At 38.4% G+C, this 72,089-nt stretch overlaps 1 long non-coding RNA gene across 1 annotated transcript; it reads right to left on the reverse strand.

Annotated features, from left to right (window-relative positions):
* Positions 1-16,425: 16,425 nt before the first annotated feature.
* On the reverse strand, positions 16,426-32,342 carry LOC116217005 (uncharacterized). The gene is made up of 5 exons (XR_004160844.2): positions 32,025-32,342; positions 25,778-25,858; positions 21,915-24,920; positions 21,422-21,605; positions 16,426-17,372 (listed from the first exon to the last, which is right to left on the reverse strand). It is a non-coding gene; the product is annotated as an uncharacterized LOC116217005 (long non-coding RNA).
* Positions 32,343-72,089: the final 39,747 nt, after the last annotated feature.

Below are 72,089 nucleotides of genomic sequence, written 5' to 3' on the forward strand. Positions count from 1 at the left end.
TTTGTACCTAGATTTTGTTCCCTTAAATTGTTATAAAGTTTTTAGGATCATATTAACTCTTTTGGATTGAAATTTTAAACTATCTCCAAAACAAACTTTCTCAAACCTAACTCTTTTAGGTTAAAAAAAAGAGCATCTAGGTACTGTTTTAGGAGGCTGATCAGCTATTTGTGTGTCTTCAATTTTATTTTTTTTTTAATTAAAATAAACAAGAGGAGTTGTTTTTACAGTATTTTCACTCCAGATGAAAGAACCGAACATCTTATTTTCCAAGTGTGGCATTTTATGTCATCACCCTTTTTCATCCAGACAGCTGCACTAAGTTAGCCCCAATTCCACAGTGTTTAGTGGTTCAGATAAGGTTTAACTAAGCACCTATGCTTTTGGTGATTATTCAAACAGTCTCTCAATTTTTTGTGGTTCACCTATCACCAGTTAATATCACATTAAAAACTGACAAATAATGTTGCATTTTATTGTGACTTGTACAACTTGAGTAACCTGCCCATTAATTCTCTGCTGTTTCTCATTCATTATCATTCTCTTTCAATAAAAGCACTAAAGGTTGTACACAGCTAAAATTAGTTTTTTATTAGACAGCTAAGTCCCCCTCATATTTTGTAATACTCAACCTGGAGGAAAAAAAAATGTTTAGGCACTTTGAAAAATGTATTTAATTTGTGGAAAGAAAATATATTTTAAACAAGACTGCAAATTTCAGTAGCAACAGATCAATTTTTTTCCTCAAAAAAAAAAAAAAAAGCTTTTACTACATCCTCTGCTTTACATAATTTTTTTTACTTCATTGCAAGTTATTTAATATGTTTACAGAAGATTGAAAAGTGACCCTATTTTTCCTCCCTCTTTTCCAAAAGCATAAGCATTTTTTGGCTGTCAATATCATGTAATACAAGATATTGCTTTTCCCTGGGAAAGAAAAAGTATTTTCACCAGAGTTATGAGAAGTGTTCCCAGTGCTAATCAGCTCTGAGTTCGCTTGAAAGAAAATGGTGTGATTTTGGCTTCATTAAAGATACTGAAAAAGGAAGGTAGAATCCCAAGCTATACAGTGTGAAATACTCCATCTTTGAGGTAAAAGCTTCTTCCATTTTATGGAAGACAAAGGCATTTGAGATGAAAGATTTAATTCTCTATTGCTCTGCAGTCATTGACACAAGCACGAAGTGATTGCAACACGGTACTAAATGTGAATGATAATATTTTCACTCATTTTGCATTTCTGATGAAGGATTATCTGAAGAAGATTAACCTAGGCTTTTCTAAGGCACCAATACAATTCTTATATATGTAGGTAGGAGATAATAGAATCTTATTTCTAGTGGATAATTTTACATATACACACTTCCACAGTGTCTTATTTTTAGCTGGGATGGAATTGTTTTCTTCAAGGTGTCTGGTATGATGCTAAGTTTTTGGTTCTAGAAGAAAAGCAATGTTGATAACACACTGATGTTTATAGCTGTTGCTAAGCAGTGCTGTACAGAGCCAAGGCCATTCTCAGTGAAGGGCATAAGGAGTTGGGAGGGAACAGAATTAGGACAGCTGACTTAAACTGGCCAAAGGGATATTCCATATCATAAAATATCATCACCACATGTCCATCATTTGTTATATACATTTATATATATATATATATATATAGTCACAACTATTTTCCTTTTCTCTATCCTAGTAAATAGTTTTATCTCAACCCATGATTTCTACTTTTTTTTTTTTTTTTTTTTTTAGTGTCTGCTCCATCCCAGTAGGAAGCAGGGGAGTGAATGAACGACTGTATGGTGCTCAGCCACTGCCAGTTTGAACCACAACACACACAAATTAATAGCCAGTTTTAAAGACATATTCCTAAAAACTAAAAACTAAAAAATAAAACAAAAGCCCACAACCTTTAAACATCTTTTATCTCTTATGTCCTCATTATGTCAATCCAAGGCTCATCTCTTGTGAATGGAGCAGAGCTCTGATTAACAGTGCTGACATTAAATCTCAAGGGGCCACTGACTTTCCTCCTCCAAAGCCGTGCTCAGGAAATAGGAAGGCAAAAGTAGGCAGAAAGCTTCTCCAATATTCAAAGGATTCCAGTAGTCCAAAGAACTACCATTGAAAGCCAAAGCCAGTTTTAAACTCCCTTAAGATAGGCTGAGGTGGCAGTATTCCCAGGAGCCCCAGCACTACGGATGCTGTCAGTCCATAACACTTCTGTTCCCATTAAGAGGCTGATTACCATCCAAAAGCTTTCCACAGAGTTGATGCTAGCTCCAGATCTGGCAAAGAAAGCAGCATAACTACAACACCAACATCCACAATGGAGTCAGGATTTCCAGGTCCATCTCCACAGCATCATTGCTTCCATAAGCCCCAGTCTCCTTTTTTCTGAGTCTTTATCTTCCTTGTCCTAGTGATTGGAGACTGAGTTTATTCTTTATTGGAGATGATCTGAGAGAAGGCAGCCCAGCAGTTCCTACTTTGTTCCAATAGATCTAGTTACAGCATCTTCTCCGTGACCAGACATCCTAAGACTTTCTCAGGGAACAATTTTTTGTTATTGTTGGCATTTATTACCTGATAGTTTTAGTCTTTTACCATCTTGCTGTTTACAAATGGATCAAAAGGCACTGCAAATCATTAGAACTAGAAGTGCAAAGTTACTCTTTTTGGCAAAATCCCACCTGCTGTCATTTTCTATAGTTAAGACTTTTGCCTGAAGCATTGAATGTCTCACCCTGACACTGGCCTGCAGTAATTAATCATTAAACAGTGATTGAGGCAGTGGACCCCAGAAAATATCTTCATATTCCACCATATGCTGAAGCCAGCTGCAGCAAGTACTCAGAGAGGAGCTGCACAGAGGAAAACACTCTGTCTGACAGTCCCCTGCTGTGAAGTCCAAGCAGCAAAAGCATCTAACTAAGGGCTGTAGACAGACTGTTTGCTTTTATTGACCTTCATTACCTGAGATTGTTTATAAGGTGAAATGTCAGTGTTAATGTGCGAGAATTTTAAACATTATCACATTTTAATGACTATTTCCAGCCTCGCGAATAGTCACAATGTGGAACAAAAATGTGGATTATTGTAATGAAGGATTATAATAACAATAAAAACAACAATAATGAGGGATGCACAGATGTGTTTTGCTTAATTTCGAACTCCCCTGGAACACCTTGGGCTTGGAATTAAGACCAGTTTTCATCCACCTGAGATTCATGCATTATTTGGGGCTGGCCCAATGCCACACCTGGGTGATTGCAGGCTGCAGTATCAGTCAAGAGCTGGGCCTGTGCAGGCCTCCAGCTCCAGTGAGCACAACTGATTTTACTGATCTCCACAGAAGCACTGAGCCTAGCTCTGGGATCAGGGAAAGATGAGCATCTTCTTGATTATGGAGTTACCAGAGCCAGGAAGAGTTTGCAGGCTACACACAAATATCCCAGTTTCAGTAGTACTAGAAAGCTCCAGTTGGCCTCCTAAAGCTCAGAGTTATCCTCGATGTACCTCACATGTACTTCTCTGCACCTGCCCTGCTCTCCCGTGCTCTGTCTTCAAGCACAATGGAACTGAGGCTGTTTAGTTTGGGGAAGAGGAAGCTGAGGGGAGACCTTATTGCTCTCTTCAAATACCTGAAAGTTGATTGAAACGAGAGCGAGGTTGGTCTCTTCTCACTGGTGACAGGTGACAGGATGAGGGGAAATGGCCTCAAGTTGTGCCAGGTGAGGTTTAAGTTGGATAACAGGAAAAAACTTCTTTACAGAAAGGGTTGTTAAGCATTGGAATAGGTTCCGCAGGTAGGTGGTTGAGTCACCATTCCTGAATGTGTTTAAAAACATTTGAATTTGGTGCTCAGGGACATGATTTAGTGGAAGGTTGTTAGAGTTAGTGTAGTATAGTTAGGTTGAGGTTGGACTTGATGTGAAGATCTTTTCCAACCTGAGCAATTCTATGATTCTATGATTAACTACAGGCCATTTTGTTGAGAGAAACCTGAGATAAACAAATCTTTGATCTGTCTCATTCTTACATTATTAATACCCATTGTAATGCAGGATAGTTCAAGACCATAGCAAAAGAAAGAGCACAGAAGTTGTATCAAAGGACTGAACTGTCCAGTGTTTTCTAATCATATATTTTATTTCTGTTTTATATCATACCAATATCAGTAAAACCAATATTTTAACGTCAGTACCCCAGTATCTACATTCAAGAAAATCTGCAGGTCTATACGCATTTGGCATAACAAGTTATGAAAGCTCTTTTATATTTTTGAATTGTTATTTTGTTTTGAATATGTTCAACATATTAAACAGCATTTTGCTTCTAATCATAGTACTGATGGTGATGATGAGTGGTAGCTCAGCCTTCCACTTTTTTCCAATGGCCAAGTTCCTTCCTGAAATGCAATGTGAACTTCCCACACACCATTTTTATCCCAAGTCATAAAAGGAATCATGACTCTGGGATAGCATAAGGCATGCAGTTGCACTAGGATCTCACTAGGAAATTGATTATGAGGACACAAAAATTTCACACTTTTTTAACAAGAAAACAAAAAAAAGTTATTCAAGGTGTTCCGTCATATCTCATGTGTCACAGAAGGGTTTTTTTATAAATAGCTCTGTTCTGATACCAGACATTTTTCTATCAGAGGTTAATATCATTATTATTGGGAAGGCACTGATATCTTGGCCCACTTACATGTATGACCTCATATTAAACAGAGCAAATTTACATAAATTTCTTGTCACTAAAATGCTTTACTCCACAAGAACTTCTGCCATCCTTTTATCATATTTTCAAACAAATGACAGTAAGAGTATAATTCATTCATATTCTTTCTTAGGCTAAGAAAAAAGTGTTTGTCACAGTCTGTTTTCTAAGAAAATTTCACAAATAATACAAAATTAAATGAAAAGATAATTGCATATTTAAACACACAAGACTGGGTTCTTTTTATTCAAGTACTTCCAGGAAATTATCAATGACATGATTCTATTTTTAAGTTGAATAAAGTCACACAAGATTGTAGCACAATAGAAAAAAACTCATGGAGATGAAATCTTACCATTGTACCAAGTTTGGGGTTTAATATGGGACTGGCACAGAGGGAAGTCTATTAACAGCACGTCTTTGTTTTTAAGCTTCTTAAATTTGAGACTAGGTTTATGGGAATTCATGTTGGCTTTTTTTGCATCTTTCCAATCTTTTTCATAATTTAATTTATATAACTGTAGATGTTTCATGCAACTTTTCCTACGGAGAATGTTTGATGTCAGAAGTTCTTCTCAAAGACTGGTTTGTTTTAAAACAAAGGCTTAGGGATCCGAGAAGTTAATGTTTCAGTGAAAGACTATAGGTACAACAGGATTAACAATGAAACACCTGACAGAGAATATGCATAGTTTATGGAAGAAACTAGGTAACAAGATAACAGTAGAGTGCTTTTTGCAGTAGTACTCTGCATGGATATTATCAAGCCAGACTATGTTTGCTGAAGTCATAAAAATAAAATAATCAAAAGGATAACAAGCACCTGAGAAAGATATTCAGTTGACTATCTGGGGAACATAGAATTTTAATAGCATCAGCATCCAACTGACTTAGATTTTTCTTATATCTGAGAACTGTGAATGGCCTTTAAACACGACAGTTTTCTTCAGTAGGTCTCCATTCTCTGCTTCTAGTTTTGATCTGTTGCAACTGAGGGCAGAATATACGTGGACAATATTATTATCTGTAATCAGCAAGAAACAACAAAGTGAGGAACAAGATATAACAATCTAGTCCCTATGGGGAGGTCAGAGAGTTGAATTACACTGCTAGATTCTCCCCTCCAAAATGGTTTGTTGCCAAGCAATATATGCATTTCATTCAAAATGCTTCCCAATAGATAGAAATTCTGGATAATTTCAGACTATCCATAAAAACCATTATCAAAATATAACAACAATATGAATCTGAAACATCACTAAACTTTCAAGGAATCTTCCGAAAATAAGATCCAGAGTCTGCATCAATGTACCCAACTGCTGTGATGTACACTTCTAAAAGAAAATATACAGAATAATATGAAGCAGGATATAAAATTACTTTGCCTGCAAGAGGAAATGTATTACGTCACCCCCAGAAACGGTCCTGATAAGGCTCACCAGGAAAGTAGTTATGTGTTCACTAGTACTTGGCTTGCGAGAGATACACTGATACAGAGCTCTTCTTCAAGGAAGTCATGCACAAGAACCAAGTTGTCATCAACAAGCTACAGGCATATGTAAATACATTTTATTATGAAAGAGCCTTATCAACTAAATTCAATGAAACACCTTAGATATAAGTAGGTCTTAGCAAAATGTTGAAGCAATTTGTTGTTGTTTGTTTGTTTCGTGCTTTTTTTTTCTTTTTTTCGCCTACAAAGATAACATAGAAGTGCTGTTCAAGTCCTATTTTGGATTTCAATTGGTCTGCAACCTTTTAAAGAACATACTGCATCATATTCATAGCCAATATGTTTACCAAAAATTAAACATAAGCTTTATGCTTATCAGATATATAGAACACTGGAGGAATTCACTGTATGGGAACTATATCTAGTGGCTGGTGGGGAGTGTATTTTGCCCCTTGTGATCGGAAAGTTATTAAAATTTTCAACTAAACTACCTTCATTTATGAAGCCTTAAGGTATTTTATACATAGTTATCCAAAGTAAAAATTACAGCAGCCTGAGGTCTTTACTTGAGGTCTTTTTTACATCTATAAATGCAGATGTTCTCTAATAAATTGATTTATACTTCTCTGTTTCATAACAGAGTCACATATTATAAAAAATACTTCTTATTTTAAAAATGCCTGCTTTTATAAAAGTTGAGTTAGAAAATGTGAATACTTAGCAAGTTAGACTCCAAACAAAAGTGCAGGTGGATAACCTTTTAATAGAATCTTGTTTACAAAACTTTTTTAAACAAAATATAATGAGTTCCCTTGCCTGTCAATAACTACTTTACTGTTCTCTTCCTCCTGATTTGGGAAAAGTTTTGAGCTTCCCATGGGATCTTTATATGACTATAGTTTACTGAGCAAATAAGACTTTGAATGATCCAATAAAACAAATAAAAACATTAAAAAAAAAAAAAACTTTATTTTTACCTGACAGTATATTTTTTGTCCAAAGAAACAATGAGGTGAAATACAATCCTTACATATTTCCAACAACACTTCATTTTTAAAAAGAATTTTAGCTACTCTCAGTGGACCCAAATCTAAACAATATTCTTTGCTGCCTTTTCAAGGTTACCCATATGCCATGAGTGTCCAAGATTTTGGCTTGCATGGACGGCATTTAGCAAAATGGCAGATCATCAGAGAGCTTGTCCCTGTGCTGCCTGTGCCAGCTGGGGCTGGACAGGAATGCCATGCTCCAATGTGTGCAGCCCAGCATGGGACCCATCGCATTTGCACTATAATCAGCCACTGCAGCTGGGAGGCACAGAGGCTGAGGAACTGAGGCACCGCTCAGGGGCAAGAGGAGAGACCCATGGCCTGTGACCAACAGAGAACCCTCAACCCCATCATCACACTCTCCAGCAGGTCCAGATGAGGAGGAGTTCTCCAACACATCCAGTGGGATCCTGCAAGAGGATGTTGGCAAGCTCCCCACTGCATCCAGGCCTGGGGAGTGGGAGCTGCCCTGTAAGAAGCCAGGGCAGGAGGCAGGAGGGCCCAGTGCCCAGGGCTTCAGCCACAGGCCAGGGCAGGAAGCATTCCTCTGGGTGACCCTGGCACCCCAAGAAGAGGAGGGCTAGCAGCGCCCATGATGCTCTCCAGCCCTGCAAGAGGCCACCCCCCAGTGCCTCTAGCAGGGCTTACACTCGCTTTTAATAAAATTAATAAATATTAAAAATGACTATTCCACAGACAAAATATGATTCCTACTGAAAACAAAGGTGGTGCTTCCATGTGCACACTGCTGCTCCTTGGACATACTTAAAAGACGTACTGATGTGGCTCTTAGGAACTTGGTTTAGTGCATGGGTGTTCAGCATGCTACTTTGCCTGGTCTGCACAGAATGAGAAGGAATTGTCCAGGGCCACATGTAAAATATGTAATAATTAATGTATTTGACTAATAAAATTTCTTTTTAAATATACATTTATTATAAAAATATAAAAAGGAGAGCATCAAAAACATAAAACTAGTCAGATATTTGACCTTATGAAACTAACACCTTGTGAAACTAACACATCAGTCTGGCTCGATGTAAGCGGTAACAATTCTTAATGAGTTCTTAATGTGTTCACCAGACATTTTTGATGAAGTTTTACTCTTCCTGTGCTTCATCCTTGAAAACAGTTGTTCACAAATGTGTTTATTGGCAAAAAGCAGTGACATGAATAAGGAGGGATTGTGAAGTGAGGGGCTTTTCTGGTAAGAGAGTCTAGTAAAACGACATCATCAAATGTCTGAATTGAATATCTGCAACTCTATACATTCCATTTGAAATTTTGCTGAAAATGTATTTATGTCAACTGAAAATTGAGTTGCAAATATACAAAAAAAAAAAAAAAAAAGATTTTCTTTACACTTTTGAAATCTATTCTTGAATTCCTTTATCAAAACAGAAAGTAAGGCTGCATTATTTCTTAATTTTTTTTTTTTTTTCTATTCACAGACTGTGTTTAGCCAGCATATCAAATTGCATAAACTTATTTGCCACAACTTGAGCTGGCACTGCACTGAGCCCTCCCTATGCCCTGCTTTCAGCTCAGATGGGGTTAATAGGACACTGTGGTTGTTGCTGAGTGATTTGTGCCTAGGGCTGGGTCTGGCCACTCAGTGGGGAAGGACCACTACCATGATGGCATGAGGCAGGGAGTGGTTGCAATGAGAGCTGTGCCAGGCCATGTGATGCCCATGGGCCTCAGGCTGGACATGCCTGCGGTATACCATATGCATTTCTTGCTTTTTTTCTTTATAAATAATTCTCAGAAGTAAAAAAACAGTCACAGAAAGAGTTGCTTACCCAAATGTGATGAATTTCATACCACAGAGACAGCCAAGATCCCTGACAGTATAAACTCTATAAAGCACCTCTCCCTCTCTCATTTTCTCCTGGAGTTCTCATTCCCAAGCCCTTACCTCAGCACAGCCTCACTGCTGATACATATTTTTAAATGCTTGAAATCAAGGACTGAGAACAGGCCTTCTGAGATTAATTAATCCATTTCTTAAAAAAAAAAAAAAAAAAGATTATTCTGTTACCTTGGTATTCTTTTAACAACTTTTTTTTAGCTTGTTAATAATGAATTGTCACCATATTGTCATCTCACCACAGTTACCTGCAAGGCCAGAGTCAATTCTGAATAGCACAAGGTCCTTGGAGTCTCAAGAGCTTAGCCATGTGAATTTGTGTATTCACAAAGGTGAATACTTTGAGAATCTTTTATTTTTAAAAAATTGCTGTGAACTTCATCTCATACTGCACATCCAAACCTGAAAACTAGTGATCTTGACAAATATGATACATATAGTTTTTTAGCATTTTTATTTAACCACAAACATTTTCAAGCTCATTTAAAAAATGTTTGACTGTGGATAGCAGAATTTTGATGGATGCTAATCATTCCAATTGGGCATCTTATGTGGTTCATATCCACTACAAATTTTCTCAAAATGAGTAAAATGACTGCCATAGCATCATAGAATGTCTTGAGTTGAATAGGACCCACAAGGATCATCAAGTTGAACTCCCAGCTCTACACAGGACTGCACAAAATCCAAACCCTATGTCTGAGAGTGGTGTGCCAATGTCCCTTGAACTCCAGCATTCAGGGCCGTGTCCACAGCCCTGGGCAGCCCGTTCTATGCCCACTGCCCTCTGGTGCAGATCTTGTCCCTAAACCCCAGCTGCCCCTCCCCTGACACAGCTCTATGCCGTTCCCTCGGGCCCTGCTGCTGTCACACAGAGCAGAACCTAAACCTGCACCCAGAGCTCAAGGTGAGGCCACACAGCACAGAGAAGAGTGGGACAACCCATTCCCCCGTCCAGTGGCAGTGGCCCTGATGGGCCTTTTGGGCTGCCAAGGGCACACTGCTGAGTCAGATTCAACTTGCTGCCAATCAAAAGCCCTTTCTGTGGAGCTGCTCTCCTGACTTACATCCTTCAGTCTGTACATAAAACCAGTGTTGCCCCACTCCAGATGCAGAATCCAGCTCTTGCTCTTGTTCAGCTTCATGTGGTTGATGATTGCCTAGCCCTCCAATTTGTCAAAATCCCTCTGCAAGGTCCCTCTGTCCTCAAGGAAGTGAACAACTCCCAGTTTAGTTTCATCCATTGTCCTGGTTTCTGACAGGGATGATTCTTCTTCATAGTACGGTGATATATTTTGGCTTTAGGAGAAAAACAGTGTTGATAGTACACACATATTTTTGATGTTGCTGAGTGGTGCTGTGCAGAGCATTGAACGTTTCTCCTTCTGCTGTCCTGCCAGTAGAAGGGAGCTGAGGAGGACAGGGGACCTAGGAAGGGAAGAACCAGGACTGGATTGGCCAAAGGGATATTCTAGGTCATGTGATATCATGTAGAAGGCTATTGCAGTATGGGGAGTTGTCCAACATCTGTCCACTGCTCAAGGGCTAGCTGGGCATCAGTCACGTTGTGGAGATACATATATATAATATATAATTATCATTGTTATTATTTTTTTTTCTTTTTCTCTCTTCTTTTTCTGTCTTTGTAAATAGCTTTGTCTTAACCCAGGGATTCTTCTTTTTTTTTTTTTTTCCCTCAGTTCTCTCCCCAATCCCACTGATGAGGTGGAAGTGAGCAAACAGCTGTATGGTGTTTACTTGCCTGTCAGGTTGAACCACAGCATCCAAAAACTTATTTAGTATATTTTCAAGTCCTCTTGAAAGTCATTTACTAAAACATTAAAGAAAATTTGCTCTGAATTGGGAAGCCCACTGGTGATTGCCAAACTGAGGTATCTCATTTACTGTAACATCCTGACCCATTAGTTCATGGTTAATTCATTGCATTATGTTTTTATGTATCAGTATGCTGGATATTTTATCCAAAAGGATACTATGAGAAGCAGTAATGAAAGCTTTGCTGAAATCCAAAAAGATTACATCGCTTGGATTCCCTTGGTCAACTAGTTGAGAAACATTGTTATAAAAGAAAATCAAATTCATTAAACACAGCTTTCTCCTCATGAAGACCTATCAGCTGCGACGAATGACAGCACAGTCTTACAGCTGTTTTTCAGTAACTTTCAGAATAGTCTTCTCCATAATTTTGCCAGGCATTAAAGTGAGACTGACAGGCCTTTAATTACTAGAGTTCTCTTTCTTGCCCTTCTTGAAAATCGGGATAATGTTTGCCATCTTCCAGTCAAGTGGGATCTCTCCAGATTCCCAAGACCACTGAAAAATAATTGACAGAGGTCTTGTGATGCCTTCAGCCAACTATTCAACTATCCTGGGATCAATTCCATCAGGGCCCATGTACTTTTATGTATCCAGTAGGAACAGCAAATCCTGCACAAGTTCAGCATTGGCTGGGAGTTTATCGTTACTGCAGTCATGGTCCTCCACGACTCCATTGGCCACATGAATTTTCTCCTTACAGTGGAGAACAGTATCTGTGTAGCCTTCTCTTGTCACTCAGTTTGTCTTCCGGTGACCATATACTTTCTTTTTCTGCCAAGCTCTAGAAGAAGATCCCTGCTCAGCCAAACTGACTTTCTGTCCTGACTGCTTGACTTCTGACATTCTGGAATTGTCTGTTCCTGTGCTCTTAAGAGTGTCATTTAAAGGTGACCAGCACTGATGCCTTGAAAACAAGGGATCTTACTAATTAGGCTGTGATATAGTGTACAGGCTGACTACCCCAAGTTGCATCCTCTAACCTGAAGGGACTTTCATTCACATAATCATTTGCCAGTCCATCAAGTTCCTGAGCTTGAAACCTGTTGCATAAAGGCACTTAGGAGAATGAGGTAGACAGGAAGGAGATTCATCTGCTGCCCCAAGCAGAAGGCTTCTTCCATTTTCCTTGTTTCTTAGGTTTTCTCCTTCTGCAAGTGGGCAGGGGATTCTTTGTGGGTGTTGTGCTCCTGGCCCCACTTATGTTTATCAGTAGCTCACATTAAAACTGCCGGATCCTGGTGTCTGTTTCCCTTGGGGCTTTCCAGACAGAATACAGTTAACTTGTCTTGCATTTCAAACAATAAAGGTCCTGTGGCTTCACCAGAGCAATCCCAAGTCTGTATCTTAACACTTCTGCCCATGTTTCAGCAAACATGCTACCTTATCCCTTCACAGAGGAATGCACATTTCAGTGCAGAAGAATCCAAACTGTAGCATTCCCACTAATGCTAGTTTACAGAGAGGAGAAATAGAAGAAGTAGAGTTTTGTTCCAATTTAGTTTTCAGTCATTCAGACTGTGTGGACTTTTCATGTACAAGAAATGCACAAAAATTCCCAAGTCACTACAATTTTGAAAATGTGTTTCATTATGCAGAGTAATCTTCAAGGCTACTGTCCACAGAATTCTAAACACATAAATACCTTTAAGTATGTTATGGCCTCATAAGGAATGAGAATCTTTGTGTTTTGAGCCAAAAAGGAAAGCTGTGTTTTCAAATTTTGTAGCAGCCGGAGAAATGAAGAAAAAAAATAAAAAAAATGGGATTTGAGATCTAAAAACAGACCTCAGATGTATCATTTTAGCCAGTTAAAGTTCACTGTTGCATTTAATTAAAACACTGAATAATGTTATATACATATTTATTACTAAAAACAAAAACAAAGCAACTTACATCTTTTGACAAAAATAGTTCAGCTAAAATGATCTTGATCAATTCTCTCATTCACATTGACATTACTTCTGCATCTACAGATGGATAATTGCTTTCCCATTTAATTAATAAAAGGTTAAAATATTCAATGAAGAAAAAAAACGTGCATATTCAATACCAATTATGGTGTCAAACTCCAGACTAGTAAGTCCACAGATGAGGCCTCATACATTCTAATATGGCTCATAGAGTTCTGGTCATATACAGATGACAAAAGGAAAGAATAGATGAGTAAAAACAATTTTTAATAATCATATTTATTCCCATTTATAAGAACAGAGAAGGAAAAAAAATTCACACCAAGTTTTAACAAAATATGCTTTTGTTTGCACATTTCTAGTTATTCTGTGAATTTCTTCACATTATCACTATCTTATCCACTTTCCAGTCTTGCCAGATTGTATGAAAGTATAGACATCTTGATGCTATGGCTGCAACACTCAAGGCAACATTAGTCAGCTCCTGAACATAGACTTCAAGCACGGAAAGAAGGAAACTGTAGCAAATTTACTGACAATGCAAATCACAGAAGATGGAAAAAACCTGTTTCCTTGACAACATAACTACCCTAGAGGATAGGTTTTTGTTATTTATTTTGTTTGTTATATATGTTTGGTTTTGGGGAGGAGCGTCTGGAAGATGGAGGATTTTGATAAATGAGGTTGAATAATAGCATATTGAAATGAGTATAAAATATATTGTTGTACATATTATCACTTCTTTTTGATACCTGTCTGACACTATAGTCTGGAATGGAGCACTCCTAGTGGTTGAGTTCAATTCTTATTATGAAAGCCTATTTTGATATACGAGCTACATTTCTTCCTTGCCAATAGAAGCCAGCCAATAAGCCGAGGCTGTCTGCTATTAATTAAAGTATGTTCCACTAAAAACCTGAAGCACAAATACATGGTAGCAGAGCATGTTCTGTATGCTGTTCCTCCTCATGCGATAAGCAGTGCATTTCCTCAATGGATGCACATTGCTTACATTTTTAGAGCTATTAAGCTGGGATAATTATGGAACAATCTAGGCAATGCTCAATAGTCCATGCAGACGCCTGACAGGGCATGTTGTCTCTTAATTAGGAATCTGAATGCCTAATGCTTGTATATTAACTAAAATAATTGGATAGATGTTTTACATTTTCTTCACTTTTACTGACAACCAAGCAAGGGACCAGACGAATCAGCTTATCTTCTCAAAACATCTCATTTCATTTGCACATTCTAGGTCACCTAATATGTTGGTTTTTTTTGTTTGTTTGTTTTGTTTTGTTTTTTAAGCGGGATTTTTAAAAGAATTGGTGCTGATTACTGCGTAAACATATTAAAAGATGTTCCTCAGCGAGTCCAGCAGTTTTAAGCTTTCTGATTCCCATGCTATCATAACCTACACAGTGTATACCTGACTGTATCTTTTTAGCTCCTCAATAGACAGTTAAAATTACAATAGTCATTATCATTTTTTATTGTTTCTCAGCACTGATAATGGGACACATATTGCTACAAACTCAGTTCTGATACCATACTAGGACAATTAGCTGTCATTAATGTGAAAATTTTCTTTGCACTGTACAAAGCTGCTTTCCATGAAATACAAAAGTTTTCCAAGGGCTTTCTGGATGGGACTCCAAAGCCCTGGCTGCAGAGGAGCCATGTCTTCATGGACATCCCTAACTGTCTTTCACTTTCACTTAATACAAGAAGAACCTCATGAACTCTGGCCAAGCTATGAGGAAGAAGGTAGGACTCAAGGTTCTAAGTTTGTAAATACTTACTCCTGCAAGTAAACCCAGTGCTTCCTGCGACACCATCCTTAACCCCAGTTCCATAAGTGAAACACCATTCATGTCCTATCAAAAATAAAAAATAATAAAAAAAAAACAGTTACAAAATTCCCCTGGGCACCTTGGTTGTAGAACTGGGCCCTGAATGAGCAACTCTTTTTATCCATGCCTGCTAGGTGTGTGAGGAGACTGTACTCACCCATATATACATTGTTTATATTTAGGATGTCTGATGAATGTGTTTATTCACAACTATTAGTATAAAAGCTCCTTTAAAAGCAACAAATTGCTCTCTACTAGTAATGTGCATAATGACCTATTTCCATAAACATTTTTAGTATGAGAAATTTTAATGTGCAAAACCCTGCAGACATTTTATGGAAATTTAACTGTATTCTGCAGAAGTGCATCACAGTCATATTTTGTTCTTTAATATTTTGTTTTGAGAGGTGAATTACTTTCCTTCTGATATGTAGTATGAAAGAAGCAGCCTGGCACAGGAAAAAGGAAAATGAGTCTTAATGTGTTTCTGTCTTGCTAATGTATATTTGTTTGATTGATGTAAGGATTTTTTTTTTTTTTGGCAGAAAATATACATCCCCTACTTTGTTTTGTGGTTGTTATTGTTTTCTTTTTTGAATATTTATTTTAAAAGTGTGATGGACGTTTTATAAAAGTTCCTTAAATGCAGTCATAAGGGAAAAGAATAATAACAAAATGTCTTTATGGTCAAAAGGATGAATAGATCTTATTTTGTTGTATTGGAACTGTACCTGATTTCTATACCTACATGCAGGTTTAAGTATGTAAAATCGTATTCACAAAATATTCTGATGCTTTTTTAGAGGGACAGCTTCAAAAATTAGCCTGAGGAGTTTAAACTTGTCTTAGCTTTAAGCTTTTGTTTAAAAATCATCAATATTGTATAGAATCTTGACTGTATTTCTTAATTTAATGCACTAAATGCAACCTGAACAATAGCAGATCTATGTCAATTTACTTTAACTTTGAAGCAAATAAGGCCCTTCTTTCTGCCATGAAGAGCTTAAAGCTTGTAAACTATCAATAATTCCAATAAAAGTCTGTAAAAATAGCCTAACTAGTGTTAGGTGCCAATCACCTCAATTGTATGAGTAGTTCCACCAAAATTCTGTGGGAAAGTGAACAAGATTTTTGTCTGAATTAAGCTAATGGCACAAACAATTGAAGGTAGTAGTAATAAAAAATGTTTATAGATTTAACGTGGAAAAACATGTTCAGTCTTTCAACTCTGCTTTGAAGATACTGCAAGCAGTCTGTGTTAGGAAAACACTGCCCAAGGTTATAGCACAGACAGAGCATGCCCCTGAGTTCAATACTGCCTTTGAGGATAATTGTACAAATTTTGAAAAACAGCCTGGGTGATATTTTAAATCTGAATTTAAAAGATATTCACATGTAGCATATTTAACCCATCCTAATGTATGTAGAGAATACTTTCTGGCTTTACGAAATGCTCTACAGGTGTACAAGGGGAAAAAAACCAAAAACATTATGTGAGGTGTCAAGGAAGTGAAAAAGATTAAAATATGAACATCTTTTGTGATATCTAGGAGAAAAGCAGGTCCCCATATTCTGATTTTGTCCCACAAATGCTGATGCACTTTGCAGTATCCACATGTTCTGTTTGAAAACTGATTAATATATCCCAACTGGAATGAAAATCTAAATTAAAGCCTACGTTGTTGAGGGGATTTGTGGAGTAAAAATATAGACATGGATCATCATCTTAGCTATGCAGTCATTTAATTTTTAGCATGCGTCATTGACTTCTGTGGTCTTTGACAGAGAAATGGCTATAAACTTGCTCAACAGCTTGACTGGATACAAGGGTGGACTCTGTGGAGGGCCAGATGCAGCACATCAGTGTTGCAGTCACAGAGATATAGTCACTTTAAGATTCTTTTTCATTTCCTTTTTCTTTTTCAAAGCATTGAATGTTTCTTAGTTGCTCCCACACACATGAGAACTGAGAGCACACAGGTGTACCAATACCTATACACAAGCCTTGTCTTATCTCACAGCAGTAAATGGCTAACTGTAATTAATTTCAGTGGGATCAGGAGTGGGATATACAAACTTTCCAAAGGCAACCTTCTCCCTTCTCTTAGTCATATTACATTATCTGATCTCTCCTGTCATTAATATCGCAGAATATTAATATGATAGTTGTAAAATCTTAAATGGGAATGAATGAAATCTGAAGTAGTGAATTAGTCAAATGAATTAATGACTATGATTTAGTGCTATTTTTGGTGTAGGAAATGTAAAGAATCAGTCAACATTTTCTCCTGTGAGGGCTGTATTGTATTGATTTCCTTTTCAAATGACCAAGCAATTAGCATAGTAGAAACCTAGGTACTCAGCACCTTCTCCATTAAACAGAACAAATGTCAAGTCCTATTAATATAGTCAGCTGTTCCACAGTGGTTGATCAGATACTATCTATCATTATACATTTATTGTCTTGTTGAAACTGTACTATGAGGTTTTCCTGACAATAACTTTGGATGATGCACCCTTATTTATTTTAATCCTCCTTTGTAGTTCAGGCACAAACAGTTCCATCTAATCCAAGCTGATAAGCCATTAATTGTGAGAATCCAGATTTTCAGTAGTTCATGCTGATATACAATAAGTCTTCTTTCCTCATCTCCTCTCCCAAGTGAAAAGAATCTGTATTTTTAATAATAATAAAAAGAGATAATCACTTAATGCAGAAATGTCCATTGCACCCGAACAGCAAATCCAGCTTAAGTGGAAATTTACACAAAGAATTATTTATAGGAATCAATCATAATTACATTTAATGCATACTGCAGCTGTTTATAATTGTGGTTTTCCCAAGGTTATTCTCCTCCTACTGTCCACCCCCACGCACATCAAAATTATTTCTGTGGAAATGCTTAGGAAGCATTGTAATTTTCCTGTAACTTGTTACAGTGGCAGCTGACTGTTGTGAGGCAGTCTAGGTTCTGATTAGTGAGTGCAATAAAAAGGATGATAAAATTATTTTTTGGGAGTAATGAAAGAGTTCTGAGAAGCTGGTTGGTAGTAACCATCAGGACAAATATTCTCCATGTCACTCTCTTTGCTATTTAAGATGAAAAACAAATCTGACTGGCAAATTAAAAACATATTTTTTGGTATTTACAAACTCAAGACACTGCAGTTCAAACTGAGAAGCCAGGCATAAAGTGGTATAAGAGAGACCTTCTCATGATCAATTAGAAATTCTTTCCCCAAAAAACTCATTGCTGTAGAATTTGTTGAAAATTACCTTTCATAGAGAAAATGAAGAGATCTAACTTGGAGTACTTCATAATTCCATTTTTTCAATTTGAAAAAAAAAAAAAAAGCAGCTTTGTTGGAAAGCAAAAGTATGGTGTACATATTTTCCACTGTGTTAAAGACCTTTGTGTCCAACCAGAAAGTCTGGATGGAAACACACTGGGCAGCAATTCAATGTAAGATATATGGCTACCCATAAGGGACTCTGGGTTGCTTTTTCTTACAAAGTACGAGCCAGGAAAAGGTGTAAATTTAGAACAGGCTTTCTTTTCAGAATATGTTCCAGTGGCCTCTCAGTCATCAAGATTTAATTTCATTGTGAAGTGATAGATTTCCTTTAATGGTGGATAGCTCTATGATAATTCAGCAGAAAGTGTGACCTATGTTATATTATCTTATTCATTCCTATGCAATACACCCTGCAACTCTGGTGCTCTTATCTGAGTTCTGACAGTCTCAATCCACCCAAAAACTGAGGAGGGAAAATTATGAAGCTTGAAGTAAAAACCTCAAGGGCTGTAGAGACTCTGTATTCATACTAATGTATGTTTGGACTTATTATTACTATTATTACTTTAGCTCACCTTTACCAAGTGTATCTTTGATATGTGCTTTTAGGTGTTCAGTTAGGTACCTAACATAAGAAGGGATGCAATTCTGTGTTATGAACTTCTTTAAGTCATATGACGGAAAACCTCAGAGTGGAAATAGCATATAGTTGTATATGATTTTTCCTTAATTCTAATTTAAGTTTTGGGACGCTGTCGATGGAATCTGTAGCATCAGTTGCATAAAGTACTATCTATAATAATTTATCAAATTAATAATTAGATACAAAATCTGAGTCAAAAATTTGGTAATTAAAGATGGAGTACTCCTCCTGACAGTTAACGGAAATGTGACATAGGTTTGCCCCTTAGACTTCAAAAATACATTACCAGGACAGCTGTTTTGGAGAAGATAACCAAAGGTGTCCATCTCACTGAACAGGCTCATCTGTGACTGAGGCACAGAGGTGAGGGCTGTGGAGGCTCCACCTCTGTGACCAGGAATGTTGAACCCCTCACATATCAACAGCTGAGCTGCCTGTTTGCAATGCAGCTTTCTAAGGAAACTCAAAATCCTTGAAAATCCTTCAATTTCTGCTCAGACTTGAACCATAAAAATAGGTACAAGCCCATTCCAAATAAATCCGCTCTCTTGCTATTTGTGCTTTCATTTCTCCCCACGTACCTCCTAGTATGGAATTTAACTATAGCTGAGATACAGCATAAGTAAATAACCAACAGGGACCAATAATAATTGCAATGAACCTATAACTTTGATGCTCCAGTATTTAACATTCTGGATCAAACTCTGTCCAGCCTTACACTCTGCAGAACCCCCTGAGGGCAATAGGATTTCATAGGGTATAAATCAGGACAGAATGAGGTGACTGCAAAGTAGGTGAAACTGCTGATGTAATTTCCCTATCTTAAAGAGTCTGTAGCCAAAAAGTAGGGAAGTGAGGGCAAGAGGGAAGAAGGTCACAGTGAGATATTTAAAAATGAACTAGAAAATGTTTAGTCACCAGTTATTTGTAATAATTGGGACAGTTTGGCAAGGAAAAAATAAAAATTAAAAAAAAAAAGACCTTAACTATATAGCTTTATGAAACATATCTAACTAAAAAGGTATTTGAATATTCTTTAACTAATGCTACACCCCAATTAAAAATAAAAAAAAAAATGGTTTGTCCAGAGTGTATTTAGATAGCTTTTTTTGGTGCTTTATTTCTCAGCATCTATGATTGACCATTTTCAGAACACTGAAACAATTTATATTTGACTCTAGTAAAACAAACTATTTTTATGATTACAGGCAAGAGGCTTTGGAAATCTGCACATTACATGAACATTAGTGTTTGAAACAGAAGTGTGATTCCATGCAACAACTGCTTTTTATACAGAGGTGTAAATTGAAATCCCATTTGGTCCAAGATAATTTTCAAGACTAAACTCATAGATGTATATAAAATATACATATATATTATACGTATTTTATATAAATACATATATATAAGGGTTTATTCTACTTCATGAGACTATTTATTTAGGGTATGAAATGTCCACATCGATATCTACATTTATTATTTTTTTAAATAAAAAAAAGAAGTGGCTATAAATGTCTTCATTCTCAGTTTTTTTTGTTGTTGTTGTTGTTTTTAAAGAAAATTTTAACCAGGTGGAAGCTTTTCCTTTAAGAGAAAATAATAATAAATATTATTTCAGTAGAAAAATAACTTTCAATAGAAATATGGAAAAAATAGAAAAAAATTGCTGTAGCATTTGCAACATGCTGTAGGGAATCTGCTTTAACAGAAGACTGGACTTGATGATCTCTGGAGGTCCCTTCTAACCACTGCAATTCTGTGATTCTGCAATTTCCTATTAATTTAAAAAGTGGTATGATGCACAGAGTCCTGAAATAAAAGACCAGATGTATTGGCCTCTAACAGAATTGGAGCAATGCAGAAACTTGAATGCAGAATATGTCATTGTTACAACATCCACAGAACAGAGTTTTTGTCAGAGATTATTTTCCCTTCCGAAGTACGCTACTGCCTCTTCAGCTCAAGAATCTTTCCCAAAGGAAGTAATCCATTATATTTTCTATGGCCTATTAGTATAAAAGTACATCTTGCAAATAAACCTGCGACTTGTATTTTCTCTTGTGAATGATACTCTACAACTGTTCTTATTCTACCAGCTTTCCTGAATTCAAGATTTTGCTTCCTTAGTTTTTCCTTAGATAACTTGCATATTCCTTGGACCTTCAAACTGAACTGTGTACCTCTTTCATTCCCACTGTTGAAAGAAAGCACCTTTGCATTTACTCAGTGCTTCAGGCAGAACAGTTCTTGAGTTGCAGAGAAGTGCTGGGAGGCAGCAGAAGATGGTACTTTTGCTGTGTGCTGAAACATGCACCCGTACTGTTAGCGTGCCACTCTGGTTCTAGAACTCGTTGCTTTTGGGAAGAATGTGAGGTAGGTCCTGTGCATCAGCCAGAGCTGGGCTGAGCTCTTCTCCCCTCTCTTCCCTGCTGTGCTACACAGAGGTCTGGATCTGCAGATAATTCTACTAGTTTGTGAAAGTCTCAACGGCACTGCCTTGCTCCTCAGACCAGCAGTGAGGAGCTCCAGTGGATCCTGGTTAGCAGTGACTGCATTGTGCTTGTACCATTATACATAGCTCAAATGATGTCAGGAATAACTTTTGTTTTATATAAGCCCTTTTTTAGTACTGGTTGCTTAGCCCATTTCCAGGGAAACTAGAGGAAATAAATAGTGACAGTATTACATATAACCACATCAACACATAGGGCCTTTCACACTGCCCTTTAGTTTTCAAACCAGTAAACTGTGAACAATACAGGACCAATATCTTGCAGCTTACTTCCTTTCTGAGCTCTCCTCCTCCCATGCTAAAAGCTGCCAGGTCTAGCTGCAGGGTCTCCCCAGCCTGAAAGCAGTGGCTGTCTTGCAGGACTGTAATTCTCTCCTAGGAAATTTTCCCATTACAGATGTCTTTATATCCTGGGCTCAAATCAGATCTCAGGCTGTCATTTGGACACCTATTTCTACAAAACATTTAAAGGTACGTGCAATGATTTAAAAATAAATATATAAAACTCAAGATTTTCAAAGATGCAGTCACTACAACTATGTAAGCACAGACAGGCAAGGCAGCTATAGATTAATGAATTCATGTACCATTAGCTGTTCCACACGGGGTAATCAACATGAGGTAAATTGCACAAGTTCTTAAGCAGGTTTTACAACCCACGCTGAAATTCCTGCTGTTGAGTCTAGTATGAAAACCAGGCAGAAATAGCTGTGCTTCAGTAAAGTGTTGGAAGAACAAGAATTGATGTATATAAAGGGCTCACCGTGGTCTCTTCTTGCTTCCTTGAGGAACTTTGCTTTTGCAGGATATCCTCTAGGAAGAAGAAAGAAATATACACACCAAAACCAAATTAATTTAAAAAATTAATCCATGCCATGTACACACAATTCCACTTGAAACAAAAATAAAAAAGCTAAATTGTCTCTGACACTGCATATGAGGTTAAAGAGTAAAAAAAACATTCTTCGTGGATTTAAAAGAAAAAAAAAATTGTAAATGATCCCATTTGTTTTTCTAAGCATTTTAAAGCAATTTTATTACAAGAGACTTTACTATTTTTCTCATGTACAAACTGAGGCAAAAATACAGCTACATCCTTCATCGTTCACAATAATTAGGCAAGGAGTCCACTATCATAACCAAGAAGAAAGTTTAGGACAGGACTGTGATAAATTTCAATTTTCTCTTAGACACTTTCTTCGCAACGCTTAATGGAGCAGGTACCTCAGCCCTTCAAACCAAAAACTTTGATAACTGGGTAAGAATATGCAACATTTTGAAACGAAGTTTAGGATTCAGAACACTCATCCAGCCATCCAGCAGAGCTCAGAGGGTTGTGATCAGTGGTGCAGAGTCTAGTTGGAGTTCTGTAACCAGAGGTGTTCCCCAGAGTCGGTACTGTGTCCTGTGTTCAACATCCTCATCAATGACCTGGATGAAGGGATAGAAGGCAAGTTTGCTGATGATACATAGCTGAGAGGAGTGACTGACATACCAGAAGACTGTGCCGCCATTTAACAAGACCAGGACAGATTGGAGAGTTGGGTAGTGAGAAACCTGATCAAGTTCAACAAGAGCAAATGTAGAGTCTTGCACCTGGGGAGGAATAGCCTCATGCATCAGTACAAGTTAGGGGCTGACCTGCTGGAGAGGAGCTTTGTAGAGAAGGACTTGAGTGTTCTGGTGGATAACAGGATGACCATGATTCAGCAGTGAGCCCTTCTGGCCCAGAAGGCCAACGGTATCCTGGGGAGCATTAAAAAGAGCATGGCCAGAAGGTTGAGGGAGGTGATCTTCCTCCTTTACTCTGCCCTGGTGAGGCTGTATGTGGAATAGTGTGTAAGATTCTGGGCTCTTCAGTTCAAAAAAGATGGGGATCTTCTAAAAGAGTCCAGCAGAGGGCCACAAAGTGATTAGAGGCCTGCAGTATCTCCGGTATGAGGAAAGGCTAAGAGATCTGGGTCTGTTCAGCCCAAAGACTGAAAGAGGGTATCATCACTGTTGATAAATATCTGAAGTACAGGAGTTAAATGGATGGGGCCATGCTCTTCTCAGTGGGGAGCAGCAACAGGACTAAGGACAATGGGCAAGAATTGAACAATGAGAAGTTCCATACAAACATGCAAAAGAACTTCCTTACCGTGAGTGACAGAGTAGTGGAACAGGCTGCCCACAGAGGCGGAGTCTCCTCTGGAGATATTCTAGACCTACCTAGATGCTTTCCTGTTCAATCTATTCCAGGGAACCTGCTTTAGCAGAGGGATTGGACTTGATGTTCTCAGAGGTCCTTTCCAACCCCTATGATTCTATGATTCTACAACTTTATGAAAGACCTGTTTCCAGTCTCATTTGTCAAAGGTTTCAATGCACATCCATGTGTGTCAGATTTACTTAATCAGCTATTTACTTTAGGCAGACTGAAGGAGATAGGGGAAGAAGAAAACGGAAAAAAAAAATACAAAAAAAAAAAAAAAAAAAAAATCAAGATTCTGATTCCAAAGTCCCATTCTACCTATGTTGTTTTACCGTGCAAGACTAAGAACTGAATTTTTAGGAGGTGCAACAGTGTACACAAAAGCACTCAGGGATCTGCCTTCCAGTTGTGAATCTACCCTACAGATTCACAGTGCTTTTCAGATCCCAGAGAAGGATAGATCCTTATCTCTCTACTAAAGATGCTATAAGTAAAGCAAAGAGGATTTTGGTCAAGAAATTGCTTTGCAAACTTCCAGTTTTGGTGAAAAAATGTTTCATGTCTATTTTACTGGTAAATGGAAAATAACCCCCCTCCCCCCAATAAATAAATAAATAAATAAAATGCCGGAATATCTGGCATGGTATTCTTTTATAGTGAAGGTTACTATTGCACATTCTTAAAAATGGTGGTTACCTCCATGTAGTACAGAGATAACATACATCTCCTTTTTTTTCCAGATACAAAAAGCTAAACCATAGGTGTGTGCTTGTGCCTGTGCTTGCCTGTGTGTCTGAATATGTTAGGCTTATTTTTCCTGAGCGCTGAAAGCTTTGCCAAAAATCCTCTCATTCTCAGTGAATCCTAGACCAAGGCTGGAAGCCATGAGAATTAGCTGCAGGTGCTTCGAGTTTAGAAACTGCTGAAGGGACGAAAGACCAAGGTGTTGGCTCCAGGTTAGTTCTTATGATCAACTATTCTTTTTATCTTCCCATAAGACCACCTCACTCTTTTGTTGGCAAGGGGGAGGGAGAAGGGGAGTTGAAGGGGGGGGCAAAAGAAAAAAAAAAGGAGTTAGGCTGTTTGATTTCAAATAGGAGGTGGAATTCCTCAGAAGACGAGCCTGTAGCGATCAGGAAAAGCAGGTTAAGAAAAGGAGACGTGTGGAAGACAGAAAATAGAGAGGGGGGAGGATTTATTATTCATGCAATTTAGGATATTAGCAGTAAATTGAAGAGGTGGTTTGTTCTGTGTTTAGTCTTAAACAAATTCTGCCCCCTTTTTCCATACGTTTTCCCTTTGTTTATCTCCTGAGAGATGCCCACATGTGTACAATACAAAGAATCAAGTCATAAAAGTGCAAGCCTGTCAGCCTCCCTGAGGACCAATTAATGGTGTTCCAAATCTTGTGGGCAGGCAGATGAAAAGGATACAGAAAGAGAAGGGGAGGTAGATGAATACTCAACGAGAGCAAGGCAGGTTTTTCAGATGTTGGTAGGAACTTCTTTTGGTATTCTTAGCTAACTTATTTGGTGTTTGGCTTTCCCTCCCACTTCTGTGGTTCCCTGGTCATAACTGCAACAGAAGGAAAAGCCACACTTCAAAAATATAAATTAGGCTTACATCCAAACCAATAACATGATGGCAGTGTGGGACAGGGGGCAGGAAAAGGCCATTTAGAATTTTTCCAACCCTCCTTTCACATATTGGCAGTTTTATTGATAGGTACTTGAGTTTATATTACCATTTGTATCACCAAGCTGAGTATTGCTCTGAATGCAGCAGGCTTTGTAGTGCAACCTTTTACTCCTATCTCACCCCCTACGTGTCCACAGGCCTTTGAACAGCAAGCGAGTGGCACTTTGAAATCAGGAGTTGAAAGTGTTTGACATGGAAAAGGGAGCATGAAAGTCTTGCTCTTTGAACCTTTTCTTTTCAAAGTCCCACAGAAAGTACAGACAGGACAATAATGGACAGGCTAGGGGCTCCCAGGGTGAAGTGGGGATATGTGGTAATGAGATTTTAAGTGTTTCAGCAATCGTTCCGCCCCACAGTTTCTTTCCTGATGTACTCCCAGAGAATTAAATCTGCTGCCAAGATAGCACAGAAATATTTAGTTAAATACATATTCTTATATTCTCTTTCCCTGTTTAATTCCTTCCTTAAGCTCTGGAAATGAAATTGAGCTGATGGAAGCAGGAAAGAGCGGTCAAAATTATCATTAGGTTGCTGACTGTTGATGGAAGATCCATTTTTTTTGTTTGTTTATTTTGTTTTCCAATTAAATGAAGCCAGATGCACAGTAAATGTAAGTTGCACGAGAAATGCAGCCAGCTGTTGCATCAAAGGTCAGGCACAAACCTTTCCACACTCCCATGCAAACTCACTGTCTCTTATCCGGTAGGGTCAGGAAGGTGCATTAGTAAACTTACCAGCTGCTGAGATTTGCTTCAGTAATTTTACGTGCATCTGAGAGCAGATAGCATGGAGGGAAGGAAAGAAACTTGGAGGACCTGAAATGAAACATCTCATCTAAGAGCTTCATTATACTTAAGAAGGGAAGATGCAGCAGGTTAAGTCATTGCTCTCTAAGGTCCATGAGCTGAACTTTCACTCTTTGGAGAAAGTTATAATAAAACCAAAAACTCAAGCCCAGAAACCTTTCTATACTGTATCTTCTCAATTGTGTAATCCTCAACCTGAGAAGAAAAAAATCCTTTCTGAGTGATGTAGCAATCATTTTACACACTCAAGCATGAAATTTCATCACCATTATCTTAGCTTGGATGACTGTACAGATGTTGTTTGGTCATAAAATGTATTCAGCCCTTTTTAAAATCTAACTGTAGTATCTGACTCAATGACCTCGTGCAGCAGTCGGTTCCATGGGTTGGGGTTATTCTCTGATGAGGAAAATTTATTTGTATTGATTATAGAATTTGCCAAGGTAGGAGAGGAAGAACTGAATAAAAACTCACTGTCAAAAATGCTTCAGAATGTTATGATCTATCTATTTTGTCTAATCTCCTTAGCTTCTTCTTTAGTACCCTGCCAAAACTGTCCTTTTTTGAAGCTGGATCTAGAATAAAGGTTCCATTCTTTCAAAATAGCTGAAGCTAGAGTCCTCCCACCAAAAGACACTTAAAAATAAAAATCTGATCCTCAGTCTGAATACTGAGTCCACCTTTATATGCCATTCAATTACTTTAGACTTTTTTTTTCCTCCGTGGATCATGCATAATGCAGACATTTATCTGACCTGGCTTTGCTTTTCCATGAATGCAAGTAAAGCTATTGCCAACACACTGCTAGAAGTGCCACACATACAACTTCAGCATCTTGCAGAACCTCAGTAATGCCCCATGGCACTGCCCTGCCTCAGGGTCACTGTGCCGTTCTCATTGCTGGATTAGTGCCTGAGAGGCAAATATACAAGAGGACATTTCAAAGAACAGCCCTGCTTCAAGTATTATGGGCAGAAATGAGAATCTCCCTTTCTCTTTCTGAATGTAGTTTTCTCTAGACTCTTCAAGGAGATTGATGTGAAGTGTGGCTGCACATCCACAGCTAGATTTGCCTCCTGGTGAAAGGCTGCAAGTATTGTTGACCATGCATTATGCTGAGGAAGTGCAATGACTGCAGTTGTTTCAGTCATACCTCTCTTAAACCTGATTCACTGCATCCAAGGCATTGATCTGCACTTTATAGCACTGAGTCTTACGTGCTCCACCAAAATCTGCCATTATGTATGCTCTGGATTTCTCCGCCAGAATTTTTTGCTTTTTTTGAAGTAACAATACAATGTGCCTTAGGAACATGACAGTCTCTGAAAAGTGCTCTGATTTAGCTTGAAAAACTTTAGTTGGGTGCTTTCCCCTGAAGTTACTGGCCTCTCTACCTGTTTTCTTACATTTGCACTTTTCCCATAGGTGAGTTCCTCTAGTGTACATACTTGTGCTTCTTTCTCAGTACAACTAATTTTTTCTAACCTCCAGTTGCTCTGTGTCTCCGTTGTGATTCAGTGCTGGTGCCAGTACGTGGTATGCTACCTGTTGAACACCAGATTGGGCACAGTTTGCTCAGTTTTTGGTTCTCTCCAGGAATGTATGCTAATCCAATCAGAGCAAGCACAGTTATTTCAAAAGTAATTTCCAATCAGCAGAACTACCCCAGATTTCTATGTATTTTGAAAGTGGAATCTGAACAGGCATCTCTGGAGCATTTAAAGCTGTACGGCACTTGTAAACTTTCACAGGACCCTAATGGGGACTTTGTCCCCTTGGACAGTGTTTCACAGCCTGTTTTCCCTGCCAGGGTGCTGTTTTCAAGATCCAGATTTTTTTTTTTTTTTTTTTTGCCTTATCTTCTTTATTTGGTGCTCTTGTTATAACTTCATATCCCACTTAATTTGTTCCTCTACATTCTCCACAAAAGAAAGATTAGGAACACTTGTAGAGTCTTAACATATATCCTCTCTTAATTACCTCATGGCTGAACCATACATATATAGCTCTTTTTATCTTCCCTCATATGTAAATTCCTTTGGTCCCCTGACCATTTTTGTTTCTCTTCTCTGAACACTCTCTAATTTGTCAATATGTTTTTGGTAATTAAGATTCCCTCAACTAAATGCAATGTTCCGTATGCCTTCATGCCAGATCCCTACAGACTTTCAGAAGGGGTCACTGCTCACAGCTGGGGCCAGATTTCCAGAAGCTCTTTGAACACTGAGTGCTTTTGAAAATGACTATAAAACATAATTACGGGTACTGTTGGCTAAGGAGCATTTTGAAGATCTTAGTTCTTCTGTAGGTGTCTAAATGGAGCTGGAACTGATAAAAAATGTGATGCCATTACAAATGTTGAGTACTTAAATATTTACTTCTAATCTCTTTCAGAATTCTGTCCTGAAAGTAATTTTATTTTTTTTCTTTCTGTACTTGTGTGTGTGATTTTAAGTAGATAGCATTTAGCTTCAAACTCTGTCTAAACAGGTGTATTTTTTGTGATGGTTTTGTCTGGGGTAAAGCTAATTTTCTTCACAGTAGTTCTCATGGTGCTATGTTTTATGTTTTTTATTTAAAAAGGGCTGATAATAGATTCAACTTTTAGTTGTTGCTGAGCAGTGCTTACAGAGTCAAGGATGTTTCTGCTTCTCAAGCAGCCAGCAAGGAGGCTGGAGGGGAACAAGAAGTTGGGAGGGGACACAGCCAGGACAGGTGACCTAAAATGACCAATGGCTGGCCCATACCATGAGAGCTCAGCCATAAAAGCTAAAGGGAAAGAGAGAGGAGATGATACACAGAGTAAAGGCATTTGTCTTTCCAAGTCACCATTTTGCATAATGAAGCCTCAATTTTCTGGAAATGGCTGTACATCTGCCTGCCAATGAGAAACAGAGAATGAATTCCTTACTTTACTTTGCTTGTGCACGTAGCTTTTGTTTTACCCATTAAACTGTCTTTATCTTATCCCATGAGTTTTCTCAGTTTTACTCTTCTGATTCTCTCCCACATCCTGCTTGGGAAAGGTGAGTGGGAGGTGGGTGGGACTTAGCTGCCTATTAAGGCTAACTCTCAGCAATCTGCATCTTGTGGGAAAGATGAATTGAAAAAAGTTAATATTCATGAAAGAAATAAGCAAATAAATGAGACAAAATGCTTTGTTCAGTGTTTTTCTTCCTATGAATGCTCACATTTTTGTTCCAGATTTGTTTAAGATATTTTCTCTATGGAAAAAGCAAGACTGTCTTTCTTCTTAACCAGTTTAACCAACACTGTCGTAGCATTAACTTCTGGACCATCACAAAGATGTGTCCAACTCTCAACTACTTTCTCTCAGCTCAGTCAGGATTTTATTTTTTCTGTTTGGGGACAGAGGGGAAGACTATCCCATCCTATTTTTCTAACTCTCCAGAGTGACAAAAGAATTTGGCTAGCAAGTTTTTAAATACCATAACTTTAGGAACCAATAACCATTAATGTAAGGTACAGAATATTGTGCTTTAACATCAGTACCGACAAAAAATAATAATTACTATTATTCTTTTACCATTTCCTCTACTTAGCTTCACATCAAATAGTACTGAGAGAAGGGGAGGGAGAAGCACTCTTTGGGCTTTATTTTAAGAGGGAGCTAAAAATTGCAAAAGAACTGCATTGAGAAATAAATTACAGAAGATTAAACAATCCGGATACTTTTCTGTAAACATATTCACTAAATAGTTAAAAAAATGTTTATGATGTGTCTAACAGAGCCATTCTAATGTATCAGTAAAATATGTTTTCATAATGTTTTAAAAGGAATATTATTTACCCAGAAGACCAGAACAGTTTCTAAAAGAGCTTTTCCAGTCCATCGTGTAAATATGTATTTAGGACAAGTGCTGTGTGTACAGGATTAAAAAAAATCCTCTGAAAATCTCTTTGAAAAGTTATTACACATGTCCACTGCTGCAGCAAAATTTTAAATATTCATATCTCAGCTGTTTCTTTTTTCAGAATTCTCAATTTGGTTTGAATATATTGTGCAATTGCAAAAGCTTCATTTGTTGCATGTTAACAGGCTTGTGTCCCAAAGCTCATGTGTGTGAAGCTACACAGGCTTAAATCTTTACCAAATTTTGGGATTCGCTTTGTTAGGCCAAACATTCATGTGTAAAGAATCGTCTTCTTTACATGCTCATAAATAAGGGGAGATAGTTTATCTACCTCTTTTCTCTCTCTCTCTCCCATTTACTTTCGACAATTATCTGCATGCAACAAGGTGTCTCCAGTTTCTAGACTCTGATGCGAATAAAAGCTCCTCACTGCCCAGCAAAGCATCATCAGATAAAGCCCTCCAGGGGTTGTTTCAGAGATCTCCCGTGCATAATGCTGGAAGATAGGATAAATAGATTTAATGAGAGGTGTATATCTGATATTTTGAGATTTTGAGCCTGTACTGACCTTTCATTGTAATACCAGCTGTACTGAACAGGCAAAAAAAGTTGAAAGGGAGAATTATTGGGAGTAGTATTTACAGTGTCAGAGAATGAAAGCATAAAAATATGAAAAAATTAGACATACAACATCATGGCAGTTACAAGGAGTAAGTTTGAAGTGTCTGAGCAAGCATTTTGCATGCTTTCATTCTTTCACAATGCTCTGAGATACTATTAAATTCTCAATAGAGGAATGTACTTTTTAATAAGAAAACTGACAGCTGCCTTGAGTTTCAAAAGTGTAGATATAGATCCAAATTTTGAAACAGTCTGAAGTTCTTCCCTTGAATTAAAAGCAGTAAAGACAGACCTTGCTTACTGCAAAACAATCAGCCTGAATCTTTTTTTTAACGAATACATTTACATACAAAAAATCCTATTTTTGCAAAATTCTTGTTGTTGAATCTGTCATGGCATTTTTCACCAGCATTTATTTGAAATATCTCTCAAGTCTGTACCTGAAAGCAAAGTTTTCAAGTGTCAATTTGACCTGGAGTTCAAGTTAAAAAGCAAACAAACAAACAAAAAAGCCCTAAAAATTAGTCTTAATGCTATGCAAATAAAACATTAACAATTTCTACAGAAATACTTTTCCATTTTGGAGAACATGTATTTAAGAATGGATTTTCGTTTTGTCTTCTGCCAAACTTTCTTTCTGTAATTTCTCTATATTTGACTGATCAGAGATGTAGCGAAGGAGCAGAGCAAAAAATACTCCATCATACTTTGGAGCTTGTCTAATTATTTTATTGTTATTGCTAGTGTGAATAGCTTGCGTAAGACTGTTTTCTGAATTTCATTCAAAGTCCAGGAAATTGTTTATGTTATTATTGTTTTACTCAACTAATCTCATTTTTGCTCTTTTAGAAATTAATGGCCAGCAACAGATCTAATTTTTTTCTATGACTACAAGTGAACATTGTTCATTCTGACATATCACATAGACTGTTCTACTGTATGCAGATCAGAGGGAATACTATTTTCTCTGTGGATATAGGCATATATTTTCAAATACAAATATGTACATAAGGTTCATCTATGTACTATAAATTTAAGGCCTTCCAATTTTATTTTAATTTTTTTAGTTAATATAAGCACTGTTCCCAGATTTTAGTAGTATTTAGAGATGTTCCATTCACATATTAGAAAACTTGTTTTCAAGCCACCTTCTGCACATACCGCAGAATTTTGTTTTGATGACCTTAATTATTAATTTTTTACCTGAAAATTATTAATAATTCTGTGAGTACGTTAGTGTCTTGTACTTTTTATGATCCTTTAAAGCTTCATTAGTACTCTTGTATTTTATATTTTAGCTTAGATTATCTCCTGTGTCTTATGTCATGATTTGGCTATGTTCTCCATTTTTTTTCCCAAAGAGATATCTGCTTAGTTATTCCTAGGAGCTTGCTGAGCCTACTTAAACACAAACATATGGCCCTAATCACTTTCATGATCTTGTATGTATTGTGTTCTAGTTGTTTTCAACATCAGCAGTTACTGTTGAGGAAACGTTAAACTGCTAAAGCTATTCTAATTCTAGATCACTGGCTTTCATCTATATGAAGTCGATCACCATCAGATAATAAATCCATACAGGAGAAAAGATGGTTTCTAACCAGCAGGTAGGAAGAACCTGTTAAAATACAGAGGTTAACATCTGTTATAATATAGGTAATAAGACGTAAAGGACTTACATTTGCTCTCTTTGAATATAACGATAGAACCTCAGTTTTTTTTTCACTGGGTGAAGATTTGGGCTTGAACCTTCAGATGACAAAGTTGTAATTTTTCCTGTGTTACACACCAGGCAGCATAATGTAGTTCTTGATTCCTTGCGAGTTACATACAACTTATTTTACTCTGAAGCCTGATTACATTAAAACAGCACCGATCTTAACATTTTTTAAACTATTCTGTGCAAAACATTTCCAGTCCATGAATAAAGCAATTTTTCTTCTAATTTCTAAAGGGCCGTCCCATAGCCTGCCCCTCCCGGGGGCTGGCTGCAGGGGCACGTCGGGCCGTACGGGGTTCCCCCTGGCTGGCTGCAGGGGCACGTCGGGCAGTACGGGATTCCCCTTGGCTGGCTGCAGGGGCACGTCGGGCCGTACGGGGTTCCCCTTGGCTGGCTGCAGGGGCACGTCGGGCCGTACGGGGTTGCCCTTGGCTGGCTGCACGGGCACGTCGGGCATTACGGGGTTGCCCTTCGCTGGCTGCTGGGGCATGCTGGGGAGTGAGGAGTTGCCAGTCCGGTGGTATCATAATGGTTGGTGTCCTCATGGTCACTGCAAAGCACGAGCCAAGGAAAGGCAAGATGGCCCAGGGAGCCTGCAGCTGTGATGCTTTTGGGGGCTGGGAGAGTCCTGCTGAGGAGGGGCCAGATGGCACAGTGAGGACCATGAAGGGCAGAGTGCTGTGAAGGAGCACAAGAGGCACCTAGCATCTGTCTGCTGCTTGATGGCAGCATGGAGCGAGGCAGAGGCTGGTACTGTTGCCATGCTGGGGCTGCAGCAGGGCCTGGCAGGCTGTGAGCAGTGTGCTGTTGGGTTTGCTTGGGGGGTGTCTTCCTTGGGGTGCTTGGCTGGCCGGGGCCCCATGAGTGCCACTGCCAGTGTGCCTTCTGACTGCTGCTTGTAGGCTCCTCTCTGGCCCAGAATCTGTTCCCTGCCTAGACTGAGCAGCTGGACTGCTCTGCTGGGGGCTCTCATTCAGAGCCTCCTGCAGGGCAGGGGCAGAAGCAGCCATGTCTCTTCTTTTCTGGGCTGCTCTTTGCTTACAGAGTTCCAGCAGCTGTGGGTAGTCTCTCCTGAAGTATGAGCTGGAGTAGAGGAGTAACTGAAAAATGTAAAGGAGAAGAGCTAGCTGCTGTCACTATGGGGCTGAGGAGCGGGGCAGAGGCTGGCACTGTTGCCGCACTGGTGCTACAGCAGGGCCTAGCAGGCTGTGAGCAGTGTGCTTTTGGGCTGAAGTGATGTCTTCCTTGGAGTGCTTAGCTGACCGGGGCCCCATGGATGCTGCTGCCTGTGTGCCTTCTGGCTCTGCTGCCTGCAGGCTCCTCTCTGGCCTAGCATCTGTTCTCTGCCTAGGCTGAGTAGCTGGACTGTTCCTCTCGGGACTGTCATTCTCAGGGGCAGGGGCAGCCAAATCTCTCCTCCTCTAGGCTGCTCTTTGCTTGCAGTGTTCCAGCAGCTGTGGGTAGTCTCTCCTGAAGTATAAGCTGGAGTAGAGCAGTGACTGAAAAATGTAAAGAAAAGTTAGCTGCTGCCAGTGTGAGGCTGAAGGTCAGCCAGATATGGAAATAGCGCTTCTCATGGCTAAGGTCAAATTTGGATATTAACAAGGCTTATCAGTGCCTTCATTTCAGCTGGAATGGAATTGCATACTTCAGCACGTGTATGATGCTATGGATTGGTTCAAGCAGAACAGCAGTGTTGATGCCATCAGTGTTTGTTGTTGCTGCTAAGCAGTGTTGTACAGAGCCAAAGATATTCCCAGCAGAGGCTCTGAGGAGTTGGGTGGGAATAGAGTTAGGACAGCTGATTTAAATGGGCAAAGAGATATTCTATGCCATATGACATCAAATGGAAGGAGTCCTGAGGGGGGTATGAGTTAATCTGGCTCTCTTACGCTGTTCAGGAGCTATCTAGACTTGAGTCAGGGGTTGGTGAGCAGTTGCTTTTGCATCTCTTGTTGTATTTGTTCAGGTATAGATATAGATACAGATATGTACAGGCTACTATTATCCTTTTTCTTGTCTTTACCTGAGTAAATACTTTTTATCTCAGTCCAGAAGTTTTTTCCCCACTTCTCTCCCCCATCCCACTGGGAAGGGGGCAAGTGATCAAATGAGTGTGTTGCTGAGTCGAGCCACTTGCCAGGTTAAACCACACCTGTTGGTCAATTTAATCCTACAGATTAGGCTGACTGCAACAAAATATTTTGTGAATGTATAGTCACCGTTTGTGTGGGGAACAATATAAATACTTAATCTTCCTATGGGCAGGCAACGCTTCTTCCTTGGCTGGAAACTCAAGAAAGGAAGGAGATCTTTCAAAGTCCCATGGAACTCAGGTGAATCGGTAGAGTTTGAGCTGGTGAACAAAGCTCTCTCCCAGATGTTCCCGCAGATGCTTTCCTTTGCCAGAACTTCCACCATAAACATTTCTTCCTCGATTACAAGGCAGTTTCCTCCGTGACCCCACCAAATGCTCTTCACGTGGTCACTTTCCACCAGAACCCACAGTTTTTGTGGGAAGCTGAGCAATGAGAACACACTGACCAAGCAGTGCTTTCCTCAGATGAACTCTGAGGTAAACCTTTTGTTTCCTTCACACTGGGATATGATTCTGAACCCCTTTCTTCCATTACGGTTGTTCCTTCAGAATTGCCAGCTGGTGCTTGGTCCCATCCTCACTAAAAGCAGAGCCTGAAATCTCGACCAGTTCCTTTGGATAGATAGCAGAAGCTGTTTCAGCTGCAGATGGCTCATTTCCATTTCTTCTGTATGGTTTTGAACAAAGGTTGTGTGTGCATCCACTTGTGCAGCAAGCCAGTTGTCCACTGCCTGCTGGCAAGGGAAATCCACCGGTGCTGCCTGGGGGTTTCGGTGGGAGATGCTCAGGCATCACCATAGTGCCCTCCTGTCATCACAGGACATCATCATATGGTGACCAAAGCCAGGCTGGCTGGAGCCACCTGAGCCGATGTCACTGAGCTGCACTTGTTGCTGGTCCTGCCCAGACCCATGGCTGTTCAGAGTTGAGTCAAAAGGCAAATCTAGCTGTGTTGCAAGGAGATCACCCCTCACCTAGGGCTTGCTTCCCCTTCCCTGTGTGCTCACCGAGTATCTCCGTGCTGGCCTCCTAAGTGTCCTCTGGCTCTCCAGATGGGCTGGAAAATACTTTCCCAATCACTTACAGCAGAGGAGAATAGCCATTTCTTCCCAGTTTGTGGCCACCTCTTCCAATGCTCTGTGGTTTCCATCGCAGAGCTTGTGCAAGGGAGTAGCTGTGCATCCAGCCGATGCTCTGCAATGTCAGCAGTGGCAAAGAGGCTGCTTTCTAGGTCTAGCTTGAACAAAGATGCTAAATACAGGTGTACAACTCCTATTTGGTTCCTTTGCTTTTGGTTTGGTATTTGAGAAATAGAGAAAGCAGCCAACAAAATCAAAGATGTTCTCTAAGCCTTTTAAATCACAGCCCTGTATACAGGATCAAGTGCCTTCTCTGTAAAGGCACGGTTTGATCTAGAGGCGTTGTCTAGATGCAAGTTTGAAATTCCTGCTAAGTTTGAGGACAACACAAACATGGAGGAGCTATAGAGGTCCTCAAATGCAAAGAGGCCTTGCTGAGGTCTTTGCGCAACCTGGTTTAGTGGGGAGGTGTCTCAGCCTCCAGCAGGGGCGTTGGAATTGCATAGTCTTATATTTCCCTTCCACTTCAAACCATTGTGGAATTCTATGACCTATGATTTAATCTTGGTCATTAAGAGGACTGGGCAATCAGCAGCCACAACCAAAAGCATGTTCTGATTTTTGCCTGTGGGTCTGCCCCTGCTCAATGAACAGAGGGGGATCGGGAGGCTGGAGAGCAGCCCCAGGAAAGGAATGTAAGGGTTCTGATTGATGGCACACGTATCAGACTGAAGCTCTGCTCTAAAACAAATTTAGTTCAAAGATCGTATGGGAACTCGGAGCTGTCAAGGCTGAAGGCTCACTTCCAGTGGAAAGAAGGAGCAGTCACAGCAGAAGGGTCATTGAAGGGAAATCTCAGATTAACTTAATCATAAGTGTTATTACAAGTTCAACATAATTTATGCCAGAAGCATCCATTCTCCTGGAGAATACAGATTATGGTAATGTGCATCCATGGGAATAGAGTTACAGGAGTACAGGAGTGACAAACTGATAACAAACGATCTCCCAGAGTGGGGAAATATAACCTGAAGCCATGAAGATGATCATATGACTGGAGAACCTCCTCTACAAGGACAGTGTGAGAGACCTGGGGCTTTTCAGCCTGGAGAAGAGAAAGCTCCGAGGAGACTACATAGCAGCCTTCCAGTAAGTGAAAGGGGCCTACAGAAAAACTGTGGAGGGACTTTTCATAAGGGCATGTAGTGACAGGACAAGGGAAGTTGGTTTTAAACTGGGAGAGGATAGACTGAGACTAGGTGTTAGGAATAAATTTTGTACTGGGAGGATGGTGAGACACTGGAACAGGTTGCCCAGTGACATTGTGAATGCCCCCTCCCTGGAAGCATTTAAGTCCAGGCTGGATGGGGGGCTTTGAGCAATCTTGTCTAGAGGGAGGTGTCCCTGCCTATAGCAGGGGGTTGGAACTAAATGATCTTAAAGGTCCCTTCCAGCCCAAACCGTTCTATTATTCTGCGATTCAACCAAGTAAAGTGCAAGTTCTATCCCTTGGGTTGAGGTAATCCCATTTAGTGTCTTGGTTGATGAAAATTTCAGTGTGAGCCAGTACTGTGCTTGCAGCCAGGAAGGCCAATGGTGTCTTGGGTTCCATAAGAAGAGGGATGGCCAGTAGAGTGAGGGAGGGGATTGTCCCCTCTATTCTGTATTGTGAGGACCCAGCTGGAGTACTGCATCCAAGCCTGGGGGGCCCAGTGCCGGGAGAGTTTGTGGAGCTTTTGGAAAGGGTCCAGAAGAGGGACATGAAGATGAGGGCTGGAACACCTCTCCTATGAAGACAGGCTGAAGGGACTGGGCTTGTTCAGCCTAGAGAAGAGAAGATTGCTGGGAGAGCTCATTGCAGCCTTTTAGTATTTAAAAAGAGTTTATAAACATGTGGGAAGTCAACTTTTTACATGGGTAGATAGTGATAGGAGAAGAGGAAATGGTTTTAAACTAAAGGAAGGGAGATTTAGATTACATGTCAGGGGGAAGTTTTTTTCTGAGAGTGGTGAGGTGGTGGAATAGACTGCCCAGAGAGGCTGTGGATGCCCTGTACCTGGAGGTGTTCAAGGCCAGGTTGGATGGAGCCCTGAGCAACCTGATCTTATACTTGATTTAGCAGTTGGCAGCCCAGTGGCAGGAGGGTTGGAACTTGGTGTTCTTTGAGGTCCCTTCCAACCCAAGTTGTTCTATGATTCTGTTATATGCCTTGAGTAGCATTTTTGGCATTTGGGCTGTAGCTCTGTCTCTCCAGAGAGGATTGGTAGGTTTAAGAATAGACTTAGAGGAACATCACAAACATTTTGTAACAATGGTGGCATCAAAGTCCCCAGTTTGCAGAAATATGTCTTGCAATTATCTGCTCTCCCACTTTGGTAAATAACATTTTATTCAGTAGCTAATTTGACCTTGGGAAACCTGCAAAGATCATTTTCTGCTGTTGACAAAAGACTGAGACCTTCTATCTTGTTACTTAACAATCCCATAAATTGTTCAAATTTTACTTCAGATGAAGTACCTATTTCCATTACTTTAGTATATTCACTCACCTATTTCTTATCACCTGTTTCAGCCAGAGAAAATTTGAATTCAATGTATTAATATAGATAGATCTAGGAAAAACTTGAACACTGATCTTTCTATTGGTTTTTGAGTATGTGAAGAGTTTGTGAATTATTTTCTTTTGTAGAAAATTACAGTAAAAATTAAAACATAATCATAGTTAACACTTCCCCAAAAATGTGGTTTTTTGTTTTGTTTTGTTTTGTTTTTAAATAATGAAAACAAAAACATTCTAGATAAGGTCAGGATATTTTTGTTTAGAAATGCTACTGTAGTCTTCTCACAGTAGAGCTCCTTATTGACAGTTCAGCTTCCTTTTCAAACAATATCTACTGTTAAGTCTCACTTCCCCCCTTTGGGAAAGTGTCTTAGTAGGAATTCCTTTTTATATGGTTTTGGAAAAAGAAGTGACCGGCATTTCTAGTGACAGGTGATAGTATTAGATAGTATTAGATAGTATTATAGATTGCAGTTGCCTGTGATACTAAAGATCAGTATTTTTAGATGGGAAAAAAATAAGAAGAAGGTATTTTTGATACAAAGAAAGAAATAATGCTAAAATATCCATCTAGTTGAAAACACAAGTTCCCGTGAGTAAACCAATATAATTGAGAAAAGTGCATTTATTTTTAAATAGAATTATTCATATTTTAAATTACTGGAATGCAAATCTATGAAAATTGTTTACCCTCCTTTTAGAGTGCAACAAAAGGTAACTTTTCCACCTGAAGTATTCCTCTTTGTTGAAGACATTTCCTAACAGGAACAGCTAGGATTTTTATTTTTCAGTGTTTTCTATTTTGCATCTTAGAAGTAGCTTTTTTTTTTTTTCAGTCACAGACTACAATAAGTTACTTTCTCAGGATGGAAATTATATGTTTTAAGAAAATCATAAAAGTACAAACAATTTTATAGGGCTATGAAGATGGGGAGAGATCTAGAAAGAGGTCAGGATATGTGAGGGCCCTGTGTTTGCTCAGCGCAGAGCAGAGGAGCTGAGGGGAGGCCTGACGACGGCTGCAGCTCCACACAGGGAGCGGAGGGGCAGCGCTGAGCTCTGCTCTGTGTGACAGCGACAGGGCCCGAGGGAACGGCATGGAGCTGTGTCAGGGGAGGGGCAGCTGGGGTTAGGGACAAGATCTCTGACCAGAACGTGGTCAGAGCCTGGAACAGGCTCCACTGTCCCTCCACTTGCCTTATCTATGCCCAACAGTGTGAGGCCCAGTACTCACATCAAGGGCCTGAGCTATGACTGGAAGTTGTCAAGTAAAAAGAAAAGAGCTTTGGCAAAAACATGGCGATCATAAAACCATGTGGTAATTAACATATAAACGATCCCTTATGAATATAGAAACTGAAACCGACGTCTTAAGGAACCAATGAATTTTCTCTGTTTTTCTGCAAAGTCACGTGTTTTTCATATTCATGTTTATCTATTAGTTTGCATATGTTGTCATGGCAAACCACGTGTAAAAGGGGTATAAAGTCAGGATGCTGGAAGACAGCTCTTGGAACTCCCCTCAACCAGCATGTAACCTCCTCCCCTCCCTCCAGCTTGCAAGTTCCCCTTGTCCCCCTCACATCCCATCCCACAACAGTCACATTGACGAGACAGGTTATATAACTTTTCCTACTCTAATTTACCTTACCTGGAATTTGTATAACCTTATCCAACCTTATCTACCCTTAGCTACCCTAATTTACCTCCCCCACTCCCTAAAATACTGATTAGTCATATACAAATAAATAATTTGCTTAGAATACATGTGATTATAGATCATATGTGCAGCAGTTTGCTCAGAATGCATTTAATAAATTGTATTGGTGCACCTAATTTGTGTCAGTGAAGTGCATCATAGTCACTGTCTTCTTGCTGGGCGAAACAAATCAGGAAATGGAGTGGGACACATCCAACTTGGGATATTCTGCAGGTACTCAGAATATTCAATATTAACTTTGACTTTAAAACAACAACAACAAAATCATAATTTACTTTTTACTATTTTTCATACTTTTCTATATATCGAGGAACCCTTAATTCATTCTTGTGAGTCCATATGCATTTTGCACAAAGTAATAAATGAAGGAAGATTGATGGAAGTGAAGACTAAAACTGAGGTATTTTCCATACCTTAAAATATGACTTGCAACGTGAGCAGAGTCTCTGGTACCTGCAAGCACCTGAGACCTAGGAGCATGATGTTAGAGAGAATCTGCATGATCACAGCATAGCTTCATTGCATTTTGTAATGTGATGTGGGTGGTGTGTATTTGAATTTTCTCAAATTAATGAAGGCACTGAATCCAGAACTCCCCACCTTCCAGAAAGCTGTCCAGTCAATGAGTCATTAAATATAAGGAACTGTGGTGACTTTCTCAGCTCTTCTAACCAGATTTTTTAATTAGAGGTGATAAAATAATCACTTCTAGACCTAATATTGTCTTTATATGTCAGTTTTACTTGGCACATGCTGAATGGAAAGTCCCTAGGACCTCTGAACTGTTGTTTTATGGTTCTCATTGGCTTTAGTTGATGGGGAATGCTCAGCTGAGACTCAGCTCAACCAGTATGAGACAGCCTTGTTTTGTTTGACAGAAGAACTTCTGTAGCCTAAGGAATATTAGTCATTAGTAAAAATATGCACTTTCTTACAGTTTCTCAAACACTGAAGTGAAATATACAGAGGATTTTTGAATTCGAGCACTTTCTGACTGGGCAAAATGAATGTTTTTCTTTATGTTTCCTAAATGTTTTTGTTCCCCATCTTTATACAGGTCTTGTAAGGATAAATATATTAATTAAAGATTTTGACACACTTAGGAAACAGATCTTCGAGGCATATTAAAAAAAAACATTGTGTCCTATTTTTTTGTGTAGTAGCACCTGTAGATTATTCTAGAGGAAATCCCAATTGTGTGTTGATGGAAAAGCAAAAAATTATGCACAAGAACAATGAATTCACTTCTCTGATGCATGCAATCCCTTTTATTGGTATACTTAGGAGCCTTCAGGTGATCAGCACATTTCTTTCACAGAAATATCCTCAGGAAACAAAATCATCCCAGATGCTAACACAACTGGTAGCACATTGATAGAGCTAGCCTCTCACAGCCATATTAGGAGCCTCTTTTTATTATGTTTTTATTTAAGGAGAAAAAAATACAAAGGGGATTTAAACAGAAAAGGTGTCTGACACTTCCATTGGGCAAAGAGATGTGATACCATCTGATATCCCATAGTGATTCTGACCTCACTATACAGAAGAGGCCAAGCAAGTGTTTGTGATGACTGATATGGTAGTATAGTATGGGCTACTCTTTGTCTGCATGACTGTTTATTGAAGAACCAAAAACAAATGTATAATGTCAGCTACATTTTGACCACTCAGAAGCACTGTAAGGAGACAAATTATTAAACTACTCATGAAGATCAAGGTAACAAAAACGTTGTAGGCCCTCGTGCCATTGATTCCATCCTCATGCCTTCCCTTCTGCTTTGTGTTTTTGGGGCTACTTCTGAACTGGATCAGGAAACTCATTAGGTTATAAATAACTCACAAACAACCCCAAACAATTGTGCAAACGTTTAAGAGGAACAGCATGTGGTAATGGTGGGAAGCAGGATGGCTTAGAGGCTATTTACACTGACTTGTTGCTGAAAGAAATATTTTTCAAACTGTTATTTAAGCCACCAGACTCCATTCTGTCTCTTGCTCTCTACACTTTCATCCTGCTTGCAATTCATATCCCCTACAGTTATGGCTAATCTTAAGAACTTCAGTTGTCATTAAGGGTTAGATTTTTATTTTTTTTAACAGGAGAATTTTCTTCTTCTTCTTTTTTTTTTTTTTTTTTAATTCAGTTATCCGTAGTTGGCCTGTGGAATGTATTTTAACAGATGGTCATAGAGTTTTAAATGCTGTGAGTAGATTTTTAATAAGTCTGACTAATTTTATGATCATTGAAGTTCATGTGTATTCAGCATTCCCACTGACTTCAACAAGAAGGGATGAATGTGCAAAAAATTTCAGATTGCACTCAGCTGTTGTCACTGGCACCTTAGATAAGAGAATTTTGACCTCATGCACTGGACTATAACAGGTATAATTGTTTTCCTCAGTTTGGTTGGCTTAAATGTACTTTGGGGCTTTTTCCCTCCTTGGCAGCATTACGTATTGGCCAGAGCTGAAGAGAGAAGTGAGAGTAGCTTTCTGATCAGTTATGACAAACTCCATGTTTCTTAAAGTGGTGTAATGAGTGAGCAGCTCTGGCTTCTTCCTTCACTGCATAGAAAAGTCCACCATCACTGTTAAAAACCCTAGTTCATTTTTCTTCTTTCCAATCTGAGTGTTTTTTTTCTCCTTCTTTTTTAAATTCAGTGAAAGAGATCACAATGCCTCTTTGAAACCTTACATGTTGTTGTTTCTATGCCAGAAGGTGATACGTCATGGAGAGATGGCCTACAGTTATGCCTTACAAAGCTGAGAGGAAAAATGTACCCGATACTCTTCCTGTTGTCAAGTACACTTCCTGCAGTAGTCCAGCAGAGCTGCAGTGTCCTTCTGCATTTTCTTCTTGTTGACAAGTTTGTTTCTCAGGCTATCTATCCTAATTTGTTAAAGTATTTGGTCACACTGCAAATTAGAGTGGATTACAGGTCTCCCTGAACTACCTGCTTAGAAAACTTCTAACAGCAAGTTCACAGAGCAGTAAAATTTAATTGTTACCAAGAGGGAACACCTTCAAGTTTCTTTGCTACACATTTGTTGGGGTTTTCATGAATTTTATTTGCCAGTGACAGGCACAATATAGCAATACATTTCAGACTCCTTTTTGGCAGCCATAGGAATATATTTCAAACAGGTTTTGTTTGATATCTACAAGAAATCTCTGTTTGGTTTATGTATAAGACAAATGTATGCAAATATATCCTCCAATCCTGTAAATTATATGCCTGGAATCAGTAAGCAATACAGTAAAAAGCTCACTACATTGCATTTTAGCTATCCGCATATCCCATAAAACTGACATAAAAAACAATGGTTTCTTCCCCATTTCTCAGCAAATATTTAATAGCACATATAGTGTTTTGCAAGGTCTCACATCATTACAACCTCCTGACTTTTTACAAAATATAGTGAGATTGATTCTTTATAAAAAGATACAGCATTCGTTATTACTCTGCAGTGTAAATATAAGTGTAAATAAATAATTTTGAGCTGCATTATCAGGCAGATGTAGCTAGCTGTTGAGATGAATACATTGGTTTTGTATGAGTATTTCTTCGTCTGCTCTGAAATTTTTCGTATTTCAGTAATTAACTGATAGCTACCAAATTATTATTCAGTCTCTTAGAAAAACATTTTCAAAAGGGTATATATGCTCAGGACTAGATCTACAACCTTCATTTATGGCTAAACTCACAACAGATCACAATGCTGGTTATTTGCAGCACCTCTAGTTTCAAATATCTGCTGTGAGGATAATGTGCAATCCCAGCTGGACACTAGGTAGCTTAAGATGAGGAAATTTGAGTGTCCAAAACTGGGATCCAGAAATCACACAATCATTAATGTTGAAAAAGACTTCTAAGGTCATCTAGTCCAACCATCAATGGATTTATAAATAGAAAGTTAGGTCATCCAAACCAGCCACTACAAACTGTGGCAAACACAGAAGTGTCTTAATCTTTGATCCTTTTCTGTGTTTTGCTTAATCCTGAGTCTTCTAGAGTTTGATATCTAGTCACACAACCTCACAACTCATCCTTGAAGGAGAAGGCACTTCTACTCCTTTGTTTGTATCATGCTGAGGAGAGCCCAGTGGACTTAACCTAGCCAGTGTGAAATCTGGGCTTGTATTCTTGCTTTGATAAAAAGGATTTGAATCTGTGACTCTGCAGACACCGTGTTTCTGGCATAAGGTTTCACTGATCCACCCTTCAAACTTTGCATGTCATGTTTAAGAACGAGGTGTAACGGGAGAATGAGAACATAGATTAGCATAACTCTCATTTCTATTTTATTGGTAGCTATCCAAAGTATGGAAACCTGAAGGCTACTCACTGTTCCAGTGCATACTTGGCACAGTATGTCTACAAATCTGTACACATACATAGACACACGTACACTTGTGCCACTCAGCTAACAATTAGCTCCAAAGACTTGATCACACATTGTTTTCTTCTACAGCTTTATGTATGTTTATTTTTCTGTACAAAATTTCATCAAGAAGGGTTGCTCAGATTAGCATTTTTGAATACCTGTTAGCATAATTGTTGGAGTTTTCCCCTGAAAGTTGCAGGTTTGTTTATGATCAAAGAAAATAATTGAACTCACGCTTCCCGAATGAATGCTCTCATCAGTGAACCCACTGAACAGAAGAATTGAGCCAATCTAGTAGGCCTGCTCAGAGAATGAGTGCTGGAATGGATCCTGCCAGCCAGATAGGTAGAAGAATGACTTGGTGTCTTCCTTCTGCCCCTGAATCTGAGCCTTACTTCATTCTTTGATCAGGAATCATTCCTTCCTTCACCGAACAGGGGTAACAGGCTGTTTGCAATTACAGGGTGTAAGAAATGACTCTACTGACAAGATTTTGCTTCACTGCAGAGACTGGAAGGGAAGACTTAGCATCTGCTGCATACTGCTGTTTTTTTCCTATTACTCCCTCCCTTCAGCATATTTATTTCAAAATAGCTCTAAGAACAGGCAATACAGCTATGGCCTGGAAACAAGAACTTGTCAACAAGAACTTGTCAGGTGGAATATCTTCCATTGTTCAAATGCTGCTTTGCTGAAAACTAACTTTTCACCAGTCGCTTTGATCTAAGAAATAAAACTAAAAACTTGTTTTTGTCACATATCAAGATCATAGAAAGTATCCAATAATGGTGCAGTGATGATTAATCTAGCATATCTGTCCTTATGGAAAGACATGTCAGCTTGTGTCCAGTATTGTAATAAGTCATAGATGGTGGGCTACAAAGCAGCTTAGAGCATAGACTCACAGTTTTGTGGATATATTTTCAGTTTTCCCTGTTCTCCTGATCAACCTACTAATACTTTGTTGTATCAGCTCCAAACTGCACTCATAATTCTTGTACAAGAATATATTTACAGCATTTCGGATCTAATCAGGTTTTCTATATTAATGCAGTGTTGTTAATTATTTCTCCAGCTGAAACGCCTGCTGTATTCTAGGTCTATATTTCCATGTCTTGTTGCTGCATTGCACTGAGGTTAAGTCTCTTCTTTCTCTTAATCATACTATAAAATGTACACAGAAATTGTTTTAGTTTCTTACATTTCTAATAGTTCCCTCCTCATTTTTTTCTAAATGTTTCTAATCTTGTTCTGTACTGCCCAACTGTGTCATCAGATTTCTTTTGTATTTTATTTATTTATTTTTTTTCAGCTATCAAGTTCACCAACCAAAGCAGGAAATTACCAGCTTTGAGCATTACTAATCAGAACAACGTATCAGTCTTGTGCAGCATTGGTAGGAATGGCTTCCCAATTCAGTACCCCAGTGCTGAAAGAGAGATGCTTCCCTTCTGATCCTCTTCTCAGGCCAAAATCAAAGTGCCCAGCCTAATATGCCCAGTGCTCCCCAAATACTTTCTCCAAATACTAACCACACTTGACCCTGTAGCTTCCAAGATCTGTCAAGCTCAGATGCCACCAGAGTGAAATGGCAGCAGGCACCCTCTATTACATCAGCATCCCTCATCACAGCACCGCGCTCTACCTCGAGTGCCATACTATCTAAACAATACATATGAGCATGTCACTCTTTGTTCAAATTTGTGGGAAGGTTGCTCAGATAATTCTGCATGTTATTCAATACAGGTGCTAATTTTACTATTTTCTGAATAAAAATGATGGCTTACATTAATGTTTAATCCATGTACACACTCTATTTGGAATCAGGGCCAGTGATTGTCCAGTTTTCTTTGAGCACATTAACATCTTTAACTGTGCATCACTAATATTATTTTTCCTTCCTGTGCAAACTCTTAGCCTCCTGCTTTTCCCTTACCTGCTTTATATTTTTACAATAACTGAGAGCTGATGTCAGTTTCTCTCTCAGTTGATAGACTACATTTTAATCTTTTTTCCTCCAATAAATAAGATTTATTTATTTTATTTTAAAACATCTGATGCTCCATGGGGACAGAACAGTTGTAAAAATTGAAAATATTTGTACTGAAAAATAATAATTCTTCTTTGCAGGAGTTTATCAGAATAGTCTCAGGTACCACAGAAATTTATACAACTACCATTTTCTGATCCATAACGCTAGGAAAACTTCAGGGCTATGAACTCTGACAAAACACACTAGACAGGCAAGCTAGTTCCCAAAAAGTGCAGTATTTATGAAGTTTTTGTTAGGCAAAACAGTGAAACATTCTGTAGATACCTGTTCACTAAGTTAGCTAATTTTGTAATGAGTTTATCCGCTGACAACACCTACGGAAGACAGATGGTAAAACTATTTGGTAACTTCCAAAAACCTATCTCAGCCCCAAATTTACAAGGTAAATTTCAACAGTAGTCCCTGGAAACTTCTAGTAACTGTTTATATGCAATAAATGTTTTTGGCAATTCTAAGAAGCGATATGGGAAATATTAAAATCATTCCACAGGGTTTCAGCTACATATCTTACATTCACTTCAGTGGGAATCATGCAGTGAAATCCCCACTTACTGCTTTGAAAATGTACCCCTTAGTGTTTCATGTCATGCTGAGAGACAGAGCAGTGATCCAAGGTCCGGATTCACAGCAGGTAGCAGCACAGAAAATGTGCCGGAATCCTGTAAAGCACAGCTGCTAAAATATGCAGGCTTTAACTTAAAATGTCAGAAATCAAGGGCACTCCAAATTAAGCTTCCTAAAATACCCCTCTCCTTTGTCCCATTTAGTGACGGTTATAGCTTTAGAGCTCTAATATCTAAAGTTTATGTGTTTTTGGTGTTTCTTTTTTTCTGTCTTCTTCCTTTTCTGTTTTCTACCCTGCCCTCTATATGACCTCTCTTCTAATTGGAATATATCTTGTTTTTCAATAATAGAATTTCCCCAGGAGATAGTCAATTTTTAGAGCTGAAAATTAATTTACGGACCCTGCTTGATTGCATGCGTCAGATATGTTTGTCTTTTACTACATAGTGACCTTCTCCTCCCCTCTCCCTTTACATCTTTATAGCCAGGAACTTGCTTCAGAGTCTGATAACATGCCTTTATTCGTACTTTGTGTCATCCTTTTTGCGTGTTATGATTACGTTCCAACAGTACTCTTGGCAAGTTGTGTTTCAGTCAGAAGATCTGTTTTTCTATTACTCCCTTCTCATCAGCTTGTAGGACTGTAGCTTGTAGGAAACTGTCTGTAGCAGCTTCCACTTTATGCATGTCAAAATGCACAGGGCAGAGAACAAATGGGATTGTGCCTACACCACTCCAAGATAATTTTGTTTTACAATTCTATTCCTCAGTGGTCGTGGGACCACAGAACCTCTTCCTGAGCTATCTGAAAGAGATGTAAAAGATAGGTCTATAGGGTCTGTTGCTACAAAGTGTGGATATAGTGGATGCTTTCTTCCAGTCTCTGTAACTTTCCTAACTAAAAAAAAAAAGGCTTCTTCATTAGGAACAGTAACTTGAATATACTGAAATTTCTGGTTTTTTAAGTGTACTATCATGTTTCCACAAAATATAGTCCTATACTGAGTCAATCTTTTATTCTGTTCAACTGATGATGAACTGGAGTGCTCAATTTGAAATGAAAATTTGAGCAAATACAGATGCTATTGAGAGCTATGCATTTCCTCACGTTTGATCTTAAGGACACTTGTTCAATGTTATTTTGATGAGCTTATTTAAGATGGTGAGTGTGAGATTTGTTTCACCTAGTCTTAGATGGACGCAGCATAAATTGTTACACCTCAGCCAGTCATCCTCAGTGTCCTGTCTACATGATAAAGAGAGAAAGGCACACTTAGCTCATAACTTGTCTGACCTGCTTTAGACGTTTCCAGTGCTTGCATCCTAAAATCACTCCAGTGAATGCAAAAACAATCTAAGTAGCTATATCAGATCTAGATGTCAGCAACTGATGAATTTGCCACTGGTTAAATGGATCCCACTCAAATAAGGACAGCTTATTTCAGAAGGTGAAATCTACTTGGTATCTTTTGATTCTGAGAACTTCATCGGCTAATTATGTGATATGTGCACAGTGGTTTCTTCTGGGGCATAGCTCAGAATTAACAGTCTCTGGGCTAAAGAAGCTTTTCAGAGAAATCTGTAGCGAGTCTAATTTGGTGACTGGTTTTTTCCCAATTTTCAAATGTTTGTCTAATAACAAGGCCTTTCCACTGAGTATTATACACTGCTGTAAATTAGGAGTTCATGTGTGTACGGGTACAGCCATGCAGTCACACTAACACATTTTGCACAGTTAGTAACTTTCATTGCTTTGCTCACTAAAGTCAGTCATTCTGGCTTGTTCAGGTAGGCACAGATTTTAGGTCACTATTAGGCACCTACAAGAATATAATTAAGAGTCTTGGGGCAACAAGGACAAACTTCAGAAATATCATAAAATAGAAATTAATTAGATTAATTTGACCAGTAATGGTCAAGGTAACATGGTGATCTTAAAGTGTGTGAAAATGGGATAGCGTGTATATACGTATGGGTGGCTGAGAAAGGTCCATTACATCTAGGTTTTCAGCAGCCATCAGATTTCTAGGTCTTATTTTGAATATGTGGTTTTGAAGCCAACATAACACTGTTCATTAATCAGAGAGCTCTATCAGCTTATGTCAGTTGAGAGTCTCGTCCTTAGTCTTTATTCTGGAAGGAAAGTAACAATAAATAGGAGAAAGAATCACAGTAAAATCTCTTTGAGAGAACTTCTATCTGTTTAGTGCAGGCGTATAATCTTTCACAGCTCAAGGGCCAAGAGAATAAAATGTACAATGTCAGAACATTGCAGGCTTTTTAAAAGCACTTAAATTAGTATTTCACTGATATTTTTATTACAGTGCGGCATTAAACTTTGCTGACCTTCCTTTGTCAAAGACTTAACTTTGACAATTATGTAGAAACTCATTTATATAATTTTTGTTTACTTTCTTTATGGCTGACCAACTTTTATTGGTGAAAAATAATAAAAACAATAAGCAAAACTTTATTACTTTGCATGGCACATAGTTAACATATAACCTTATAACTAACTTCCTGCCACAGGACAATGACATCTACTACCTCCATCTCCACACACAAGCCCTTGGCTTTCAGTTTTGGCAGGAGATACAGCCTTCTGCCTTACACAGAAACAAGGCATTGCTGAGCCTCTAAGTGGAAGTGTCAGCAGCTCCAAGTGAGTTCATTGTCCATCATCAAAAATGTTGTGTGAGGTGGGGTCATACACATCTCATTTTACATTTTCTCAAGAGGAAAACAGAAAAGCCTTCATGAGAGGTGGAGATCTTACAAGCGTAACAACATATTGGAGAAGAATAAAGGCAGTAAGTTACACCTCATGTTACTCTGTTGTGTCTGCTATTCCATATTGCTATTAATATTTGCTTCTTATTGTTAGAAATGTGCAAGCTCATGGTTAGAGATGTAAATAATTCAGATCATAGTCTCTCCTGTGCAGACCGGAAGAAACAGGTGAAGGAGACTTCACAGACATAACCATTAAACTCCTAACTGAAACTAATCTTAACCTCCTCTAGCACTTCTTTAAAATCTCCTTCATGGTGCTTTATCATCTGACAGTCCGAACACAGGCAATAAGCTGTCTGTTATGCAGTAAATAACGAAATAAATGAATAAATAAATAAATAAATAAATATTCTGCTAGTTTTTCCTCACTTTCCGTCCTGCTGGCTTTCTGTATGTATGTTATTTTTTTTTTCTTGACATAAACCTACTTCTTAAAGTTCTCATTCAAAGACTATCTTTTCATTCTTTTTTTAAATAAATGTTTATAGAGTACCTAGCACAGCATGGTCTTAATCTGTGATTGCTGATCCTCAATTATATTGTGTTACAATGTGAAGAACTTCAAAGCAATTTCCAACTATCTGTCATCTGAAGAAATTACATTGAGTGAATTCAGATCACCAGCTTTAAAAAATTGTTATTTCTTTAGAAATTTTCGTGGATAAAAATAAAATTAAAATGCAATTGAAACAAACAAACAAACAACAACAACAAAAAACCCACAAACTCTTTTATTTAATTCAGTGGTAGAAAATGTTTGCTTCTGCTTGACAGTTTGTATGCAAATGAAAACAGAGCTGTAGCCAGTGCTCTCCTGTAACCTTCCTAGTTTTATTCACTTGGTGCCTTTTCATTAATGTGTGATGTTTTTTGTCAGAATTACCACCATTTTTAGAGAAGTAGCTGTGTATAGAATTAAAATGACCTTCTGCACTTTAACAGGGCAATGAAGGGAGAAAGAGTGGGAAACGGAGTAAACGTGTAAAAGTGCATTTCTGTTTATTATGTATGAAGTATAATTAGTGAAATCAGGGCAATCTGCAAAGTGAGCCATGAGCTAATACTTCATTGCCAGCATTTTGAAAGCCATGCATATTAAGGGGAAGAGCATTTTCTCAGCAGCCATTGACCACATTCACTATGGCTGCATCCCTGCATTGCTGACAGATGACTGAATAGAGAAACTGAAAGGGGGATAAAGGCCTGATTCTGCAGGCAGTGGAGTGCTCCCATCTCTCACCAAAGGAAAAAGACCACAAAGCTTTAACAAATTTTGTAATTCACATGGTACTGAATCATGCACTTCTAGCCCCGAGAGGTCCTTAGGGAAAATATATTATCCAAAATTTTCCAGGTGTGCACATCTCCAACTTCAGCAGAACCAGAAGTTCCAGCTGCTGTTTCTTATCTCATTGTACTGTCTGACTTTACTGATTTAGAGAGCATCACAGAATAACAGAATAACAGAATTGTAAGGGTTGGATGGGACCTGTAGAGATCATCTAGTCCAACCCACTGCTAAAGCAGGTTCTCTCCAGGAGGCTGCAGGACATACACTAAGACTCATAATAATAATAGCAGAAGATGTTATTAATATGTAAATGAGTTTGCTTTGAATTTGGTATTTTGGATGTGTTGCATATCTCAATTTCTGTCTTCCAGAACTAATCAGACCATTGTAACGATGCAGATGGGCAAACCTTGAAACGACATACAGACCTATATTACTTTACTGTTTTTGTGGAAATCCTTGAAGTTTATGGAGATTGAGGTCCAAGTTTACAAAGGATATTATGTCCTGTAACATAAGCTGAACAAAGCAGACTTTCCTTACCACCTGCTGGTGCTATTGAAATGTATATAAAATAATCTAATGACAGCTGTGTAAAACCTTGTTACAATTTAGTAGTAAGGACAATCAAACTCAGAGGTAACTCCCCAGAAACAGACTTCTTACCATGTCCCAGGATGGAATTCAGCAATAATTTTGCACTGATTCTGAGCAGTTCTGCCAGCTGGCTGAGGTTGAAGCAGATTAGCAAATTGAGCTAATAATAGCTAATAATCTGGATTTAAAAACTGATATAATTGTGTCTGAGGTAATGGATGATGAAGAAGAAGGACAAAAAGAGTTTTATTCTTCAGGCTAAACTGAGTTATGAAGGAGTCCAATCGCCCATTCATATCTCAGGATGAAAAAGATCTGTCCAGTGTCTGCTTCTCAGAGTTATAAATGTAGTGCGAATCGAGGCATTTTGCGGGGATTGTAAAGCCAATGTTCCTGACTTGCTTTTACATTCATGCTGACACCCAGTGGCTTGCCAGCACAATTACACACTGTGCTGCACACTGTGTAACATCCTTATTAGCAATGAAATAATAAAAGTCAGCATTTCAGGGAACTTTGGTGGCTGTAACTGACTGATGTCCTCTTTATTTTTAGTTATTTTTCAGGGAAAAGAGTAATCTAATATACGAGAAGAACACCTCTAAAAGTACAGTGGACAGCATTGCTTGTTTCATCAGTTGGAACTTGGATCCAACTCCAGAAAGTGTAAAGGGTTTAAAAAAAAAAAAATCCCAGAGGAGAAGATCCCATTGGCTTTTGGCTTTTCATGCAAGGCAAGCTGAGGAATTGGTTTCTGACTGCAGAAAGCATTTGACCACAAACTAATTTTTCACTGTACAATATGACATCACCTTCAACCTTCATAATTTCTTATGTACAGTTCAGGAGAGGAGAGGAGAGGAGAGGAGAGGAGAGGAGAGGAGAGGAGAGGAGAGGAGAGGAGAGGAGAGGAGAGGAGAGGAGAGGAGAGGAGAGGAGAGGAGAGGAGAGGAGAGGAGGGGAGAGGGGAAAGCAAGGGAGTGGGGGGGAGGGGAGGAGAGGGGAGGAGGGGAAAGGAGAAGGGAAGGGGAGAGGTGAGGGGCGAGGGGAGGGGAGGGGAGGGGAGGGGAAGTCTTTTTTAAGGCTTCTTTAAAGGCTTCTTAACAAGAGCCCTTTCTGCTTTAGGAGGCAGCTGTCTTGTAACTTAGAGATGGAGGTGTATGGAATTTGTATAAAATACTTGTCATCTATATAAAATCTCGATTATGTGCAGGATCCAACGTTGTACATGTATACCAAGGCAGAAAAAAAGCCTTAGTAATTTCTATTTCAGAAATATGGCAAAAAGGGACAGCCTATATTAAGCATGTGTAATTCACTCAAACTTGACCATCCAAATGTATTGAAAGTAAAGAGTGAAATGATAAATATAAAGGTAGTTATAAAAATTAAAAACAAACAAACAAACAAACAAATACCTCATAACAGTATCAGTCCCCTGAACAGCAGTTCACGGGCTAAATGAAGCAGCAGAGACTGTGCAGGGACAAGGAGTGAGCCCACATATCATGCATTTTAAGGACTCACCAGCTAATATTTCCTATCTTTTTCCAGAAGCCATACGGTAAACAGATAGCACTAACAAAGTCAAATATTAATAACCAAGAACTGCACATCTCCAAATCCCCTTCCCCCAACCAGCAAAACCCGTAGAAATTTACACTGACCAAAGCAAATAGAAAATAAAAGTCAAAGCACTTACATGGTTGACATTTAGGGATAGAACCAAGTACCCTTTCCATCATTTTGAATTTTCTAAGTTATAACATTAACAGAAAATAAATACACATTGAAATGGAGTAACTCATGATCACGACATATAGTCACTGAGAAGTTACAGTAATAAGGTCTTAAAACAGAACATCCCAAGAAGAAATTTTAAGCTGTCTCCAGATAGCTCAGATCAATTTAACACTTTATCGCACTCTAAGTGACCTGGTTAGCTTTGTCCACCCAGAACTCAGCTTGCTCAATATAATTACAGTTACACAGTTCTTTCTTTTGAGGGGCAGCATACTTTCAACTCTCCCAACATTGTGATTGATTTCTTGTGTGAGAGAAAGAGATACAGCTTGTGGAAGCATGAAAACAAATCTATGAAAATGCTGATGGAGGGAACGTGACTCCACACTTCACCTAAAATCTGGATGGCGGGGCAGTGAAGAGCAAGACTAAGGAGAGGGAAAAAAAATCTGATTCCTATTTTCTTGATGTTTCTGAACATCATTCAATTTCAGAATAAAAATGCAAAGAAATCCTCTCGTCACCAAGACTTATCCTTTGTAGAACATCTAAGTGAGTAAATGACATCAAAACCCATCTCTGTTCAAGATTTTGTCCATTTCCACAGTCTGCTCACAAAAGTGTTGGTGACTATGAATAGCTGCCTCAAAGTCTTATGATTCACTTGTGTAAAAGACTGAGTGTGTTTTATTATGAATTTTTGTTACTTATTTTTCATCCTCTTTATTCAGCTCCTAGCTCCTTTTAATTGATAACTGTTCATCTTCCTGCAAAAGCCACAATCTCCACTTAACTGCATATTGAATATAATTTCTGTAAGTTAAGACTGAATGGAGATCAGTTTAGAATACCCAAGCATTGTGAACCCAGCTCCATTTTTGTTCAGATAAAATTTGGAATATGACTTGGATGTCTTATCACCAGTTGTTACGACAATAACTTCCATCTCCTGATACTAACAAGCAATTGGTGCTAATTTAGCCAAATGAGAAACTTTTAAAAAACAAACAAACAAACAAACAAACTGATGTGCCAAGACAAAAGACAGACTTTTTGTCTTAGTGGAAGTATTGTCTTTCTTTCCACTATTTCCTCTCTGTTACTTTTCATTATGCCATTTCATGAGACTCTAATATGAAAGGAAGAAATCTCAGCTCTCTACATCAAATGAAAGAGAAAAAGGTGCGAATATTTAGACAACAAGAAGTTAGCTATACTTTGTGAAAGAAATTTCAATCTTCTTCAGCATCTATGAATATGATGAGAACTTTGTTTCCTGCTTTTTCAGGTTAATTCCATAATTGAACATAATCTTTCCTCTTCTGTGGTAGGTTAGATGCTGCTAATCGTAGTCTATGTGGTCTCATGCAAAGAGATTCATTTTGCTGTTCATTAATCATTAGAAAAGCTGTATTCTTTTGTGTATGTAAACATGCACACACACACACACGCACAAAAAAAAAAAAAAAAAAAGTGTAAGAAACCTGCAGCTCAGCATGTGTCACCACTGTTCCTTCCTATATAAATATTGCCAGCTCTAGTCTCAGTAAGGAAGCAGGGTTTGCCATCAAAAACGAGCTAAGCAATGCTCTCTTCCTTTTTCTTTTCTACCTTCTTATTCATTGTTATTGCTGTTCTTTCTTCCTTTGTCATTTCTTCATTGGTTCATAATTGGTTCCTTAGTTTGGATGGAAACAGTTCTGCTCTTTACCTGCATAAATACATTTTCCTGGCAAACAAGGCAATAAAATAACAACCATACTTTTCAATATAAATAACCACTGATGTGAATGTAAGTGTTCATCCAGGCAGAAACTGCTGCCCAGACCAGGGATCCAGAGCAAGATGAGTAGTACTGTATAACTGATGAAAAGTGCTCACCAAAAGTGCAGTTTGTGCTGGTTCAGGTGAAGGGCAGCTGGTCCTCAGTTGGAAAACTTAGTAAAAATTCAACAGTTTAACCCAATAAGGACATGAGAAATCAAAACAGATTTCTCTCTCTTTCTCTCTCTCTCTCATCAATGATAAGACATTGGGAAATAGTACAAAGCTGTACCAGGGGAGATTCAGATTGAATATTAGGAAAAGTTTCTTTACTATCACCTGATCATACGCTGGAACAGGCTTTCTAGAGAGATAGTTGATGCCCTGTGCCTGTCACCCAAGAAGCATTTCTCAACAATATGCTTTCTCAATAATATGCTTTCACTTTTGGCTAGCACTGAAGTGGTTAGGCAATTGGACTCAATCCTTATAGGTCCCCTCCAATGACACTATTTAAATTCTGAGTGCTAAGAATAGCAGTTTACCAGGCTGCCAGGGCAATAAACTTTATTTGTGTGTCTGCTTGCAAATAACCAGCACAAAGTAGCACTGATTACCGTGAGCAGTCTTCCCAAGTTCAAAAGAATATCCATACCTGACTATTGTTGAATCATTCAGACACCTATAATGCTTTATGATGTGTCATACAGGCATTAAATGTATTTAAGCTTTTTGTATTCATTAGTTTAGCAAATGAAAAAAGAGAAATTTTGGACTCTGTTGGAAACAGAATAAACTTGAATAGTCTGTTTAACTGAACTTCCTTCCACGTTTAGTTTTACACTTGCAGCTCTCTCCCCCCACGCATATCTGTCTCCACTGGGGCAGTGTGTGGAAGCCCATTGACAAAGACATTAGCCAAGCATGAAACCCACACCAAAAAAAAATCAGTGTGGTTTACATGAGTGTGAGCATAACACGTTTGAGTATAAAGTATTAAGCACTTGTACAGGTATGGAAAGACCATGTGGAAAAGACATAAGACAGCATATTTGCATCAGTCTTACTCCTGTGTTTATTTAAAAAAGGAAAAAATCATCTCTGTTACCAGCATCTCAGAATTTTCAGTATGTACTGAGCATGTAGTTACTCAAAAAGATTTCTGTGCCCCTCCCTGAAATTCCTAGGCTTCATGTATTTTGAATGCCAGTATAAACTGTAGTTGCAAAGTCAAGATCTAAATTTGAATTTCTCTAGCATATGGAACTTGTTCGGCCTAAGTTAGAAAATTAAGCCAAATATCAGTCAAAATTCACCACAGACATAATTGGAGGGGATATGCTATGCAAGTATTTTTAGTAGCAAATATAAATTTCCTAGATTTTGTCGATAAGCTTTTTGTAGTAAGAATCAAGTTTTCTCATGACAGAATAAGGATGGATGCTATCAACACTCAACAAATTATGGCTAATTATTCTCAAACTAGGTGCTCTATTTTCAGTTAACTACATGTACAAGACAATAATAGCTTAAGGAAAATGTGTTTAATATGGGCCTCATTTTAGGGAAGGGATGTGTGAAACTGCATCCAAAATGTCCTAATATGTGAATATATAAGGAGATGATCTGTGCAAATGAGACAGAGGAACTATCCTGACATATACAGGACTAGGTGCTTATTTAACAAATAAATAAATAAATAAATAGATATTCTTCCCTGTCTTCCCTGCATTCTTAAAGGATTAGGGAAATCTGTTGTCTGTGGCAAGCTGCTGTTGGATCCATTTGTCTGAATTCATTTGGTTAATCTGTTATAACAGATACTGCTTTGCTTCCCATGACATGATTGAGATCTATAGCTGAACTGATAATATATTATTTCAAAACCAAATAAATGTAGAGATTCCCTATTTCTCGGTGACACTTCTTAGGCAGATAAGTAATAATAAGAGGAATGCATATGCTCTAGAAATCCATTTATCCAGAAAGATCTCAAAGCTCTTATTAGATTATTAAGAGAAATCACTTGCACAACCTCTTTAATAGTGGCAATGTAACAGAGCTACCCAGATGTATGCAATGAGAGCAGAAGAATTTCTTATCTCAGTGATTGTCTCACTGCAGTCTATAGATCACCAGTAACCTCTTCAATTGCTACTATTAGTAATTGGTCATAAATATCTTTGCTAGAGTCTTTGACAACGCATAGAAAATCAAGGATGTCAAAAGGCTGATTTACTCTCTGGAGTAAATATCCAGAGTCTTTAATAGGCTTTGACTCAGTCTCTTGGCTCCTTCCTTTCAGTGCGACTGCTTGATTGCTAGAAGATAACTATTTTTCAGCACTATTTCAATACTATTTCAATATGTCATATAAACCATAGTTCAAAATGTTTTGATTCAAAATAACAGCAGGGAGGAGAAGTCATGAGATCTCAACAGCAGATTTGACATAAGAATGGAATGTCAAAGCCCTGTCTGGAGCAGAGTATGATGCTCTTGAAAGAGGTGTGGTAATGCAGTTGGAAGGGTTAAAGAAGTCTGTGACTGTATACCCACAAGTGATCATAGAATCATAGAATCACCAAGATTGGAAAAGACCCAGAGGATCACCCAGTCCAACCATCCACCTGTCACCAGTAGCTCTCACTAAACCATGTCCCTCAACACAACATCCAAACGTTCCTTGAACATCTCCAGGGTTGGTGACTCCACCACAGCCTATTCCACTGCCTGACCACTCTTTCACAGAAGTAGTATTTCCTAATACTAATACTGATGAATGGGGAAGTAGTGTAGTTCTTTGTTAAGGTAGGCAAATATAGGGAATCTGTTGGTCACATATATTTTCATCAGCCAAGACTGCTTTTTAGCCACTCCTAGCCTAAGGTTTTCATATACCTTGATCGTAGAAGTACAAAATGGAGTGCCAGTATCCCCATGAAGTTCAAGTACCAAATACAGGACCCAGGAATATATATTAAAAAAATAAAAAGCAGTGCCATCCTGTCCCCCTCCATCTCCCCCAAAAAAGAAAAAAAAAAGCTATAAATTAAAGCTATCACAATCTGATTGCAATATATTGTTTTTAGAAAATGCTCCTTCCCCATAAACTGAGGAAGGAATATTTCTAATCAGATTTTACACATATAAGTTTGACCAAAAGTTCCCTTGAAAGTGAACTAACTACATCTTGACATTAAAGCAGAGAATTTTCTTTCCTCCAAGTAACTGTAGCAGCTAAATGAGCACTGCTTAATTTAATAGTAAACCAGTATTTCCATTTTCTTTCTTCTTCCTTCTTCCCAAGCTTACCAAGAATTTTGTTGAAAACACGCTACTGGAAAGTAAAGGATGCATAGGTTATGCTGAAATGTACACAAATTTGAACAGTTTTATCTACCTTAGCTTTGAGTTGGCCCCCGAACTCAGTAGAGGCTGTTAGGTGCTTTTGTAATACAGATTAACGGTAATACTAAAGTTCCTTCCATATCTCATTCCTCCCAAAGAGAGAGACTTAGGCTAAGATACTTTAAAGCTCTCCTTAGGCTGTTGTGAGTTCAGTGTGAAAATACATCCATTGCCATCTCATGTTAACACTTACTGCTCTAGAAATAGAGGCCTTTTGCTTTTACTATAGCTTGTCAGATTATGGAACTGAAGGAATCATTGATCCCCAAAGGATAAAAATCAGTGGAAGGCGCCTTAAAAGAAAAATACACTATATTCAATGAGTGTTAGAGAAAGTCCTCTCTTTGTAGTTTCAGATGATGAAGGTCAAGGAAAAAAAAAAGTCCTACATGAAAGTTTTGTGTTTTTTTTTTTTTTTTTTAAAGAAAAAAAGAAAAAGTTTAGGTAAAAGAGCCAATGCAAGTTAAAGTTGAAATAAAAATGAAAGCTTAATGGTTTTTCTGTTATCTCTCCTTTCTTTTTACAGTGTAATCTATTACAAATTAAAAAAAGAAGTCCTTTTCTTTCAAACTCCTGAAGTCCTGGGGTGTTGTCCTAAAGTGCTGGGGTGCTAATGGTAAATATGTTTTTTTATTTGTTGTCAAACAGCAAAAATGTTGAATTTGAGAAAGGACAAATGAAAACCTTAGGATAGTAATTGTTGAGGATTTTGGAGGATTTTAATATCTAACTGAAGAAAATGTCATCATTTTTATCAGGAGGTAGGAGAGCAGCTTTAAAGATATTACTATTAAGCTATAGATGTAGTTATTTCAGACACTTAACAGTGAACGAGGAGAAGCCTGGTACACCTGAACCATGCAGTTTACCACATAAACTTCTGAATTCCACTCTTTTCCTGCCTTGTGCTGTGTTGTAATGAATGCTATCAGTAAGAATTACTATTTTTAAGTCAGAAGTTTGTTGGAGACTTTGTTTGGATGGTGGTGGAAGCTTTCTGTGGTGGGCAGGAAAGGGAATGGGGCAGGTTTCTAACAGAGGAGTGCTCTAAAAGCCAGACTGGCTTCCACGACTGTGAATCATCACAAGTCAATTCTTAAGGGTTCTAACGCTATAAATGAGCAAAACCTCCCACATGCTTCAGCCAGTGCAGAGAAAAAGAGGAGAAACCAGAAATCAGGCATTAAAACCTGTAAAACAACCAGAAAAGTGTGTTAGGATTCAGGGAAAGGAAAAAAACAAACATACAAACAAATAAAAAAAAACAGAGCTGAATCTGGTTTCTGAAAAAAAGTCCATTAATATTTGTGTGACCATGGTTTCAGATACTGAACATATCTAGGAAACAACTTATTTCTAAAGAAAAAACTTTCAGATACCACCTATATATTTTATTATACGGTGCTCCAAGGATACTACAGTCTTCTGGACAATAACCACTGGATCCAAGTCTCATTTGAGAATGGTACAATTTTTCTCCCTGGGCAATCCATTTGGGTTTTATTTTTAATACCTGCTCTTTTAGCTTTCCTGAACTAGAATTACACTGTACTCCAAGCACAGAACTGAAGATTTTTTTTTATTATTTTTATTTTTATTTTTAGCAACCAGCCTCTGGCTTTTGATCATGTCCATAATGCATTTGCTTCATGCCTGTCAATTCAAATGAGTTTTGTTTTAATTTTTATACCAGATGAGTTAATTTAGTGATCCTTGTAAAGGCTAGGCGGAAAGGTTCCCAGAAATCTAGCATTTCCAAATAGCATTTTCAAGTGGAATCACTTACTGCAATTTAAATATTCAAGCACTTTTGTTTCAAACTTACTATTGTTTATAGGAAGCAAATGCAAATAAGTGGTAAAAACCTTTTGGTATTGGGTCATTAAAAATCCATTCTTGACTTCCTGCCCGCAACTACATCTTTTTTCAGACCTGTCACCCATTTCATTTAAGCACTTAGCTTTCTCCTAATGAATGAATTGGCATTTCATATTACCTTATTATCCTATAAAGCAAAATGCATACTCAATAACATTAACGGTAATTTCTCATAAAGACACATTATCGATCCGGGTGCTACCTGTAAGCATTGAAAATTGCAGTCTGCACACAGAGCTTTTCACATCTGGGCCTGAAGAATTAAAGAAAAATTAAATTTGACAGCAGTAAATTCACAGGCACAATCTAGGCACCAATTTATATGCAAAATGAAATGCTTTATGAAAATTTTCTCTATTTTCTCACGGAGATTTGGGAAAAAGATTTCACTAGATGCTTCTTTCTCTAATATCCCTCTACTTAAATATTATACTGCAGTCACTGCAGACTCCCTTTGATGTATAAATAATCAAGTTAAATTATGTGCAGCAAGGAGACTAGTGCTCTGCCATTCTTATTTTACAAAGTAATATCTACCCTAGAGGGTCAAATTTCCCTGACAAATTCTTAATTACTATGTTGCAACAGAAGCAGAATCTATTTGTGCATAAATCCTGGGCATTCCCATGTGGTAAGTAACTAATATTACCAACCATTTCACTTGGCCTGTTCACTGAACTCCATAATTAGATAATACTTTTGATGATGGTACATTTGAAGTCTTAATCCATTTAATTTTTTATGAGATTTTTTTTATTTTAATAGGGATATGTTAGTGACCGCTGCCTATTTAAAAATCATTAAAATTCTGTCCACAGCAGTAATAAAGATTAAAGATTACTAATATGGCATTCATAACCTTGCTGGTTTTCTGGAAATCTGGGGCTTAAGGTAAATGTTAAAGGTCATTTAATATGTTAGTCAGTAATTATAATCCTGGGTAATAGGTTCCTTTTCTAATTATCCTGGTATAAAAGTTCTATTGTTTGGGTCTATTCTTCTGATTTTCTTATTTGGGCTTTTGGGGGGATGAGTAATCCTGGAATTAAGTTTCCGAACATTGATGAAAGTAGGTAATGCTCAATGATTAACTGGATAAAAGCCATATGTTTGAATGCCACATAATATCTTGCCTTGAAGTTACTTGCAAAAGATGCAGCATCCCTTTCCAGGAGAAATAAAGCAGAAAGGTCACTGCAGAGATTAATACCTTTTTTTATTTTAATATCAAACATTGACAAATAAGATAAAGGCTTTGTGAGCAAGCCTTGTGAGAAAAAAGTGAGAGTGGTTAAACACTAGATGGGAGAAGATCTTAAAAGAATAATCTGTTCTCATTAGAGAGGCAGGAAAAGGAGACTTCCTCCTTGAGGCCCCAATTCAGGACACCGTTCAGACACCAAATTTAGATATTGGGAACTGAATTCTGGACTGAGCACTTAAAATTTCATTTAAGTTCAAGTCATTTGATTTTAAGCTCCCTTTAAGCTAAATATGTACGAAAATGCTGTTACTAGGTCACAGTGCAGTGCTGAACCCACTGTGACCTGCAAAGGCTCTGACAAGAGTCTCCCTACAAAGCCTGGACTTCTGGCTGCAGATCTCATATCACACATCTCATTTGAGCATAATCATGCTCTAATTGCAGCAGGAAAAGTTAAGTAAAAGCCAGAACATTAGTGAGGCAATGTTTCAGGGAGGTGACCTGCTCTTTATAGTGTTTTTGAGTTTCAGTATGACACAAATACATAATAGCATTAAAAAATAACCCGATGTCACCAACTTTTATTTCAGCAGTAATTGTATTTCACTAACTGGCTTTGGGCAAATCACTAAGGTTGCATTTAAAAAGTGTCTCCAGGTCATGGTTTTTCTATGGGCACTGCGTAGCTTCTTGACATACTGATTTGTGCTGAAATTGGTGATCTGAACTTCTGAAAATCAGGCCTCCAAATGTCTCAGAAAAAGAGTTTAAAAAAAAAATTCACAAAGCTATGAAAACTTTGGTCTTAACATCTCCATTTTAAAAAAGATGACAGATATACTGCCTGTTGAGAAAGTATGAAGCTTAAACAGTCAATTTGTATAAGGCATTTCAATTTTCCACAGAAAAGGCAACTGATTATACACCAGTTATACACCAGTTATACACCAGTGAAAATCTTAGCCCAAATCTTCATCAGCCTCCTTTACTCTTAAAGAAATAAAAATTCACAACCTCTTATACTTGGAATTATTCCAAAGGAGCTAAGTTGCAGACTGATGAATGTAATTTAACTGTGATTGGTGAAATTTGAAGGATGCTAAATCAGAATTGTATATAAAACTTTGATTAAGAAATTAATCCCCTACAAGCATTTCCTTCGTATTGAAAACCAAGTAGCAAAATCTGAGGTTTTCTTGCAAAGAAGCAATAAATGACTTGGGAAAAAGTTAAACTTCTTGATTTTATCAGTAACTCCATGTGAGCAGCCTTCTTTCACAGTGTTTTTGAAGAGCACATTTTAAAATTCCATTCTATTTTATACTTTTCTGTCTATTTTTTCCCTTTTTCCTTGCTTCATTTTTCCAGTGACTCCTTCAGATAAAATACTAGGCAACATCTATTTAAATGAAAATAAAGACAACAAAAACTTCATGGTTACATATTCACACACTATGAGGGAATTTATCTATTCCCTCATAGTCTTATGCCAGATAAAATTCATGAGCAATTCTCATGGCTACATCTGATCCAAAGCCTCACTCACATCCCAAGTTTCCAAACTCAGTTAGATTTAGCACCAGTTTAGCTATTACAAATATTCACAGAAGCTTCAGGTTCCTACCCAAAGAAAATGTGATCAAATGTCTAGCTCTTTAAAATGAATATCTGACCAAGATATGAGCACTGATAAAAGAAGGAATGTGTGCATCACTGAACAAATTTTCGGTCACTTGAACAGCAGAGCAATATTATGTTTGCCCTCTGGACCTTCATAGCACGCCACCAGCAGCAGGTGGTTTCTGTGTCACCTTGGTCCAGTCAAGGCTCTCCAGACCTTCTCAAAAATTGGAGAAGCTTCAGAACTTCATCTAATTTCTATTTAGCTAACCAGAAATGTCATTGCCAGCAAGAGAAAGAAAGTGATCATCCATCTGGACTCAGCATTGGTGAGGCTGCACCTTGAGTACTGGGCCCCTCACTACAAGAAAGACACTGAGGCCCTGAGGCATGTCCAGAAAAGGGGAATGAAACTGGTGCAGGGTCTGGAGCACAAGTCTTACAAGGAGCATCTGAGGGAGCTGGGATTGTTCAGCCTGGAGGAGACTCAGAGGAGACCTTATCGCTCCCTACAACTACCTGAAAGGAGATTGTGGTGAGGTGAGCGTTGGCCTCTTATCTCAAGTAACAAGTGCTAGGACTAGAGGGAGTGGTCTCAATGTTGTGCCAGGGGAGATTCAAGTCATATGTCAGGAAAAATTTCTTCTCCAGACGAGTGGTCAGGCACTGTAATGGGCTGACCAGGAGTCACCGTCCCTGGAGGTGTTCAAGAAACCTTTAGCAATTGTACTAAGGGACATGGTTTAGTGGGGAAATATTGATAGTAGGTGGGTGGTTGGACTGGATGATCTTGGAGGTCTTCTCCATCCTTGGTGATTCTATGATTCTATGGTGCTTTGGCCTGACTCTGCAAATTTGAGCCTCCAGCTTAGTCAGCAGTCATATATATGTAGCATGATGTAGCAGTCATGGTGGATGGTTCATCCAGGTTCTGGGAAATCCAGAAGGGTCAACTCTTCTTTCTTGAATTTTCTCATATAAATCTTCCCTTCCATTCATTCCTTACATTCTCAATCATCTTAACAGGCTAAAATATGAAACTAACTGTTATAGTTGAATTTGGAAGTAGAAAATTGGATTGACATCCACCAGATACAAGAAAGCTACTGCTTGTGCCTGGTAGATGCAGAAGAGCAAGGCTTGCTCCAGTAAAAATAACTAGTTGAGCTTCTCTGAGAAATGAAAAATACTATTCTCAGCTTGGGTTGTGAGCACCTTTTCCTCTGGTTTTGAGGCAATAACTGAGGGAATACTGCTGCGTATGACTGAGATCTAGTAAGGTATGCTGCCCTAGAGGAGAACTTGGGACTTGGCTGGTGACAAAAAGCTCACTCTAAAATGTATAATTCATCTGCTGAAATAATTTTGGATATATCTCCCTTCTGTACAGGTTTAGATACAGCTATACAGCTACATTTGCATTGTGATTTAATTATCACAGACTGAGCTGTATAGAGGTATCCAAGCCATACCATAACCCATAACTTTGAATTTTGTGGCTAGGATAAGCAACTCTCAGACTTGCCTATCTCCACTGAAAGGAATTGGTATAGACAAGAGATGTGACTTAAATAACATCAATCTTTGTGACTTGTAACTAACAGCTTTTGTAAGAATGGGACCTAGTGATAACTGAGTTACAGTTGGGTGTCATGGTAAGCTATGTAAGACTGATTACATGTAAGAATGCTAAACAAACTTAGAGGGGCATAGGATGGAAGCAGTGGAATAGTGGTGTTGGAAAAAAAAAAGATACGAACAGACCTTTTGTTTGATAATTAAGTAAACTGTCTGATTACTGTCACTGGATGGTCATGCAGAAATGGATACACCATACTTTGACTAAATTGTAAAAGGCATATTTCTATATTTACTTTGCTTTCCATCTCTAATATAATTCAAATATCTGGAATGCAAATACTGGACTTCACATTTGTATTCCTGCAATCACCTTGGGCTTCTCTTCTTTAATATTCTAATAACAAAACAAGTTGGATTCTTGGTACTGAAGAACAGAAATAGTGGAAAGATAAAGATAATCTGGTCAAAAACATTGATGGAAGAAGTATCTCATAGGTGGTCTCAAACCTGATATATCCTGTTTCTCATCACAAGTGTTCATGCTCAGGTATTAGCAGTGACTATATGACTATCAATTAATCTGCACAGCACCCAGGATTTTCTCCCGCTTTCCATAACACTTTCTATTCAGAAAGAGCCAGATGTGCAGAACTGGTTCCATAAAGAGGACAGCTGGTAAAGGCTGAAATTGTAATGTAAATGGCTCCCGACTTATGGATGTAAAGTTAGTGCTTTGCTTACTTGCTGTCTTATTTGCTGAATGAAATGATGTTTGAGAGGTCTAGAGGGAAATATTGGAGCCTGTAATTATTAGCAGCAACAAAAAAAAAATGTTTCTTGTATCATTCACTCTACTGTGGTGGCTATGTGGCTGCGAGTGGAGTCTACACGCCTTGCCTTTAAGCTTGTCTGAGCTCAGTGTTTCAACCGCTGGTGGGAATGATGCCACAGCTCTTGACTTCGCTGTACTAGACTCCTGATTCCTGCTACGCTTTCTGAGGACGGAAATCAGAGGTAAGTGGACTGAAACTCTCTGTTTTAAAGATGCCTTCATGGCCCTGCATGTGGATCTAGTTTAGTCATTACCTTTGTTTTCTTGTCTTTAAAATTACTTGTTGAACTGGAGTATCATAAACTGGAGTATCATAAAGATTGTCTCCTCCTAGAACTCCTCCTAGAATTGTACAGTTATGTGTATTATTTGTATGCAAGGATCTACAAGGGGTGTGTGTTGTATAAAACTAGATCTACTCTTTCACATTTGTTTTACTTATATATCTAGAATATATATGTAAACACAATTTGGAGAGCAATCATTTGATAGCATGATGCATGAAAATAAAAAAAAAAACAACACAGGAATATAGGTGTATCTGCTTGTGAAAGGACTGATGAACATTTTAAATAAAGGGGTAACCTTTCTGTTCAGAAATACCAGCAGCCATCTGTGTCATTTTATATGTATGTATATATATATTCACATATACACACATTGCCACGTTCTCCTTCAGCTAACCTTTATGCAAGAGAAACTTCTGCTGATGTCAAATGACCAAGAGGATAGCAGCAGCTGATCGTGGTGCCTGTCGGGTGCTGTTGGGTATGTCTCCCCAGCACCAGGCTGGCTTCCCTCACTACTGCCACTGACCTTGCAAACAGCTCCGACAAAGGTCGGAATGGATTCATTGATCAGCCAGGCCAAGCATATGACAGTCTGTGCCTTAATTGAATCCCAAAAGGGGGTAGACTGGGTTTTTATTACAGAGGCCAGACGATAGCACTCATTAAAAGCTCCACAGACTGTGTGGTTTACTAATTAGTTTATTATACAGACACCTTGACGATGGGCAAAGTTGTCATTTTGCCCTTTATCGCACAGGGGATGTTGTTAAAAGTTTAATCAGCTAACACTGACCAACTTAGCTTGGCAGGCTGTGGACAGTCATTACTGAGGTCACCCCTGCTGTAGCAATCCTGACAGGGTCACAGCATGAATCTCCAATAAAAAGCACGTTACATAAGGTAAGAGTGCACCTGAAAGGGAACCAGGAAAAGAGATGTGCTCAGTGGGGAGTGGGAAACAGATGGACTGTTAGGACAAGTGAAGCCTGTTACAGTTTCTTTTTGCTTACATTGTTTAACATATGCTTTTTGGAAATATGGGAAGCTCTCAGTTATTGCTGTGATAAGTTCATTAGAAGGCAGGATAGATTGAACCAAGTGATGTGTGAACAGGCATTCAGTATCTCAGGATTTGAGGAAGCAGGGTTGATTTTCCTAGATAAGTAGTTCCTAAAACTCAGATAATGGGTTGGTCCAGAGCACTTGAAGGACTTGCATTGGGAAACTGGAGACTGAGACAACTCAAGCTCCTCCTTCTTTTCTTCCCAACAAACGCAGGGCAATTTTATACTGTACCTTGGCCTATTTATCCCTTCAGGTGCAGGTGTGTTATAAGCTTAGGAAACCTTTTCATAGGGTTACTTTTATTTAGTTTTTCTGCAGCAGCAGAAGTCCCAGCAGAATAAGTACTAACAGCCTGTTAATACTGAGCCTTACACAAACAAAGCCCTCGTTACATTCCACATCAGAAGACTCAGAGAGTAAGTAGATATAGATAAGTGTGGTGTAGAAAACTGAGGCAAAATGACTGACTAGAATCCCACATCCTTTGCAGCCATGCTGCATCTTGATCATTTTTTCTTAGGAAACTAAACTATCTAAAAAGATACCTTGATCACATTGTCTGACTGTCAGTCACATTTATATATATATATATATGTATAACTTCAGTTAAATCTGATTGGATAGGGACTCCTGTTCATTTGAATCTTCTTGAAGCAGTCCACAAAAAAAAAAGCTGGTAGAAGAGGACCATTTCTAATGGTTCCCTTGTGGGAAGGTCAGGGAAATCAGCAGTCATCCTTGCACTTTAATGTGTGGCATACCATATCAACCATGGCATGTGCTGTCTCTTATTGAGCCACTGCCAAAACACTCAGGTATGGAACACAAAGTATATGCAGTGCTTATGGTGGTCCATGTGGAAGAAGAAGGCATTTGGGTGCAGGCTGATAAAACAACACAGTCTCATTAGGATGAACTGCAGAGTGGGATTGGCAGTGGCAAATAAGTTTGGAACAGAATCTTGTGAAAAATGGAAAGAAAATGAGTTTATTGAGGTTGATATTTATACAGGATGTGGGACAAAATTCCAGATAAAATGAGACTTTGTTAATTACAGCACAAAGAAGAAATTATTTAGGTACCAAGCAGTGTGATATGAAAAGAAAATTAGAATCCTGTCCTTGCACAGGATCATAACAGAAACAAAGTAGATATGAGCCCACAAGAAATCACTTGAATCTGAGCTTCATCTTAGAAGGACAAGAGTGCACCATTATATCATCCATTACCCATAAATGAGTGGGCCTGAATGCATGTATCACTGGAACATGCAACAAAGATACCCATGATAGTGAATCCCAACTACAGCTTGTGCCTGAAATCATGCTAGTCAAACTGAAAGCATTTAATCAGTGTGGTGACTTTATTACCTTAATATTGAGATATTTATCATTGTCTCTGAGTCACCTAGGACAGATTGCATATTGGCTTTGCTATGAAGCATCGTCTATGTTCTCTCTCTCTGACCCAGGAGTTTGGGTCTCTCGTTTCAAACACCATTCACTACCATCAGATGTAATTCCAGAGCATCACTTCACAAGCAGAAAAAAAATGTTACAGGATGTACTGTCCTCTGGGAGCTGGAGCAGAACATGAGCTATATAGTATTTGTTTCAGTTCTAATTTATTTATTTTTTATACATCAGCTGAAATCCTGGCTTTTGTGAATCAAAATGACAGATGTTACTAGTAACCAGAGCAGAGAATTTCAGCCAGAATATCAGTATCACTGCATACTTTTGAGGCATCTTTCTTCCAGTCATGTGCGATTTACAATTATATCACATACTGAATGAAGGTGGAAAGGTAGGGGGTTAATTTTTTTCTTTCATGTTGACTTTTTTTTCCAGTTCCAAGTATCTGATGCATCTACTACTCCTCAGTTATTGAAGACTTTAATGGCAGAATCCATGTCACTCACATTCAGTCTAGCATTACTAAAAGACTGTTACAATCTTATTTAAACACAAAGTACAGCCTTGAGATGAATAGGCTAGTATTTGTGTTCAGCTATGGCATAAACCATGGCTCCAGTTACCCATGCCCAAGGTGAGAGCCTTATCAAAATACTCTGTAGCTTTTTTCAACTCAAAAACCTCGGTTTCTTTGCTAATAAGCACATTTCCAATGTAGAGGAGCTCATATACATCAAAATCTTACTCTGTTCAGAATATGAGATATAGAGATGGGCCTAGAGGACTGCTGTCATCACTGGATTCCCAAATAAATGTATATAGAGCTATAGGGATGTGAAGCACAACCTGGTGTGCTGCAATGTGTACTATTCATTTTCATTCAAACATTAGCATAGGATGCAGTGACAGCAAATTTATATCTGTCAACATATGGAGTAAAAATCAACGAGTGTGTACTTACAGTAAGTCCTGAGTGCAGTGCACTATGGGACATGCAATAAAAGGAATGCGAGAGGGAGCCAACTCCATGACAAAATACAACAGATGCATTTCTATTCAGGGAAGCGTTATCTAAATTCTGAGGACAAGAGCAGAAGAAGAATACGTGACAGACCTTCAACTTGCATTCATCAGCACACTTCACTTACCTCTAATTTTTACTAGATGGACTTATCCCTTTTCTCCATTTGAAATGTGGATTCATTCACATTACCCACTCAGAAACCTGGCCAAAGTACACTCCAACACCAGGGTGAGCAGTGGGTCATGTAAAATGGAGGTACCACCGACAGTTAGCACATCTTGGTAGTCACCCCAGGAGTCTTCTCAGAGTGACAGACTGCTCTGTTACAACCACATAGGCAAATGCTCCATCATTAGCTGACTTTAAAAAAAAGCTGCCTTAACTGTGAAACTAAAAGACTCTAACTTTTCCTTTTGCTGTAGCTCCCTCAGGCAATGAAGGAATTTGCGATGTGTGTCAATGAGACATTTGAAATCTCACACATTTAAATCGTCCTGACTTCAACAGCATTTTAAGTACGCTGAAACTAGCGGCATTTCTGAACTCAAACACTTACCAGTTTCCTTCCCATAAGCTTGCTCCTACGAGCCTCAGAGGCAGTAGAAAATGTTATTATGCGAACAAAGCTTCTCTCTGTAACTGAATTAAATATAAATCCATTAAAAAGAGAGAGATAATATAATAATTAATGCTTTGTACTATCTATTACCTTTCTATTGCAGACTAAAGGTATTAATTCAGCCTTAGCACACCATTTATCTTGCCATTTTATAAACAGAAAAATTGAGGCACAGAGGGGCGAAGTGATTTAATTGAAGTCACAAGGCAAATCAGCATCAAGACAAGCACAAAATCCTGGAAATCTGTTTGTCGGTGCTATACCCCCTGTTGTGGCACTAATCTTACCACAAAGTAAAGATACTTTAGAAGAATTTATGCCACTAGTTTTGCTGTACAAGAACAGAAATACAAATCACTACAATGAAAAACAGTGAATCCTCGGTTCTCCAATCTCAGCCTCAAAATGGTGTATGTCTCAGTGGAAGGAGATCTCTAAGTACAGTAGACATTATTTCAGTCTATAACACCCATTCAGTGGTGAGCAAACCATGACAACTTCTCTGCATCTTGTGTGGTATTTTTCAGTGTATATGAAGAAAATCTCATAATCCTGTCCTCTAGTCTTTTACCATGTAAGTCAGTGAGATGCTCCCATTACGATCAGCGGTGTGAGACTGCAATTAAGCAGTGATTAAGAGTCACACAATGCAGCCCACTGGAGGGATAAGCAGTGTTCTGGCTAACAGGATAGGCAAACACACTCTGTTGAAATGCTCAGAGATACCACATTAGAAAAAGCATCAGTGCATGGAATTACTGTTCTGCCCGCACACAGACATAAATCCAGGTCTCACTCAGCTCTGTGTAAGGATGGACCTGTTTATCCTCCAGAGGGATTTTACATGGCGCCATCAGGCTGTCCACAATGCAAAATCAGTCCTTCAGTGATTGCTCGTGAGCACTCAGGATGACAAAGCATTTCATTAATCGTCCATTCCTAATCAGTCTCTTAATAGAGCTATAACTGAATAAATACCCAAGAGAAATTGCTACTTCAAAAAAGGAAAAAATTGGGTACCACTTTGAATATTGGCAGGCACAAGAGTTGCCTTTTAACTCTGGAGTCATTCAACTTTTGTTGGAGTGTTACATAAAAGCTTTTAATTTACCAAGTACCTTTTTGTGAGTCGAGGGGATCATTTGTGACTAATGAAGAGCAGAGAACATTTTAATAATAGTGACAACTGGCTTTGATATTAATATTGTCTCTAAAAAAGTCTCTTTTGAAGTCTCTGAGATTAGGAAAACCCTTTATATTTTATCCAACCGTGTTAATAAAATTGCCTTGCCTACATAATGCTCTCTCCAAAGAGAAAGTAATTTTCCCCCATTTAGTTCCCTGCACTATCCTTTGGATATTTATACATATATTTTCTCACTTGTCATTTTTCTGTGCATCAACATTTCTAATTCTTTTATTAAACAGATTTCTGAAATCATATTTAAATGAAAACCCAAATGTAATGTTCTATTTCTTACAGGAATCTCAACGTATTTCACATCTTTACAAATGGCATTCTTTTTTGTATGTCGTAGATATTTCTTGGGATTTTTTCAGAGAGGAGATGGGATCATGTTTATGTTCACATTTAATGTTTCTCAGATCTTCTGGAGCCTAGTAAGGGATCAAAAAAGCAGGTCACCTAAAACAAAACATTAGGTAAAGATCCTTTCACACATTTACCGACACCAGGAGTTTTAGCTGATATCCAGATTTACAAACATTTAAAATGTTGTTGAAAATGACATTATCAATTTAAACAATACACCCTCCCTTGAAATGTTCTGCTGCTGCAATAGGATTGGCCCTGGAACTAGGAAAGAAAGCCCAGATTAATATAGAAGCTTTATCCTCCTAAGATAACATGTACTCTTGTGCTAAAGGACGCGGTATTTCCACACTTACCAGTTGGCTTTTATGACTCATTACCACTTCTCATTTGAAGTTTCTAAGATGGTTTGCAGTCCTAGTGGCCCAGTTATTTCCTTATTAAGTGCAAGTAATTACATTTTACATTATTCCTGAATTTTCTCCCCCTAAATTCTTTCTCCACTTCCAAAAGGAGCTTCTTATCTCTTCTTTTTGAAAAAAAAGAAAAAAATTGATCACGACAATGTTGTGAAATATCTTTTGTCTTTCATTTCATGTTGTAGTCTTCCCCAGAAATATTTACATTGGAGTTTTAGATATGGTGTGGTCAGGCTCTTTTCCCTGTAGGAGCTTTCTTCAGGAAGGTCTCTATTTTGTAGAAATTATATCAGAAGAAAAATACTAACATAATTGTTTCTAGGTCTTTTATTCTATGAACAATTACATGTAAATGTTACTTAAATATGGCAGACCCTAAGACCATATCATGTATCTAGGCAGACAAAGAGATAACCACAGTTGAGAGTAAGTTACTTCTGTTTAGTTTATGATTTATGCACTTTAT

The sequence above is a fragment of the Meleagris gallopavo genome, chromosome 1 (assembly GCF_905368555.1).
Source record: "Meleagris gallopavo chromosome 1, MGAL_WU_HG_1.1, whole genome shotgun sequence".
In the NCBI taxonomy this organism is placed as follows: domain Eukaryota; kingdom Metazoa; phylum Chordata; class Aves; order Galliformes; family Phasianidae; genus Meleagris; species Meleagris gallopavo.